Genomic DNA, 70,848 nt, shown 5'->3' on the forward strand with positions numbered 1-70,848 from the left:
TGTCCTCACACTCCATTCCCCCTTTGAGGTGTTTCCTGAAACACTGTTTCTCAAACACCACTGTGCATACAAATGACCTGGGACCTGGTTAAAATACAGTTTCTGACTCAGCAGATCTGGGGTGGAACCTGAGCTCTGTTTTCTAACCAGCTCCCAGGTAAGGCCAGGGCTGCTTCTCCAAAGATTTTAAGCAATGGTCCTCCCACATTGGAAGGGTAGGGATTTCAGTGTAAAAGGGATGGGAGTGTGCAGTTTGGGAAATTTCCTCTCCCAACCCCGTACCCCAAATACTGCAGTGCACACCCAGGTAACTGAACTGTTTCTAGAATGCTGTTACTTCACTCTTTACACGGCTCCCTCTCAATCTTCAAACCTCAGCCCAGTGTGACTTCCTCAGAGAAACTTTCTCTGACCACCCAATTTATTTTATTTTATTGAGACGGAGTTTCTCTCTTGTTGCCCAGGCTGGAGTGCAATGGCGCGATCTCGGCTCACGACAACCTCTGCCTCCCGGGTTCAAGCGATTCTCCTGCCTCAGCCTCCCAAGTAGCTGGGATTATAGGCATGCGCCACCATGTCTGGCTAATTTTTTATTTTTAGTAGAGACAGGGTTTCTCCATGTTGGTCAGGCTGGTCTTGAACTCCTGACCTCAGGTGATCCACCCGCCCCAGCCTCCCAAAGTGCTGGGATTACAGGCGTGAGCCACCATGCCTAGCTGACCACCCAATTTAAAGGGTCCCTGCTCCAGCCTGTCTGTGATTACCCTCTTCACAACAGGTCTCACAATGGCATGTATGTATTTGCTAACTTGCTTACTTATTTTTTTGTCTGTTTCACTCTCTGAAATGTATGGGCCTTGAGTTCAGGGATTATGCTTGTCCTGTTTATTCATGAATTCTTAGCAACCGGTGCCTAGCAAATAGTAGATACTCAGTAAATATTGCTGGATAGGCCAGTCACAGTGGCTCATGCCTGTAAACCCAGCACTTTGGGAGGCTGAGGCAGTCAGATCATTTGAGGTCAGGAGTTCGAGACCAGCCTGGCCAATGTGGTGAAACATCTCTACTAAAAATACAAAAATTAGCTGAGCTGGGCATGGTGGTGCATGTCTGTAATCCCAGCTACTCTGGAGGCTGAGGCAGGAGAATCACTTGAACCTGGGAGACAGAGGTTGCAGTGGGCCAAGACTGTGCCACTGCACCCCTATCTGGGTGACAGAGGGAGCCTCTGTCTCAAGAAAAAAAACAAACAAAGATTATCTGAAAGAGTATCTGAATCACGGACAGAGGCAGTAGGTAATCTGAGAAAGTATCTTGAAGGAAGGAAAATGGGAGGAAAAGAACATTGTGTGAAGGACTTAAGAGAGGTGACTCAAGGAAAGTGGGGAGGCAAGGGTATCCAGAGAAGATTGGCCCCACTTGTCCAGGGTTGATAAGACAAGGGTGAGGAAGGGTCCTGGAGGGAGAGATCCTGGGGGTAGCAGCAGATGCTGCGGGGTCTTGGAAACCATGGCAGGCACTAAGAAGACACATGGGCTTCCCTCCACCTCATGGACAAGGACCTTCATTTATTCATTCTTTCCTACACTTGACAAATTCTTACTGAGATCTTATTAGGCGCCAGGCACTGTGGTAGGTGCTGAGTATTCAGGAATGAGCACAATGGATCTGATTCTTGCCCTCCTAGAGATTACAGTCCAGTGGGAGAGACTGACAGTAAACATATTAATATGTCACAGTTGGGCCAAGTCTACAAAGGATAGTGTATAACAGGCATGATGGGTGGTTCCCTAGGGAGAAGTTTCCTTAGGGAGTGGCAGTCACCCAGAGTGCTGATGGGTGGAGGTCAGCCTTGCCAGCCCCCTGTCAAGCTTTCATCCTGGACATTCCTGCATTTCTCTGCACTGTCCCTTTAAGAGGAGCATCTCTTTCCTGAGCAAAGGCGGATCGGGCACACAGCCTGAGCCTGCCAAGGTTGTGGGCTATAAATCAATGCTGGCACTCCCTTGGCAGTGGGCTCTCCTCTGAGCTGCCCAGATGGCGGGCAAGCCTGGGGCTCCAGGGACAGCCAGGCACTCAGGAGGGGGGAGGCAGGGAAGGTGGGGGCACAGCTGGGCCCCAGGCCCCTGATAGCAGCTGCCCACCTCTGTCTAAGGGCCCTAGGCCAGGGAAAATGCCAAAGTCCTTCTATTCTAGCCCCAGGGACCTTCTGACTCCCAAGTCAGTCTGGCCTGGGCTGTTGGGATTATTGTCCCCACCCCAGCCAGGGACCGGGGCCTCATAGGCATCCTCTGAAACCAAGGGTCTTGGATGACCTCTTGGGATCACAGTCTGCTCTAACACCCAACCTGAAAGTTCTGCCTGTGGTTTGACCTTCTTTCCTCTTGCTGTAGCCAAGGTGTCTTCTTTTACCCTGCATGAAAGATGAAAGACAATAGCTCCCCATTTAGTGGGGGCTTTGGGGATGTGGTGATATCTCCCTTTGCCTTCACTTTAAGCCTCCCAGAAAAGCAGGATAAAAAGATTCTTCAAGGTCAGCTGGAGAGATGGAACTCTGCCCTCTTGGGGGGTGCCATCCCTCTGCCACCCTCACAGGTGCTGTGACAGAGGGAACATATGTTGCTCCTACCCCAGAGGACAGAGACAACATCTTAGCAGCCACAGCCCCACAGAGCTGGGCTCAGCAGGCCTTAGCAGAACTGGAAAGGCAGCCTCTCTCCTGGGCCTGGGCCTGGGCCTGGGCCTAGCCTGCGCTTGGGTTGTGGGTGGAGGGGTGGAAGCAAAGCCTGTAGACCCCTCCGCAGAAAGGAATCGACAGGCTTGACTGCTCTCCCCACCCTCACTCCCAAACAGTAGAACAGTGGAAAATTCATGGGTTCCAGAACAAAAGAGATTTCCTGGGATGTACTTGTCCCCAGATTTTCTGTGAGAAGTCAAAGCTTACAAGTCCTTAGAGATTCTTATCTCACACACTCATCATACACATGAGGAAACTGAGATGCAGAGAAGTTCACCCAGGTCTTTTTCAGGTTGTTTTTACTACACCACGTTTGCCATCTGAACAGAAACCCCCAGAACTACCACTAAGCAGGACGTATTAGACTCTAAACGTAGTAGCATAGATGGAGGTTAGATAACAAGTAGAACTTTCTCAGAATAGTAGGTCACAGAAGAAGATGAGAAGCAAAGTAAAGAAAGTGCATTCTCTAAAACAGTGGGGTGGGAGTGGGGAGGGATGGAGTCAAAGAATCAGGTTAGAATTTTGCAAAAAGATAGAAATAGAGAGAACACAGTAGTAGGAGATGGCATAGAGCCCAGAGCAAGGGCAACTGGGGTGTGGAGCTTCTGGGGTTCTTCACTCAGGACCCCTACATTTCATCTGTCCCAGGCTTCTGGGTATCACCAGCAGTTTAAATTCAGGCCTTATCTGGGCTGATTCTCTTGGCTTTCTCCTTGTTCTCCCGGGATGGCTTATCTGGCTGCCAGAGTCATTTGCCATCTCTAATTTGTGTTTAAATTAAAGTTCCCACAAACAGAGGTTTCATGTGCTGTTACCAAGAACTCCCGGGCCCCCTGCAGCTCTGGGAAGTTGAGGGGGCTGGGGAGAAGAGGCCAGTCTGCACGCATCCCATTGAAGCTGATCCCACTGGCATTGGACCTGGAGTGGATAGCCCAACTAAGTGTCTCCGTCCTTCCTGCTCCGTCCAGAATGGTGATGACAGGGGGCAGGGCAGGGCAAAGCATGCTCACAAAGGGCCTGGGATCAACATGCCTGTTCAGGAGCTCCTGGGTGGCTGTTCACCCTTTTTCAGGATGGTGAGGAGAAGGCAGGGGAGGTGGGCAATGAGAAGAGGGCAGGGGGTGGAAAATAAGGAGAGAGCAGGAGGCGCCATTCTTTAACACTTGTGTATGGCGCTCACTGTGTGCCAGCACTGTTCCTGGGCACCTCATAACTACAAATTCAACCTTCTCCACAACCTACAAGGCAGTTGCTATTATCATTAGCCCCATTTTTATAGATGGGGAAACAGAGGCACGCCCAGTATCACACAACTACTAAAGAGGCAGATCCAAGGAGTCAAGCCAGTGCTGTCTAACTCCAGATTCCCAGTGCTACACTGACACTTAAGCCAAGATTTATCTGTCACCTTCCCAATCCCTTGATCACAAGGTTTCTCTTTGCCAGAGGCTTCTCTTTGCCAGAGAAACTGAGACAGAGTGAAGCTCCCATCCTGCTCCCCAGATCTTTACCTCTCTGGGCCACAGTCTTCTCATCTGTAAAATGAGGATAAGATACTAGGAGGGGTTGAGAGTCCGGGAAGGTTTAATGAGACAGCTTGTCAGTGACCAGCACAGGGTAGGTCTCCAGCAGTGGTTGCTTCCTTCCCTGTGGTCTAACCATGAGCCTTCCTGCCGTGCCTTCCTGCACTGGCTCTTAATTCTGCTTTTAAAGGAGCTAGCAGCAGTGATCCTCGCCCCTTAATGAAAACCCTCAGGAGAGCGTTGTCCCTCATTCATTTGTCCAAATTCTCTCTCTTGCTCTGGGAAACCCTGAAAAAGAGGGATAATAAAGCTGAACTGGAGCCCTGACCTGCTCTGTCCCCACCTCCTCTGCACCCAGGTAAGCCAGTGAGGGCGGCAACAGAAAATAAATGACACATTCGAAAGGGTTTCACTGAAGGGTTTAGTGATGTGACAATTTCTAAAGGCACAGACTGGATGAAGAAAACTAACAAGGGCTAGTGTGGCACCAGGACAGAAATAGCTCTACCAAAGCCCGATGCCAACTGGGGTCACGGGACACAGGAGAGAGGCCACTCAGCAAAGCTGTGACCATGGAGGAACCACAACCACCACCAGAGCTTCAGACAGGCAAAAAGGGAGGCTGGCAGGGAATGGGGGAAACAAATACCCTAACTCCTCTCTCCCTCTTCCCAGCCAGGACCTCTACTGGTGGAGAGATCAGGGGGCCCAGGTGACACAGTCTGCAGAGGTCAGCCTCCCCGGGCAGAGCAGCACAGAGAACACAGTGGGGCAAACAGAAAACCATCCCCATCCCATCCCACCCATGAGTCCCTGCTCCGATACCAAAGCCTTCTCTCTGCTGCTTTATTGCCACTTCTCTCACTGCCTGCAGCCAAACAGTGACTGACAGGGAAGGAGAGTCAAGACTCCTTCTTCAACACAGATACTCCAGCTCACAAGGAAGGTGGGATCCAGGCAGAGGGCAGCTTGAGGGAAGAGGGTTGTGTCTGAAGAGCAGCTGGGCAGGGGCTGCTCACTCCTAGCGTGGAGAGACAAAGAGAAGGACCGCACTGGGGTGAGGATGTCAAACGGTGATAGCAAATGACTCTCTTGCCTCAGCATATGATACAAATCACTGTGGATCTTCCTTCCTCCTCCCCTCTCTAGATCGGGAGCCCCTGTGGGGCAGGGATTTTGTCTTGTTCATCCTTGACATCTAGCATAGTGCCTCTTAGGGGCATAATCAGAATTTATTGAATAAATAAGCAAATAGATATGTAAACGAATGAACAAACCCATTTGCAGCTCATACGCACAGCCCTGGGCCCTGGTCAGGGAGCATCGTTGAATGAATGACATGCAGCACTCCTACAGAAGTTTTATTTCAATCAGTTCAATCATCTACCACCTCAGGTTTCCCTTCAGCCCCTCAGTCATGGGCCACACACCCCACGTTTGTCTCCAGGCTGGCCAGAGGCTGTGCTTTGATGGCACCCACTCAGATGTGCAGTGACCTCATCTGGCTCCTCCTGATGGAGGAATAAGGGGAGTAGCAAGTGACTTCCTTTCTCACAGCAGCCTTCCTGTGAGCTCTTTCTTGGGAGAAATCTTGATCCATGGCAAACCGTCTGTGGTATTCCCGGCTGTAGCCCTTGGCAGGAAATGGGAGGAGAGAATGACAGTGCCAAGGAGGCAGCTGAAGGATCGTCACCCTGGGAGCCACAGCTCTGGCTTGCTTTTTCCAATGGGCCATAAAGACTGAGGGAGGCAGGCAGAAGGGGGGCACCAGACTAACAAACTAGAGTTTCAAGTGTAGTTCCCATGCGAAGCCCACCTGGCGAAGCGGTTAGACACAGACGCTGGGGCTGGGTTCAAGATCCCTGTTCTACCACCTGCTGGCTGTACAACCTTGGGCAAGATACTTGATTACCATGCCTCAGTTTCCTCATCTTAAAAAAAAAAAATGTGAGTAACAGTAACGCCTAGTTCGTATGGTGGTAAAAAAGAGTAGATGAGTTAATAGTTATGAGATACAGCCAGGCCTGGTGGCATGGGTCCATAGTCCTAGCTACTCAGAAGGCTAAGGTGGAAGGATTGCTTGAACTCAAAAGTTCAAGACCAGCCTGGGTAACATAGCAAGACTGTCCCCCCTTTTTTTTTTGAAACAGAGTTTCACTCTTGTTGCCCAGGCTGGAGTGCAATGGCATGGTCTCAGCTCACTGCAACCTCCGCCCCCTGGGTTCAACTGATTCTCTTGCCTCAGCCTCTGGATTCCAGGGATACACCACCACACCTGGCTAATTTTTGTATTTTGTATTTTTAGTAGAGATGGGGTTTCACCATGTTGGTCAGGCTGGTCTTGAACTCCTGACCTCAGGTGATCTGTCCGCCTTGGCCTCCCAAAGTGCTGGGATTACAGGTGTGAGCCACCGCACCTTGCTGCAAGACTCCCATCTCTCTAAAAAGGAAAGTTTTGAACTATTTAGGAGAGTATGTGATCCACGGTAAGTTCTACATAAATTTTGTTACATAAAATTAAGGTTCTAGTCCCAAAAACTTTTTTTCTGTAATAACCTCAGCCTTGGATACCTCTCACATTTGCTGTAAGAAGTGAACAAATGCATGTGAAAATTGTCATGTGTTTATAATTTTTATTATTTGTCATCAAGATCATGTAAGAGACCTGATTTAGCAGAGGGTGAAGGGATGCCAAAGGGGCTGTCAGTCATCAACTTTGATTATCTGCCTTATTAAGGTCCCCTTCTTGTCAACATCATCAGCTCTTTGGCTTGTTCAAGTCTTTTGTTGACAATATCCAGGCCTCTCATGGTCTCTCCCACACACAACGGGCCGCACAGCAAGGGCTGGAAGGAAAAAGCCTTTGAAAACAAAACGGGCCCTTCCCTTCCTTAGCCTTGAAGCAGGAATAAGCACTAGACAGCAGGCTGTGAGGGAGGACCCTGGCACCTCCACTGTGGCTGCTTTGCCTTTGGGCAGGAGGGGAAACTGATGAGCTTCCTCTGTGGTAGGGCCGCAGGAAGAGATGTTGGCATTTGTTATGAAGTGCTAGGAATAAAAACACATACATGGCCAGGCACGGTGGCTCACACCTGTGGTCCCAGTACTTTGGGAGGCTGGGGCAGGTGGGTCACAAGGTCAAGAGTTTGGGACCAGCCTGGCCAACATGGCGAAACCCCATCTCTACTAAAAATACAAAAATTACCCAGGCGTGCTGGCAGGTGCCTGTAATTCCAGCTACTCAGGAGGCTGAGGCAGGAGAATCGCGTGAACCTGGGAGGCGAAGGTTGCAGTGAGCTGAGATCATGCCATTGCACTCCAGCCTGGGCAACAAGAGCAAAACTCCGTCCCAAAAACAAACAAACAAACAAACAAAACACACACACACACAGACTTATCCCAGTGTCCAGAGCAAATGTTCTGCCACTTACTGCTATGGATGTGATTTCAGATAGCTACTCAAACCCTGAGTTTCGGTTTTTCTCACCTTCAAAATGGAAATATTGATGCCTAATTCAAAGGGTGAAAATCAATGAGCTATAAAAACCCCTTGGTGTATGTCTGGTCCAATAAATAGTAGCTCTTATTAGCTAACATTTTGTAATATCTGCCCACTATCTCCTCCAAGGGATGGAGAAGTAATGCTGACTTCCAGACTAGGAAAGGTAGTGGTAGCAGAAAGTGATTTACAACTTTGATTTTTTTCACATTTTCTTTCCAGAGCACATAGTAAGTACTTGGTTCATTCATTCATTGGACAGTGTTTACAAGCTTGAACAACTTGCCATCCTTTTGTTCACTTGTATTCATCTTACTCTCACCACTAGAACTGCACAGTCCGTGAGGGCAGAGGCAATGTCTGTTGCTAGGTGAGTGACTGGATTGAGCTCAAAGCATGTCTGCAGACTGAAATGGGTCAGGCAAGGAGATGGAAACTGGAGGCCTGGATTCTGGGCTCAGTCATACCTTCAAGAACATAACTTTCCCTTGACCCTGGAGTCCTCACAGACCTTCCTTCCACTGTGAGGCACCAGAGAATCACTTGAGACCAGACTCAGGGAACTCTTCCCTGATGGAAAGACATTCATTCATCCACTCCAGGTCTCTGAAGCCCCAAGAGAGGGGTCGGAATCCTCTAGTCTGAAGAGTCAGCAAGTGTCCAACATAGTAATCATAATAAAAAGTGAGAACTGATAAAGAAGGGAGCAGCCTAACCTCAGTAACAATAGAGGAAGGAAAATTCCAGCTAGTACATGTACTCAATATTAAAGAAGACATGTGCCAAGACCCTGCTTTCATGGATATTAGGTGTTCCCAAATATAAGAAACACCCATTCTTGCCCCCAGGCCTCACTGGATACTATCCAAGATGTCTAGAGAATAAGAGGAAAGGGAGAATCATAATATCCAAAAGGTGGAAACAACCCAAATGTTCATCAGTAGATGAATGGATAAACAAAACATGGTATATCCATATAAAGGAGTATTACTCAGCCATGAAAAGGAATGAAGTACTGATAAATGCTACAACGTGGATGAACCTTGAAAACACTATGCTCAATCAAAGATGCTAGTCACAGAAGGCCTCTTATTATATGATGCCATTTATGTGGAAGTTCAGAATAGGGAAATCTACAGAGACACAAAGTACATTAGTGTTGTTAAGGGCAAGAAGGAATATGGGTGGATAGGGAGGTGATTGCTAAAGGCTACAAGATTTCTTTCTGAGGTGATGAAAATGTTCTAAAATTAACTATGGTGATGGTTTGACATACCTGTGAATATACTAAAACCATTGAATTGTACATTTCAAGTGGTGAATTGTATGATACATGAATTATACCTCAAGAAGGTTGTTTTTTAAAAAGACACCGTAAGGGGTAGGGGGGTGTTGAGATGAAGCAGAAAAACTGTGACAGAAACAAAGCTCACGGGCTGTCTGTCCTGGCTGCCCTCAAGTCAAAGCCTACATTTCATACAGGCAATGTTAGGGTGACCCCCAAGCCACGACTCGGAAAGATAAATTGACCCTCAGAAGGTATAGGGCTGGGTCCCTTCTCCCCTGACAGATCCCTTTCTGTGTTTTTTCTGGCACAAGAAACTCTGTCTTCTTATATAAATAGGAGAAATTTATGGCAGTTTTTCCTCTACTTCTCCCTGGTGGGCTACTAGGAAATGTCTAGGGGAGGAGGGAGCCTGAAATTCCAAAAATAAAAATGTGGGAAGACTGGAGGGGGTCGAGGAGCCTCTTTGCCTGCCTTGGCTCTGGCCCCAGCTCTCCTTTCCCTTTGCATGTTTGACCATCTGGGTGATGAGGAGGGTAGAGAACTGGTGCAGCCCATTCTCTCTTCAAGCCCAAAAGAGATGGGTCCCAAGGCAGATATCTGACAGGAGGGGCACAAGGGAAATCAAGGAAACGGGCTTGGCTGTCCCATGGAATTATTGGAGGAGACACAGACCACTGCCCTCCTTCCCAGATTTGGTTATTTTTGTACCTCCCTGTTTGTTGAGGCAGCCTGATACAGTGGGAAGAGAACTCGGCCTGGATTTAGAAAGATCGACAAAGAAACCAAGTGTGTGACCTTAAGCAAGTCATATCTTCTCTCTGGGCCTCACCTGTAAAAAGAGGGAGGGGACTGAATTTAATCAGGGGTTTTCAAATCGATTTTGACTCTGGGGTCCTTCCTTCAAATAAAACCGTATATAGTGACCCAACATAAACACGAGTAGCCTGCTGAGCTTCTTGAAGCTTCTTGAAGGAGCTTCTTGAGCTTCTTAGGAATGGGAGTCTAGGGACCCTGTGGTGATTGGCGAGAGGCTTGTCCAAGCACAAGATGATCTCCATGGCTTTTCCAGCCCTGTCCTCAGGAGGGATTTGCCCCCACGGTGAAGAGGCTCAGCTCTGCACACACAGTGCGCTTTAAATCCAGCTCCAGCCCCTCCTGCATGTCCCTCAGCACATACTTACCTTCCTTAAACCCCAGTTTCCTCGTGCGTAAATTGGAATAATAGTAACACATATCTCAGAGGATTGTCACGTAGATTACATTAAATAACGTGCATAGAGTCCTTCGCGTGCTATCTGGCTCAATCAACATTATTACGGTTATTCCGTGATCTGATGTAATCCTTTTCTTTTCTTCTTTCTTTCTTTCTTTTTTTTTTTTTTTTTTTTTTTGAGACAGAATCTCATTTTGTAGCCCAGACTGGTATACAGTGGCATGATCTCGGCTCACTGTAACCTCCGCCTCCTGGGTTCAAGAAATTCTCCTGTCTCAGCCTCCCAAGTAGCTGGGATTACAGGAGTGTGCCACTGTGTCCAGCTAATTTTTGTATTTTTTAGTAGAGATGGGGTTTTACCATGTTAGCCAGACTGGTCTCGAACTCCTGGCTTCAAGTGATCCGCCTGCCTCAGCCCCCCAACAGTGCTGGGATTACAGGCACGAGCCATTGCACTTGACCTGATATAATCTTTTTCATTTGAAATATCTGGTGTGAGAAGGTGAATCAGAAAGGATGACAGCAAAACTGCTATAACATAAAGGCCCCAAAACACAGTAGCATATAGAAAACAAGTTTATTTCTCACTTAGTCTGGGAGGAAGCAGTTCCAGACAGCAGGCAGCTGGACAGTTCCACCTGGTCAGTCAGGGATGTGTGTTCCTTTCACACCTTTGCTGTGTCTTCTCTTAGGGATGTCTTTTCAGTTGCCTGGTCAAACCTGTCTCAGGCACATCTGCCCAGCTCATGAAAGAGAGAATACAAAGGAGAATTTACCCAATGTCGTCAGGCTTTGAGGACATGCTCGCCTCACATTCCCCTATGTCTACACCTGGCAACAAGAGCAGCTGGGAAATGTGGTGTCCAGCTGGGTGTCTCTCTACCCTCGTGCAGCAAGGAAAGAAGAGATTTTAGTGGACATGGGCAGTCTTAATCCAGGGCTCAAACCCACATCTGAGCTGTCCTCTTCCTCTTTTCTTCCCAAAGGAAGGGAAATAAAGTCTACAGCGCAGAAAACAATGTGACCACCCATCCCCTATCCAGTCAGGTCCCTGCCATTCGTACCAAGATCAGCAGTCTTGGGAAAGTGGCTTGGAAGCCCCCCTCCAGAAAGACCACCCTTCTGTCCATCTTCTTCACATGGGTGGATGTGAGAAAAGTTTCTGTCCCCACTGCCTGCCTGCCACTCCCTCTCTCAGTTTCAGCTCATGCTCTAACCCTTTGTTCCCAGTCACCAAGAGTGACTACAAATGCGGGGAAACAGGAGGACCTGAACCAGTCATGGAAGTTGAGACTGGGACACAGAAGCCATGCTCAGGGCAGCCTAGGCATGGGTTCTGGTGCCAGGAAACCCAGCTACTGCTATGTAACCTAAAGCAGGGATTAAGCTCTCAGAACTTCAATGAACTCTTTTGGAAATAGGGATAAGAAACCCACTTGTTAGGGCTGTTGTGAGCATCAAATGTGATCACGTACGTAACTAGTACCTAGTATGCCCTCAATAAATGGTACCAGCAAGGCAAACCCAAGGCAAATCGAATTCATGTCCATTACTCTGACCCAACCTTTGCATAAACCCTTTTTTTCCTCCTTCCTTGCCAATGCATGGCTCCTTCCCTCTTCTTTACTTCCTATCCTCATTCCCCTACCATCTGAACCCTTGTCTGGAATCTCTTTTCTCAGGAAGTCTTCCATGACTGAAAAATTCCTGCTCGGCCACTTCCCATTCCAACACTCTGTCTTCGCCCATCTTCCATCTATCCCATGGTCCTGGCCCAAGTTTACACGTGTCCCATCCTTCCCTTCAAAAAGCATGCAACAATGGAAGGGCTTTAAGTTTGTCATCAGGCAGATCAGAGCTCAGATGCCAACTCTGCCAAGTTCTAGCTTTAGGACTTTGTCAGATCACTTCCTCTCTTCAAATCTCTGTCTTCCCAAACCTCTGGTGAGGTCAAGTGTGTGTGGGCTGGTACATAGAGGATATTTAGTCTCCTTTGCTCTACCTAACCTCCCCCAACTCACATCCCCAGGACTAACTCTCTACCAGTGGGAGTTATTACACCAAGAAAGTAATTCTACCATTACCAGCCCCACCCCAACCCCACCCAGGGAAAAAGAAGTGACTTCCAGTCTATGGGTCTTGGAGGGACCACCAACCCAAGAGCTAGAGCAGAGGAAGAATTTGGATATCCCAGCTTCCAGGGTTATAGGATCTCTCCCCAAGCCCTCATATGCAGCCCCAGTTGTAGGACTAGCTTCAGGAATAGGAGTGAAAGAGTTGAACTGATTCCAATCTTAGCCTGTAAGTAGTAACTCACCTGTGCATCTATTTCTGACCTTTCTAGATCAGAAGAGCAACAATACCAATGACAACTAATGCTTACATAATGTTTCCTATGGGAAGGCATTGTTCCAGGCTCTTCGTACATACAACTCATTTAATCCTGACAGCAGCCTTTGAGCTAGGTACTATTAACCCCATTTTACAGACAAGGAAACTAAAGCACAAGGGGTTAAGTAACTTGCCTAGGTCATACAACTCACATAAGGCATGACCAAGATTCAAAATCAGGCCATCTAGCTCCAGAATCCATCCTGTTAACCACTCTGCCATAAAAAGAGCTAACATTTACTGGCAGTTTCTATGTGCCCAGCACTGTGGAAAACACACGACATGTATTTCTTCTAATTCAGAATAACCCCCTGAGATAAGTTCTATTATTATTATCCCTGTTTTACAGGTCAAGAAACTAAGGCAGAGAGAAAAGTTAAGCAATTTGCCCCGAGTCACACAGCTAGATATTAATAGTTTCAGAACTCCTAGCTGTTTTGCCTCAAATCCCACCTCCCCACCCCTGCCCGAAGCCCCTCCCCTTCTAGGTGGGTTGTTTAGTTCCTAGCACCAGTTCTTCACAAATCTACTTTACTCCCACAGCCTACAACCCTTGTTCTCCAAAACTCCTGTTGACCTCTGTTCCTTTCCCTTCCCACTTTCTCCCTAGTCCCTCCGCTCCCCACAAAGTCCCCCAAACCATTCTGTCCCTCTCCCTCTGCTCCCCTCCCACCCTCCGCCACGACTCCTGCTGAAACAGAAGAATTTCACCAAAAAAGACCATCAGACTTTCCCCAGTCAGGCCCCCACTGAGCCTGATCACACACCCCTAGGGAAGGCACCACAGTTGCTAAGCTGGAGAGCCAGAAATAAAATCCTCATTCTACTTCCCTGCCCCCTCTTCCCATCACTCATCTGGGAATCCAGGGCGAAGAAGGAAGCTAAAGTGCAGAGCATTCATTTAATATTAACAAATTGAAATGAATTCTTTTAATGCCAATTAACTTGGAGCGGCCCCTTATTAATAGTAATTTAGATTCATACTTGGGAGAAGCAGGGACGGGGGCTGGGCCAAATGTGCCCAGAATGTCAATGTGACTGGGGAACTGAGAGGGGAGGGGCGGCAGTTTTACTTCTGCCCAATTGGGTTCTGTTTCCCTGAGAGAAATGGACAGTCACTGGAGGTTGATCTTTGGGAAACACAAATTACTCTTGTAATTTTATTTTTGTTACTTCAAGAAATCTGAATAGTTTGAAACCATGTCACACCATTTTAATAGTTTATTAAACTATTTTCACAGTAATGCTAAAAAGAAGAATTTCCTCAGAGTTGGGATTTACTCCAAACTCTCTCCTAAGCCAAACCTTACTAACCAAAGGGACAAGTCCCTAAGTCAGCTCTCTACCCTTCTTTGTTCAGAGCTAGAGCCAGAGATCAATATTGGCTTCCCCAATCCCTGCCCCTTCTACCTTAACCAAAACTAACAGGAAGAATCAACACTGTGTGGTCTCTCTGAGAAGTCTCCCCCAGGAGGTAAAAGACCCAAAGGGCTGACCCCTAAGCTAACAGCTTACATTTAAGAAAGAAAAACAATCTGCTTGCACTTTTCTTAGAATTTAGGGAAAAAATGAGAAGTTAAAATTCGATTTCATGTATCAGAGAGTTCTCCAGAACACAGCCGAGTGGAAAGAACTTAGTCCCAAATGAAAAAGTTGAACAGAAATTCTGCTCTCACTGGTTTTGCCGGCTTGGAGGTCAGACTGGAGGTGTCCTGAACTAGAACCAGAGCATAGGCTCTGACCCAAGAAGGACACTGTCTACTTCCCAGGCATCCCTCCTTGGCGGGGAGGAGAGGGGAGGATGAGGCCGTTGGAAGCTGAGAATTGTGGAAGCTGGGGATGGAAGTTCTGAGATGGAGGAGGCAGGCGTGTGAAGGAGGTCAGGGAAAGGCAAGTAAATCTACTAACCATTGAAGTTTATAACATAAAAACCTTAAAAATGGTTTAACATGCAAAATATTAATTTTTAAAAAGAGGTCAGGTTTTAAAGAAGGGAAAATACCTCAGATTTAAATATAATAAAAAGGAGGAAAATACACAAAACATTCCAAGCAAATTGTTCTTCAGAAGAGGAGAGGTTGGAATTAACCAAAAGATTTTTTTACATACACACACACACCCAGAGTTTCCCAAACAATAAATTCATTTACAAAACAAAAAGAGGAATCAACACAAAACCTCATCCACACACAGAGAAAAATAAATTGTGGTGATTCTGTAACAGCTGAAAAACTAGTGAGGGAGGAGAAAAATGAATAAACTCTAAATCTATTAGGTGATATTTATAAATAGCAAAATTGGAGGATGGAATGGAGAAAGGAGTTGAACTTATCATTAAAGAAATAACACATGTGAAAACATAAGGTATAACTCATCCCCAGAGAAAAGTAAACTCTCCATAAAGTAGCAAGTATACAAATTTATTGAAAAAGAGGAAAGTACTACTCAACCCCCCCCATAAAAGTGTATTAATTTGAATTAAAATTTTCTCCAAATCCGAGATAAGTTACACAAAAGAATACAAAAATATTTTTCTTTCAACTAAGAGGAAAAATAAAACCCGATTTAAGTTGACTAATGGGACAGGAAGGGAGGCTGTGGTTTGCAGGTGCCAGTAAACGGGATGCGGGTAGTGAAGAGTTTGAGGGGTAGAGGACAAGCTTACCTCGTTTTGGAGCCGCAGCGGCCAACAGGAGTGGGCAAAGAACCCTGCCAGTGCCTGCGTGATAGGGGAAATAAGGAATGGGGTATTCGGGTGCCCCTAGAAGAATGAGGAGGATGGAAAGACTGGGGGTGCCCATCTCCCCTCCTCTGCCCGCCTCCCTCCCTCCGGTACTCAGGCCTAGAGAGCTACTGAAAGTTACAAATTGCTTCCATTATTAGCTCATCCCGGGCGGCCTGGTCATTGGCCAGCCCCTGGCCACGTGGTCCCTCGTACCAATCGATCGAATTTCTAGTCGCAATTCTCTGTCTGTCCCTCGGCTCTGGGGAGAAAGGGGGGGCTGTGGCGTGGGGGCTGAGGAGGGGCTAAGGCGGGAGGGGCTCCTCATCACTTCACCCTCCCTTTTCGCCATGTGGGGGCCCTGAGCGCCGCCCCAGAAGAGGTCGAGGGAATGTTGTGGGCTGGGGCACACCGGCAGGGCAGAAACTGGAGGAAGCGAGAGACGTCGCCAGGGACCCAGGGACCTCTCCCTCCAGTTCCCCGGGCCCGCCCGGCCCTGCTCGCCACTCCCGCTATAGCGCCCACTCTGTCCCCGGCCGTCCCGCGCCAGCAGTGTAGCCCCCAGCCCGGGCGCCTGAACGCTCTCCCTCCGGATTACTGCTCGGGTTCCCACTTTGGCGACCGTGCCCCCGAGTCCCGCTTCCCGGGGGCCTGCTCTGGATCAGGCGCCTGCGCCTTCAAGGGTACCCGGCCCGCCTGCCCTCCCCAAGGGCCAAGTTTGCGCTCCTCCCGGAATCGTTTGAGAGAAGGACAAACTTTTGAGAGGATGGAAATCTAGAGGAGCCGGTCTGCAGTAGGTAAGCTGGGCCCGGGACGGGTGCGATTCAGCCCGAGAACAATGTCTCTCCCCGTCCCGGTCTCTCCCTCCCCTTACCCCTGTTTCCCCCGCAGGCTGACACTGATCTGCCTTCCCCCAGAGAAATTCGGGCTGGGGTTGGGCTTCTGTCAGATGCATGGGATCACACCAGCTTTCCTCCTCGAGCTTAGGGACTAAGGTGGTAGCTGGCAGAGGAGGGGGAGGGTTGCTTCCGAAACTGGGGATTGAGGGGAGGGTTAGGGGCCGAGAAACCCAGAGTCTGAGGGAGACGACTTCTTTCCTGAAATGCAACTTGGGGGAACTTCGGAAAAGTTTTTTGAGGGGAGATGGAGAAGGGAGCGGAGTTGGGATTTCCAGGGCTGAAGTGGGAGAGAGGGTGCTCCGCTTCCCGTACTGAAGGAAGGATGTGCGTGCTTGTTCCCCAGTCGGGATCCATTACCAGCCTAGAAAAACCCAGCCGCGTCCCAAACCCGCTCACCCCAGCAGGTCCTTAGAGACGCTTGGAGATCCCCAGACACGCCCCGCGGAAAGGGAAGGAAGCGCCAGCCCGAGTTTCCGACTCTGCCGGGACAGGGCGGAAGATCCGCCCAGCGCCTTAGGCCAAGACTGCCCAGGTCCCTGCTGTCCTGGGACCTTACGTTGATTCTAAGTTAGGAGTGATCCGAGAGAAGGAACAACTCCCCAGAATCTTTTTTTTTTTTTTTTTTTTTTTCTGAAGCCAGTTTGAGTCAGAGACCCATCTCCCTAAGATGGAGCCAAGCGCGTGCCCCCTCCCGCCTCCAGCACAACCTCCCGCTCCTCCAGTTCCCAAAGGAGGGCAAGGAAAAGGCCCCTATTCCCCTCCCAGGGCTGAGATTTCCTCCCCTACCCAAGAGATGCCCCAGGAGGAACGGATGGGGAGGCTCTTCCAAGGGCAGTTTAGGGCAGAGAGTGGGTTCAGAGGGCACAGCTGAACTTGGGGCCCAGGACAAGGGGGAAGGGCAGGCCCAGGCGGGTGTAGAAGCTGCCGGGTGGCCTGGGGAAGTGGACTAGGGCAGAGGCCGCTGCAGGTGTTGGGGGATACCCTGGAGCCCGGGGTGTTCTGGGGCGGGGAGGTCTGGCCAGGCGGCAAGGGTCTATGTTGTGCCTTTAATTTTTAGGTTGGGTCCCTCCTGGGGACCCCCCGGCCGGAGGAGCCAGGCAGGTGGCAGAGGCCACTTTCAGACTCCTTGGAAAGGGCCAGGAAGGGATGTGGATCCCAGGAGAGAAAATTCCCACGTGCAACACGTGGTGTTTTGGCCCTTCCGGGGTAGACACCTCCAGAGGCCACTTGGCCCTGCTGGGTCAGAAGCAGCAAATCTGCCCAGGCCTTTGTTTTCGCTATTCCTGAAGTTTTTCTGCTGTGGCCCAGCAGCTGCCCTGGCACCTGCTGGGCATCTGCTCATTGGCAAGCCCCGGACAGAGTTGGACTGGCCTAGCTGAGAGGTTTAGGAGGGCTTCCGCTGGCACTGCCTACAGGGAGTTTGGCTTGGTCCCCTAAGAAAGGGGCCTTTGAGAGGGACGTGTCCAGGGAGACACACAAAACCCACTGATATTCAAAATGAATGTAAACCCTTTTCTTTCCTCATATACCGGGGCCCTTCACACCTCTGCAGTCCAGAGGATTTGGATGGAAGGCCTCATCCATCCCCAGTCCCAAAGCAAACGTGGGAGATGGCTTGGGCGTCGTCTTGTAGGCTGCTGGGGCTTTGTGTGCTCTGAGAGAAGGTGTCTGGTCCTCTGCCTACCCCACTCCCCCTTTGATGAATGTGGTCCTTTTTGCTCCTGCCTCTCTAATACTACCCCCGCCCCACCCCCCAACCCAATCCCACAGATCTATGGGACTCTCTTTTTGTCTTTCCTTGCTCCTCTTCCCTTTTCTTCTTAGGATTGATGGAGTGACAGCAGTTTGGCAAGGCTCCCCTAAGCCTTTAATGGGGAGCTGTGGACCCAACCCTGACTTCTCAAGTTGGGGGAAATAGCTCTATTCCTGGGCCCTTGAGATTGAGTCTCAAGTTGAGAGGAGTTGAGAAAGAAATGCATGAAGGATGGTTGGGCTGACACAGGACAAAAACCTCGACTAGGGAGGGGCCAGTTTTATGCCTTGTGCCTACTGCGAATGAGAGGGAATTTAGAAACAAAGGAAGATAAGAGGGCAGCCTAGAGAAACAGCATAGAGGACTGGAAAAATTCAGAACAACAAAGAGAAAAGACTGGGAGAGAGGAAAAGATATGAAAAAGCCCTAATGCTGGAGACAGAAAGGTATTCTGGAAGGGTGGCCGGGATAGAGATAACATGAAAGGAATATTGATAAAAGGCAGAAGGAAGAAGCAAGACTAGGTTTGTTTGGGTTTTTAACATTAGAGATAGTCTGGGGCCTGTTAAAATAGAAAAAAGAATTAAAAAGATTAGAGATAAAGGCAGAAAGGAAGAGAAAAGAGAAAAACAGGGAAAGAAACAGAAAGCAAATGAAAGGAGAGAGCTAGACAGTATAAGAAAAAGGAAGGGAAAGAAAGGGAGGTAGAAGTGAGAAAAAAGAAAGGGAAGGGAGACAGAAAGGCATAAAAGGAGGAAAGACAGGGACAAGGGAAAGAAGCGAGGACAGGGGAAGGAATGGAAGAAAGAGAGAAAGTAAAGGTAGGGCAGAAATGAAGCAAAAGAAGGAAGGAAAAAATGAGAAATAAAGATACAGTGAGATAAAGAAGGAAGAAGGGGAGTGAGGGGAAGGAGGGTAGAGAGAGAGAAAGAGAAACATGAACTCAACTAGGGTTAACAGTTAACAGAAAGGGGATCCCGGTTCCTGAGGAGCACAGGGAGGGAAGAGGAGATGGAGGGTGAGCAGAAAGCCCAGTTGGGGCCCCTCCCTGCTTCACCTTGGGCTGCGGAGGCCCTGACCACCACCACTCTGCCTCTCCAGGACCCAGCCCTATGAACCGAGGGAGGTAGAGGCAGGGGCCAGCTGCCGGCATACCAGCTTCTTGAAGAAGCTGAGCGAGCTGGAGTTCTTCCTCCAGCCCTACCTGCCCCCGGCACAGCCTGCCAAGCTGGATGTGTGGCCTTGAGGCTGTATGACATGCAGGTCCAGATCTGGTTCCAAAAGCCGCACATGAAGTAGAAGAGGCCAGTGAGGCAGGGACTGGTCGTGGATTCCCACCCTGGCGGCCCCTTCTCCTGGGCTCAATCCTCTCACCTGCAGCCCCAAGCGCCTCCATTCCCACCCTGCTGCAAGAGGCTGTCTGAAGACTGGGCAGCTTTGTTCTGGGCTTGGAGGTGCTCTGGTTCTGCGACCTTGGGCCTGTTTGATCATTTGTTGTTGTTTTGTTTTTTGTTTCTTTAGACGGAGTCTCGCTCTGTCGCCCAGGCTGGAATGCAGTGGCACAATCTCAGCTCACTGCAACCTTCACCTTGCGATTCAAGTGATTCTCCTGCCTCAGCCTCCTGAGTAGCTGGGATTACAGGCATGCGCCACCACGCCCAGCTAATTTTTGTATTTTAAGTAGAGATGGGGTTTCACCATATTGGCCAGGCTGGTCTCGAACTCCTGACCTCAAGTGATCTGCCCACCTCAGCCTCCCAAAGTGCTGGGATTACAGGTTAAGCCACTGTGCCCAGTGATCATTTGTTAAATGAGCCCTTTGCACTGGAGGGTTTTTCTGTAGTTTTGGTTAGCATGCCTGAGTATGTGCAAATGAGACAGGGATGAAGATAAGACCTAGTTCAGTTTTCGAGGGTGGAAGGGGGGTGTGGGGGTGTAGGGAGTGGGAAGATGGGCGGCTGGGAGTGAGATCTTCATTTTCTTCCATTGGTGAGAAGAAAAATCTTCCTCCTTTGCTATCGTTATCTCCACCCCTGCCCCAGAAAACCACCTTTCAGGTCAAGGAGTTTCTCCATGCCAGGAGGGGTTGGATTCATCTGCAAAGAGCTTGGGAGGAGGTTTGCAAATCCTGGAAGAATCAGAGAAAGGATCTCAGCCATGAAAGGGAAGGAAGACATTCCCTACCAGGGCAAGTGGACCTTAGGTCTGCAGTAGATTTCACTGAATTCACACATACAAAGAGATTAATTGGTAAGGTGACTTTAGATTCAGCTATAGAGAGGATCAACTTGAGATTTCTGGGTATCTTCAGCCTGTTGGGCCTGCACTTCCCATGCCCTGCTCATGTGCTCTGGTTGATTCACAAGGTTTCTTAGAGCCAATTCCTTTGTCTCCCAAAAGTGGGATGGGGCAGGTCACTGAGGTCAGCCAGTTCCTCCAAGGGCAGTGTATGCCTTGAGGATGGGCTGGGGCACCCCCAAACCACTGGCTAGAAAGGCATGTTCACAGTCAACCTTGCCGTGCTCTCAGGGAGGCCTCTGACCAGCACTGTCTAGCATTGCTCTTTAAGCTTTTCCTCCCCTATTTTCTCTAGCTTCTCCCTTCCTTTATTTCTCTTTCTCTCTCTCTTCCTTCCAACCTTTCTGATTTCTCTGTCTCCCTTTTCATCCAGTCCAAGTTGGGGATCTTGTACTACCTTTATACTCCAGATCGCTCCGCTCTAAGCCCTTTAGGCTGGTTAACATGCACCCTGCCCTCAAGAGTTCATTATGTGGATGCAAATAGCAGGATTAGAAGATGGGGAGGGAGCAGCTGGGCTCGGTGGCTCACTCCTGTAATCCCAGCACTTTGGGAGGCCAGGGCAGAAGGAATGCTTGAGCCCGGGAGTTCAAGACCAGCCTGGGCAACATGGCAAAACCGTCTCTATGAAAAATACAAAAATTAGCCAGGCATGGTGGTGTGCACCTGTAGTACCAGCTACTCGGGAGGCTGAGGCGGGAGGATGGCTTGAGCCCAGGAGACGTAGGTTGTAATGAGCTGAGATCATGCCACTGCACTCCAGCCTGGGTGACAGAGCAAAACCCTGTTTCAAAAAAAGAAAAAAAAAAAAGATGAGGCGGGAAATAAGGAGTAAGCTTTGCTAACCAGAGGTGGGATGAATAAATTAGTTTTATGTATTAATCATGATTATGACCTTCACATCCCCTTGGCTCACCCCTAGACAATTCTTCCCCACTCCCAGCCATCTGCAAGCCACAGTCAGCCTGTCCCTGCTCCCGAAAATGGAATTGCTGATGCCCCCAAGGCTGTTACTCTCCCAGGGTGAGTGAGAGTGAGGTCAATGACGCCAGGTCGGAGCCTCAAACTCTTAAATAAGCAAAGCATATTTCCCGATTCCTGATGCATTTAGGGGTCATCTATCCCTTGGAATGGAGAGGCTGGCGATTCTGGCTGGTGGCTATCTTTCCACAGAACACCCCTGATTAGCCAGGCCCACCGCCATCCACATCTGCTCGACAAAGAAGGAAGGTAGCTTGTTCCAGACCTTGGTGAGCGGCTGCAGACTGCCTGCCTAGAACAGCCTCCTTACTCCAGCCTGGCAGGGAAGGAAGGAACCTGACTTGCTTTGCAGGATCTGGAATCTCAGCGTGCAGAGCTGAGAGCCGCAGTTGCATCCTGGAGCCTGATGCTAGAAGCAGCTTCTGTCCCTGGGTTCTTGCTGCCATGGCCTCTGCTCTGTTCAGTTTGCTGTTGTGTTTTTCTCTCCCATGTTGGGGTGGTGGGGTACAGGGAAATAAAATGTTTTTTCCCAGGCCCTTAATCCTTCCCCATGCCTCCATCAGCCTCAGAGCTGCTGACAGTCATGAACTGCAGCTTCCAGCTCTGCCCATAAGCTACTCAAAGCAAATTCAAATTCTCTTCTGGCCAGGAGGAAGGGCAGAGGCTCCCTCCTTCCTCAAGCCTCCCTGGCTCGTTGATCCATTTTGAGGGCATTTGGGGGTCAAAATTGAGACCAGATTGCTTCGGTTTGTATAAAATTAGCATTTCTTACCACACCAAAGGCCACACCTGTTCTCTGCCCTCACAAACCAGTGAGGATGTAAAGGTTTGTTGAGGTGGAGGAACAGAAGTGAAATGAACAATCTGCTCCATTTAGAAGTCAGTCGCTTTGGCTGTTCATTCCACTAATATTTAGCTAGTACCTACTCTGTGCCAAGCATTGCCTCTACCTCAGTTTGCCACAAATATGAAAAAAACATTTTTGCAACGGTGAGACTTCAGTGTGTTGTGGACCAATATACAAATAAAACAATTGAAAAGAAAGTGTGGTTCGGAGTCAGCTGATTCTCATTGCAGCTTTCCATGTGCTGGGTCTCAGAGCTCCTGACTTCCCAGCTCCAGCTACCCAGCCCCAGCTGGTTGACAAGCAGGACTTCCCTGGGGCCCATTTGTTTTCCCCACTGGAAAAATGTTAGAATGGGAGCAAGAGGCCTGGGCTGGGATCAGCCACCACGAAAGTCCCAAAATAAAGGGTTTCGGATGGGCGGCGGTGGGGCCCTCCAAAACATTGCTTCGTCAGAGGTGAGAAGGGTAGGGGTGATATGATATGTTTCTCCAGGTTGCAGAGCAGGTCTGCGAGTTTGCCTTGGTGTAATCACGTGCCTCAAGGTGATAACAAGGGTGTGCATGTGTAAGTGAGCTGAAGGGGGGCAGATAAGTGTGCCTGTGCCAGGCCCAGACGCCTGCACAGTTGCCGGTGTGTGTGTGTGTGTGAAGGGGGATAGAGGTGCCTGCAAATCTGAACATATCTCTCCATACATGACCCTCAGTGTATGTCAGAGTGTGTGTACCCGCTGAATTATTATAAAATTACACCAACCCTTACAGAAAATCCATACCAGCCTCGGCCTTTCTCCCCTGACCTCTCGACCTCTGGGGGGCCTGAGGAAAGAGTTGACCCGGTCACTGCCTCCCCCTAGTCAATGAGTCCCCCTCCATTAGCATAAAACATGAATCTGCTGGCAGCTTGACAAATTATAACTAGCAGCCAGAGTTTTGCCAACTGGCTGGCTTGGGCGCTGTCTATTTATCATTGAAAATGGTAAATCATAAGAATCCAGATGACTTAATTATTCAAATCCACCCAGGACCCAGAGAAGCTGCAGGCCCGTCAGTCTCAGCCCTGGGCTCACAGAGAAGAGCGGGGGAAATGCTGTGAGCTTGTGAGCTGGAAGAAGCAGGTTCAGTTGCCGCCTCTCCCCTGCCCAGAGAGCAGGGTTTTTCTCTGCAGCCCCTTCCCCTCCCTGCCATCCTGCTCACCTTTCCAGCCACAAGCCTGGCCAATTGTTTTGGCTGCTGGCCTCCCGAGGCTGTCCCTCGCCTGCCTCCCGCTGCCCACCACCCGCTCCTCAAGCTCAGCCGGTGTTTCCCGGCCTCTCTTTGTGTGGATGTTAGTTCTTTCTGTTTCAGTGCCCTCATTTTTATTTCTTCTCTTTCTCCTATTCCTTTCACCATTTCTCTTCATCTCTCCTCTGCCCACAGATGGACACTGAGCCCCACACACGGCCTTTCTGGTGGAGTTTTGCCTGCTCTCCTGGCCCCTTTGTCCTCACTGTCCCAGAGGTGCCAGCTCAGGATCCCCATGCATACACACCCCACACTTAGCCCAGCGCTCCGAGTGCTAGGAGGCCTGAATTCACGTCTGTCCGCTGTGGGGCCATATGGAAACACACGTCAGTCGATAATACTGGGCCTGCCCCCACACCCCATACACACAACCTTTCTGACCCCCTTTTTTTTTTTTTTTTTTTTTTTTGAGACAGATTTTTACTCTTGCTGCCCAGGCTGGAGTGCAATGGCACGATCTCAGCTCACCACAACCTCCACCTCCCGGGTTCAAGCAATTCTCCTGCCTCAGCCTCCTGAGTAGCTGGGATTATAGGCATGTGCCACCATCCCTGGCTAATTTTTGTATTTTTAGTACAGATGAGGTTTCTCCATGTTGGTCAGGCTGGTCTCAAACTCCTGACCTCAGGTGATCTGCCCACCTCCGCCTCCCAAAGTGCTGGGATTACAAGCGTGAGCCACTGCACCTGGCCTTTCTGTCCCTTTCCTCCATGGATTTCTAAATACCATTATGCACAACTTGGGAGGCAGTGGCCAGGCTGTCAGAGATGTGCCCCAACCACTGAGGTAGGGCTTCGTCTCAAGAAGGCCCATCCCTCACTCCCAGCATGGAACCACCTGAAGCCCCAGCAGAGGGACTGAGCTTTCCCAGAAGGAGAAGAAACCCTGTTGACAGAACAAGTCCTAGATCCAGAGGTCTGCATACTGAGCTTCTGGGGGGCCCTTTGATGTTTGGGTCCTTTTATCTTTGTGTCTCTCACAGTCCAGTATAAATACGTCCTACTTTTTCTTGCAGTCCTGGACCCCATGAGAAATGTATGCCCTTCCAGACTCACAATGGCAGGTGGGAGGCACATATTCACCAATGCTGATATTGCTTTGACCCCAGAGGGGAATGTGAGGAGCAAGGAGGTTGCCAGAGCCCCTGTGCTTGAATGGCATCCCGGCCTATTCTTTTGGATGGCTTGCTTTACCTGCAAGCGCCCTGGAGGCTCCTCAGAGCTACTTCTGTGTCTGCAGATGCTTGTCAGCTTGGTTCTGGGATTGAGTCTGGCTTTGTCGGGGGGTGTGTGTGTGAGCACGTGCACACCTTTCTGCGGATAACCTGGAGTCCTGGCATGCTGACGGGTCGTGCCTGGTGGTGTGCATGCCTGCACACGCATGCCAGTGCCCCTGATGTGTATGTGGGTGTGTGTGTATGTGTGCATGAACATACACTTCCAGAAAAAGCCCTTGTGCTGAAACAATGACTGACAATGTCCCCACCAACAGGACACCTGAGGAAACAGCCCTCTCGATTCCATTTTAAGGCCTCTGAGCAATGTTGCTCTCAGTGAAATATTGGACTTGGCATATCATAAAACTTTAAAGAAGGAGCTACCTGTTTCTGCTACTGAAAGTAAGTTCTTCCTAGAGTCTAGCCGTCTCCTCTTCTTTCAGGGCGGAATATGAGCATAGTCAGAAATTTTGAGGGGGGCTCCCTACTCCTCCAAGAGAACACACGTGACATATAGGGGGCCCTTCCACAGCCAGGCTCATGCCCACTGCTTAAACACTGCATCCCCTCCCTCTTCCCTTCCTCCCCACCTTTCCAAGCCAGGGTGATATTTGACAAGGGCAGTGGTGAGGGGTGAAACTTGGGGTGGGTGATGGGGGGAAGGATCAAGATTCAAAAGGAGGCCAAGCTGCTGGAAGGCAGATCAATAAGGGGAGACAGATTGGAGACAGGTTTCTCTCACTACTTCCCCACCCCTCGCTGGCTCAGCGCCCCCACCCCAGCGCCTGAAAGCAGGTGGAGGACAGAGCCAAGCACTGGCCTCTCCCTGCCCTTCTAACTCAAACAGGTTCCTAATCCCTGGGTAGAGGGTAAACAGCCTCTAAGCATGGCCAGGATTAACCACAGAAATGCCGCTAATGTATTTCGGGGCACTGCTCCCTGCCCCTACCCCCACCCTGTGTTACTAATTAGCCCAGCAGCAGGGAGAAGCTTGGGAAGAGCGGCTCAGAATGCCTTTGTGCAAGCTCTGAAAGCCCAGGTCTGGGCTCTGGACAATGTCTCTGGTGCTAGACAAGCTAGGGTGGCAGAGGATTCCCGCCCCCTCCCCGCCACTCCTAAATCAGCTCAAAGGCAGACAGGGTTTTTTTCTCTGCGCCCTCCCTGAATCCCTGTCTCTCCTTTCCTGTTCACAGCTGGGAGGCAGGTGGGGGACAAGAGGGAGAGTGGAACTGGCTCTGGAAATCAAACGATGCAATAAAAAATTAATTGTCTAATTAAAACCATGAGGAAGCCCCTTGCCAGAGTTTGGCTCTGAGTCGTCAGGGCTATAAAGGGTGGGAAAATGAGTCTCAGCTCCTAATAAATTCCTGATTTGCAGCTTGGTCTATCAGCAAAGGAGCACTGAGTGTTCTACTGACTAGGCCTCCTGGAGGTCATTCTACCCTCTCTCTGCCCCAACCCGGCCATCACACCCAAAATCCCACACAAGCCCATAGTGGGAAAATCCTTTTGGGTTTCCCCAAAAGGAAAGAAAGGGGGGACCCTCAGTCTCCCTGATCTGATGCTTACCCATTCCTTCCTGGTCTTTCCTCAGGAAAGGAAAGTTCTGGAAACTTCCTCAACCAAAGAGTTCTTCATTTAGGTTAACTAATAACTGTGTGAACAAGTTTGCTGTGTAGGTTCATTTCGACCTCACCTCTTCCACTTTTGTGAAAAGTATAATTTATGAACTGATTTATGATTCCCTCTCTTAGATCTTAGTGCTGATTTTTGCAGGTGAATGACAGAGAACCAAGCTAAGAAATTAATCTCCCCTCTAAAAGAGGGCTGTGCACCCTGCCCAGTTGACCAAATCCTCTGGAAGAATGAACACAGAACTAGTCCAGAAAGGAGTGCATAGTTAGGCAACTCTCACGGGCAGAGGGATGCCCGAACCTTCTCCCTGAATCACTGAACCATTTCTTCACTTGGGTCTGCCTGTGTAGACACAGCCTCCATGCCTCTATTCCCTCCCTTTCTTGGCAAAAGCAAATGCATTATACATCATCAGAGGTATTAATTCATAATAGCAGCAGGAAGAGGCAGTTAGCATACTGCCTTCAACATCATATTACATTATTTTATTATACAGAATACAATACGAACTCTACATCTGTGATTAGCTTCTTTAAACAAACATGGCAGAACAAACAAGGGTTGCCCTTCAAAACAGTCACCTGCAGAGAACATACACTCATTCCTTATGTGCCTCTATTGATTAAAACATATGTGCAGTCTCCTTTCAAAACTGACTTCAGAGCCAGTTTACAAAGAATTCAAGGCAACCATTATTAACTGATTTTTTTTTAGCTGGGGACGGGGGGTGGCGGGGGCTGACTGATTCCAAAAAAGCAAAGTATAAAGATTTACCACCAATGAGGACGATCAAAAAACTGAGTCACACACCCTGAAGACAATTCCAAAAGAAGGCTGCAAAAAATTGTGTCACTGCAACCTTGTTGAAATAAGGGGGTCTCCCCACAAGGTGACTACTCACAGGCAGCAGTGCCCATCAGAACCAGTTCGCCATAGCCACATCTGGAGCGCATTACTCATCACTCCTGATGATCCTTCTTTCGTTCATCTGGTTGTTATTTTTCATCCTAAACAATGGACTAAGCTTTCCCTAAGAAGGAGAAAAAAGAAGAAAACAAATTCCTGACCTCTATCTAGGTCAGGTTCCCATTTCTGATTTCAGTGAGTTCCCACACACAACTGTAGCCATCGTGGCTAGACCATTCGGCCTCTAAGATCCGCAAACCTAGAGACTGGAATGTAGACTCTGGTTCTGATTCACCTCACTGTTGTTATTGTTGTTTGTTTGTTTGTTTGGGGGAGTTTTCTTTGAGGCAGGGTCTTGCTCTGCCACCCAGGCTGGAGTGCAGTGGCATGATCATGGCTCACTTCAGACTTGACCTCCTGGTTTCAAGTAATCCTCCACCTCAGCCTCCCAAGTAGCTGGGACTACAGGCACACACCACCATGCCTGGCTAATTTATTTTTTGTAGAGATGAGGTCTCCCTATGTTGTCCAGGCTGGTCTCAAACTCCTGGCCTCAAGCAGTCCTCCCACCTCAGCCTCCCAAAGTATTGGGATTACAGGCATGAGTTACTGCCTCACCTCATATTAACTGCCTACCTATTAAATGCCCGGCCCCACTAGGTGCTTCCATATGGGTTATCCTTTCCAATTCAGGGATTTTGAGACTGTTTTCCTTCCCTGATGATGGACTTTTGTCATTTCTAATCTAGCCCAAGACCACACACTGCTCCACGGTCCTGTTGTTCTGGGAGACAGCTCCGATTCCTGTGCCACTTTCATGAGGACTTAACTTCGGAAATCGGCCGGGCGCGGTGGCTCAAGCCTGTAATCCCAGCACTTTGGGAGGCCGAGACGGGCAGATCACGAGGTCAGGAGATCAAGACCATCCTGACTAACACGGTGAAACCCCATCTCTACTAAAAAAATACAAAAAACTACCCGGGCGTGGTGGCGGGCGCCTGTAGTCCCAGCTACTCGGGAGGCTGAGGCAGGAGAATGGCATAAACCCGGGAGGCGGAGCTTGCAGTGAGCTGAGATCCGGCCACTGCACTCCAGCCTGGGCGACAGAGCGAGACTCCGTCTCAAAAAAAAACAAAACAAAAAAAACCCGGAAATCATTCTGTCCATCTTTCTCTGTCTCTGGGCAAAGTCTTACTTGAATATTGCTAGTTCTCATGTTAACCAGCTTGGGCTTCTAAACAGAACTCTGACCCAAAAAGGGCATCATGGTGACCCATAGTTGCACAACTCCCCGGGGGAGAAGGGGGCGTCTTACACATTGAATTCTATGTGAATGGCACCACCTAGAGTTGTGCTCCAGGAATGCAGTGAATGGCGCTCTCTGGAGCTCAGCAATGCTGCCACACCCTACTACCCAGAAACCCCTGGTGATCAAGTCGGCCTCACGCAGCATTCAAGGATGAAAAACCTAGGTTTTGACAACTAAGGTGTCAATATCTCAGCCCCTCAAAAAAGGGAGTGGAGATCCTCTCCACCTCATTGACGGCTGAGAGATCCCTGCCTAGCACACAGCTCACCAATCTTCTCTCCATCAACTTCAAAGTCCCCTCCAGCCTCAAGGAGGCCCCCAAGGGTATGAAGCAAAGCTGGTTTGACCTGAGCTTGGTGTTGGGTGGTGTCACCCCAGCATAGTTCAGGCTAGGCCTAGAAATCACAGTGAGACCAAAGACCCCATCTTGGGAAGGGATGGGAGTGGGGACTGGAGGGGTGGGTACAATCTTCAGAGCACAGTATATTCTTTACAATTGCCCAGATCCCTCCTAGACATCAGGCCTGCCAGGCTCACACTTGGGTCTTCCCTAGCAAGCAAAGATGTTTTGCCTGCTCACCCTCTGTCAAGTTTATCCCATATAGACATCCTCCTTCATCCTCTGCCTAACCCTTCCTTCCCCTTCTCTCAGCTCCTTTCCTATTTTCCTCTCCCACAGACTCTGAAAAAAACCCACTGACCGCTGTAATCTCCACAACATTCCCCTTGAGCACAGATTCTCTCAGCGGACAGAGTCCTTCAGGCCCTGTGTCACCAGGACAGGAGCTTCTAATGTGTCCTATTCACCCCCTTATGTCAGAACATCCCTGACTCAACAGCTCACGGAAGCTCAGCCCTCAGAGCCCCAGACAAAGCTACCACATGGAACACTGAGGCACCAGCACTCACAGAGAGGGTCAGCTGGTCCACAGCCCCCCTATCTTGACTGAAGTCTTCCTTCATGCTAGGCATTGTGGGCCATAGAAACAGTAGGGGTAGTCTGGCCCCAAAGAGTATTTGGTCTCATGTGACAAAAAAGAGACACGTCCATCCCAGATTTAAAAATAAGAATAGGGGCCATGCCTGGTGGCTCATACCTGCAATCCCAGTACGTTGGGAGGCCAAAGTAGGAGGATCTCTTAAGGCCACAAGTTTGAGACTAACCTTGGCAACACAGTGAGACCCTGTTTCTACAAAATAAATTTTAAAAATTAGTGGGGTGCGATAGCTCATGCCTGTAATCCCAGCATTTTGGGAGGGCGAGGTGGGTGGATCACTTGAGGTCAGGAATTTGAGACCAGCCCGACCAACATGGTGAAACTTCATCTCTACTAAAAATACAAAAATTAGCCAGGCGTGGTGGTAGGCACCTGTAATCCTAGTCCCAGCTACTCGGGAGACTGAGGCAGGAGAATCGCTTGAACCCGGGAGGCAGAGGTTGCAGTGAGCCAAGACCATGCCACTGCACCTCAGCCTGGGCAAAGAGCAAGAGTCAGTCTCAACAAAAAGAAAAAAAAAAATTAGTTGGGTGTGATGGTGAGTGCCTGTAGTTCTAGCTATGGGAGGCTGAGGCAGGAGGATCACTTGAGCCCACTAGAGGCTGCAGTGAGCTGCAATTGTACCACTGCACTCCAGCCTAAGTGACAGAGCAAGACCCTGTCTCTAATAAATAAATATCTGACCATGAAGGTGAGCCTTATGGACAATAAGTTTCAGGGGTAGAAGAAAGTGCTGTCACTGAGGGTCCTCCCAGGAGACTCCCAGAGGCAGTCAGATAGGAGCTATCCTTGCAGGTTTAGAAAACCTGAGAGCCCATCAGAGGCCTCCAGGCTGCTAAAGAACCACCTGTGGGTTGTCCTTTGTTTCCCCAAGAACACTGGTCATGGGAGGAATGGGCTCCAGCAGCAGCAGGGTAGCATCACCGAGCACCTGCTCTCTGCCAGGCACTGTGCTGGCCACTAGGAACACAGAGAAGAGCAAGGAGATCCATGCCATCAAGGCACTGACAGTCCAGATGGGGAAAGAAACCAGGGATCTTTACAAAGCAAGGTGAAAAGAACTAAGACTATAGGTACGCCCAGGGCACCAGGGGAGCACCATGCACACACCTAAACCTCCCTGGGAAGGGAAAGGAAAGGGTCATGAAAGTCTCCCTGAAGGGGAGGAGGATGGAAACTAGAAGCAAAATTATATGCAAATGGTGCCCCTTTTTTCTCCCCATACTCTTCCCAACTGAAGGTGACCTTCCACCCCAAAAATAAATCCTTAGCTTCTTCAACTAAGGTTTAAGGGGTGTCAACACCCCAACCAACTCTCACTCATCCTCAAATGATCCAAATCTGAACTGGGATTCCAGCCAGATAGGGGGTGCCTCCCTAACCCATGTGCCCCACAGTCGATCCCACCCTGCCAGCATCATGACCAGACACTCTCTGATTCCTGAGACAGGACAGAGCCTGGGGAACAGGGAGGGGAGCGCCTACTGTCTCCTGGAATTCACATACCCTACAGCCTTCCTATTTCACGCCCTTGTGTGTGTAAGATGCCCCTGTTCCCCACCGTTCTCCATCTGTGATCTGACTCCTGCCCTCCTCCTGCTACAGCTTCTCCTTCTCCCCCCTTGGAAGAATGCACCCTCCCCTCAGCTTTCCCTCCACAGAGGCCGGAGCAGGAGGGAGGTTGCATATGGCCCCATTTTCCTTGGCCTGGGTAGCCTATTTTGGAAGCGAGAACCCCCCTTGCCCTTTCCTCCCCTCTGGGAAGCACCGTCCCTCCCCTCTCCACATTCCCCAGAAGTTCTCAGACTGAGATCCGCCCTACGTGCAGTTATGTGGTGAAATCACCGCTTTCCTCCCCCCCGAGGCGCCAAAGCTGGGAAGGGAGGGTACTCAAACCTTTGATGTAGGCACGTTTCAGAAGGCCCACCTGTCCCCTCTCTCCCCAGCCCCCAGCCTGAAAGGCTGGAGCCCATCATCACAGCTTTCCTGCCTGGATCAGCTGGGGATAAGATCAGGTCATACACACTCTCTCCCGCTGGGGGCAATCAGGCCCAACCACACTCGGGGACATCTGTCTCCAGCAAATAGGGGGCAATCCCAAATTTGAGGGGTTCTGTGACACTTAAAAGCTTCAAGTAGGAAGGTCTGCAATTTCTCTTGGACGGGGGCCTGTGGGGAGGGTCGCTCAGAAACCCTCGTTTGATGTTGCGCTTTCATGGCTATGGTTTGATCCAGATGTTCCCCAATTGTGGGATTTTCTCTTTGGGAGGGAGGGACCCTTGGCTGTGAACACATTTCCATCATGTGCACATTTGGATCTGGGCCTGCTGGGCGGGGGGGCTCTTCCAGCTCTCACTAACCCCACCCTTCCCCCTAGGATCACATCATTTCCCTTCACATCCAGAGAAGAGAAGAGGACCCATAAGGGGGCATTCCCAGCTCCTTGATGGTTTGCTATGTGACCACACAAAAATGTCTCTACATCTCTGTTCTTCTGGCACCATGAGCTGAAGTTGGTTCCCAAAGATGGTACCCAGGTCAAGGGAAGAATAGGAGAAGGAATTCTGGAACCAAATTTCTGTCTAAGAAAGAAACAATTATCTAAGAAATTGTGAATGGAACTGGACTGAAAGCGGATGAGTCAGGGCTCTTGAAAAAGAAAGTGGCCATCCCTCTTTTGAGTCAGTTCTGCAAGAGTGGACAGAAACTTTTCCAGACTCCCAGGCCTCTCTGCTCCCTCAGAACTTGAAAAGATTAAAGTCATCCCTCCTCAAGGTCTTCACTGAAACCCTGGAAATCTTTCCTTCAGTTTTAAGAGATTCCAGTTCTTCCCATTGTCCAGCCTCAGTCACTACTTGCTGTGTAGCATAGGTGGCTTCCCTGGGGGAAGTGTACCAGTCCCGCTCATTGGTCCTCTATGACCCCCCCGGCATTCCTCAAGACACTTCTGCCTCATGATATCAGAAGAAGGGCTGTCAAACAGATTTTTAAAACCCTAGGCTTGGCCAGGTGTAGTGGCTCACACCTGTAATCCCAGCACTTTGCGGGGCCGAGGCGGGTGGATCACAAGGGCAAGAGATCGAGACCATCCTGGCTAACACGATGAAACTCCGTCTCTAATAAAAATACAAAAAATTAACCGGGCGTGGTGGCAGACGCCTGTAGTCCCAGCTGCTTGGGAGGCTGAGGTAGGAGAATGGCATGAACCTGGGAGGCGGAGCTTGCAGGGAGCAGAGAGAGCGCCACTGCACTCCAGCCTGGGCAACAGAGCGAGACTCCGTCTCAAAAAAAGAAAAAAAAAAAAAAAAAAAGACTTGGCTCCTCACCTGTATTGTGGGAATCCCAGCCTAAATTGGACATGTAGACGTTGAGCAATAGAAGACAGACAAACAAAGGAATCTCCAAACCTTGCAGGACCCAAGGCAGCAGCCCACGAGTGGATCCTAAAGGATTTTTCATCAGCCGCAAGTCTGGGTAAGTGGGCTTTTTTTAGGGGGAGGGGAGAAGCAGCCTGGGATGCTTCTTACAGGAAGAGGAGTTTCAGAGGAGACAAGAGAGGTTAGGAGCCACTGAGTGGGTGAGGAGGGCCCAGCCCAAGGGGCTGGGGACAACCGCGAGAGGCAGGCCAATGGGAGAGGAAGGCACTGTTCCTCAGTGGACCAGGTAGGAGGGGTTGTAGAGAGGTGGGTGCAAGGAAGGAAGGAGGAGGATGGGGAGCTCTCCGTGGCTGTCCCACCTGAAGAATCTGAGCAGCTGTTCCCAGCTCCCCCTTGCCCTGTGTAACATCAAACAAACGCACATTGTGGGATCAGCTTTTCCTCTGAAGACCTCAGGGCCAGTTCTCAGGCCTCCCCCTCCCTGTGGACTTTAATCCAGTCCAGCACAGATGGGTTAGGTCACGACGGTGGTGGGGGTAGTAGCATTGGGTCTCCCTGGCTTGAATTTTTTCTTATTCCCCCATGTCCTCTCCTTCTTAGGCAATAATTTATCCTTCTGCATGGTCTTACATACCCCACATGTCTATAGCTCAGAAAACTAAGAAACATTCCATCATTCTTAAGTTGGGCTTTGCCACCTGCAGGCCCCTCCCCTCCCACACTTACCTTCACACGACTGGGGCAAGCGGTTAGTTTCCCCATGGCCCCTCCAGTCCCTCTCCACTACACGACACCCTTCTTATCTTTCCGACTACAATTACAGCCTCCTCTCCCTGTAGGGAAGTGAGAGGAACAAGGTCAAGTATCCTCACAACTCAGTAACAGCTGTAGAGAGCCTCACCTATCCTGTGAACTCACAGTAACTCCATGCAGGGGAGCAGCAATGAGGGGAAAGGGAGTGGGAATTAGTGTGGGGACGGGAGAATCCTGCAACGGATTCCGTGCCTGGTCTAGTCTGGTCTGGGAGCCACTGGCAGTGGTGAGGCACCAGCTCTCTCAGGGCATGTGAAAGTTCATGTTTTCTCTCCCTTCCACTCTCCATGACTGTGGATCCCGAGAAGGACACACCTGACACAGGTACTGCCCTCATCTTTCCCTGTAACTCCACCTCCACCCCCCATACCCACTTTATCCCTCTGCAGGGTTACTAGAGCCTGACCCAAATTCTCTATTCCAGAGACAGACAGACCTGTTCCCCAACTCCCAGTGGTGCTACGCATTGAGACACTGAGGTGGGACCCAAAGATCTGCTCCCGTCTTCTCTCCTGAGGGACTTGCAGAAGCCCCTTTCTCAGAGTCACCCCTCCCAGGCTGAGGTGAAGAAGCTGAGAAGGGAAGGGCCATAATGATAAGGCTGGGGCAGGGGACAGCGGCACCCACCGTGCCCTCTCCTCATTAGTGCAGGTAAACATATAAGGGTTTCTCCCAAATGTGAGGGTTCTGCTTTGGGGCCATGGAAGGCCCCACCAGTACCTGCTGCCCCTCCTGTTCATCCTCCCTCTCTTCAGCCCCACAATTACCAAGAGCGAGTTGTTGAGGCAAGCTCTACCCTAGGCCTGCATTAAGAAATTTGGGTGGGAGAACAGATGTAAGAGACATTTCCTTAGTGTTTACTACAAACCCTGCCAGGCTAGAGGTGCCATAACCTGCCCTGTATCAGATCCACAGAGTTATCCCACCAAAACCCCCCCAGGATGTATGTGAGACCACTGGGCTCATTGGCACTGGCAAATAAGATGGCCAGGAAGCAATCAACACTGAGTGCCCACTGTGTGCTTGGCACTGGGCCAGACTCTGCTGGGGGAGACTAGGGGGGAGGCTCATTTCACTGGTCTTGTGCTCCACATACCATGTTAAGCCAGAGAGGTACATATTACAAATACTGGAGACTCTCATGCTTGAATATAATCCTATAATCTTATACCCACTCCCATTCAGACGTGTGGTCACATGTGAATGTCAAACACACAAGCTAGACAGAAGAAGGAACTTCCCTAGGTTGTCAGTGCTGTAGAGTAAAATTATCAGATGCAAACGCCTCATTCTTGGAAGGTGATGAACCGGGAGAGCCCCCGTCTTGCTGGGCCAGGGGTAAAGTAAGGCTCCTGTCTGAAGGCAGGGGGATGGTTGAGATGACCCGTCAAGATGCTACCCAGGACAAGACACAGAGGTAAAGGTTCCAGTAGAGGGGCATGAGGAGGAGGGACAGATGGATGGAGGGATGGAGGAGTGCAGGGAGCAGTGCTGGAGAGATGAATGGTCTTGGCTGGACTGATGGGCGAGGCCAGGATAGATGGATGGCGGCTGAGGTTTGTTTACTGGCAGCCCCCCAGCCCGCCATCGCCCCCGCGAGAGGAATGGTGGCTGGCACATCAGAGGGCTCTTAGGGAAGCTCATGGAGATGATTTAGATGGGAATGAATCAGCTCCATATGGATTAAGTGTCCCCGCAAATCCCAGGATCTTACAGATGAGGGGACGGGGCAAGGGCACTGAGGGGAGGGGAGAGAGTGGGGAAGCATCGTGGAGCTGGTGCAGAGAAACACGGTCTTGGAGCCAGGGAAAGGGTACCCTCAGAGGGCACAGGGCAGGTCAGCCTGGCACAGACACAGTCCCTGCCTTGGTCTGTTGATACCACTGTTCCTCTTGCTTGGTACCAAGCTTTAGGAAAAGGCCTCCTTCTCCACACCAAACCATCTGTTGGAGTGTCCTTTCTGAGTCAGTTTTGGTCTGTCTCCTCTTGCCTCTGTCTCTTGTTCTCTCTGCATCTTCATGTGTCTTTCATCTTCATTTTTCTGTCCCTCTCACTCTCTAGCCTTCTCTGTGTTTCTGTCTCTCTCCTTCCACACTCCCCCACCACATCTCTCCGTGTCTTTCTCTAGAGGTATAAATGGTACAGGGATGCTGCCAGTTTCTCTGAACTTCAGCCTTAGCTCTGCCCTCCTCTCCAGGGGTCAGGTCTAATGCCTCCCTCCCTCTGTGCTGTTGTCTCACACAGACCTCAAGTTTGGAGGTGGTCAACATAACAGGGAAGGTGGTCAGAAAAGTGACTTTTTGGCTACAGAAAGTTATTTATGTTCCTCTTTGCCACCCTGCCCTTGTGCCTTCAGCTGTCCCTTCTCCCAGTGCCAGAGGAGACGTGGATTGAGCACCCATGCTCTATGGACAACAGCAAGTTGAGCAGACCTTAACATCATTCCCGGGGAGGCAATGGGTCATCTGCTGGCTGGGGTTATCAAAGGTCCCGTCTCCCACACCTCTCCCATGCCCTAAAGTGAAGAGCCCCAGAATGAAGTCCCAGAATGAAGCCCCAGTTATGAAGCCGGCTGCCATGTGGGCGACCTGGAGTCAGAGCACAGGGCAGTCACATATGACAATTGGTTGAAATATCACAGCCACTCTCCCCCTACCCCCACTGGTGATCTATGGGCTGCGTGCCCTGTAAAAATTATTTATCGGGGCCTCAGAGTGTCCTGATTTAGTGCCGCTGCCTCTGGGGCCTTGGGGCCTGCCTGTCCGCCAGAGTCTAAGCGTTAAACGACGCTAAAAAGTTAAACAGCCAACGTTGGGGGCTCACTCGAGGAGGCGCCATAAAGCTGTCGGAGCCGCTTAAATCAGGAGCGAGGATTCCCTGGGACATCTTCTCTCCATATGCCGCAAGCCAAGAAGGCTCTCCTTACCCCTCTGCCACTCACCCATACCCAGGAGCCCGCAGAGGGCAGAGGACACGTGGGCCGGGGGCCTGGGACAGAGCCCAAAAGGAGGCCACGGATGACCTCCTCTGCAGGGCTTTCTCCAGCAGAACAGGGGCCACGGCTCAAGAGTGTAGGGGTCACGTTGTCCAGCTTACCAGCTCTGGGCAGGGGTCTCCTTGTTCAGATCCAGTTTTTAAAGACTTCCAGCAAAAGGCAATGCCAAAATCTCTCCCAGGGGCCCCTGGGGAGAAGCTGGTTCCCAAGTCTGTCTCACTTCAATCCATGCTTCTGGGTTTTGAATCCACTGGAACTCAGTGTCTTCCCACCCAGGTTTGGAGAGGGTGTTCTGTCCACACCAGCCTGTGACTTCTGGCCTCCTTTCACCCCTCCACACCCACTTGCATGGCTCTCTGAGGAACAGAGCCCCACCCTTCATCACCACCCTCTGCCAACGCACCCCTGGGTGCTGGCATAACACACAAGCTTCACAGATGGCTTTTCTCAGCTGAAGCCTAGTCCCTGCTGCCACCACCCGGCCGCCGAGCAGGAGGGAAGGTGGGTCTCCGCATGCTGCCTATCACACCTTCTTTCAGCAGCAATAAAACTCACTCTTAAAACCTCCGTTTGGGTCCCTAATATTTGCCTGGCTATATATCTCCGATGATATATGGACAGAAATTGCTCATAAACGGCTATAAAATCTCTTAGTCAAGCTGGGGAGGAGGCGCATGAAGGTGGGCATGGCCCGGGCTGCAGGAGGATTGGAAGCTGAGCCACTCTGCTGAGCACCCCAAACTCAACTCTAGATTCCAGGGACCAGTGGCTGGGTGTGGGGCCTTGGCAAGGGTGGAGGAAGAAGACCCAGAGGAAGATCTTCGAGCCTCTCATGTGGTGTGATGGCCCTGTGTCACCCGGCTGCTCCAGGCATGCGCTGTGTGGCCTTGGGCAAGTCACTCAGCCACTCTGTACCATGGTTTCCATCACTAACATGAGGATAATGACACCTACCCAGGCTCCCTCATTAAGCTGTCATGACAATCAAATGAGAAAACATACAAATAATTCATCAATGCTTTGTAAAGCAGAGAGATTGCATATATCAGGTGCTACCGCCAGAGGGGCACAGTGCATCTTGAAGGCGTACTATGTGCTGGATACTTTACTTAATTATCTCTAATCCTGACAACACCTGCCACGTAGGTATTACTGTCATCACGTTGCAGACAAAAACCCTGAGGTTCAGAGAGGTGTTCTCCAGTAGCCAGTGCCAGAGACAGAATTCAAACCCAGGCCTGACTCCAAAGCATCAGAATGAAATCCTGGCAACAGGAGGGATAACAGGTAAGACACTGGGGGCACTTCCAAACAGGGCAGGAAGATGGCTGAAGGAGGCCTTCTGTCCCTGGTCTCCCCTCCCTAGAGTGCAGACCTGTCTCTCTAAGACAGTCAAGTGGTTCCCCTCAGCCTGTTCCCAGTCACTACACCTGATCACCGGAGGAAACAGCTCCCAAGGTGGAAGGCAAAAACCTGGGCTTTCTGGGAGGCCAGAGCCCTGCCATCAGGACACCAGGAGACACAGGTGGGCCAGGTGAGGAGAGGCCTTTGTGGGAGCAAGCCATATAGACCGAGATAGTCCCAGAGTTCCTGGTCCAACCCCCCACCAGCCCCAGTTCCTGACTCTCCCATCTGGTTACCCTCCCTCTCCCTCTGCCAGCCCCTGATGCCTCTTCACTCCACGAGGCCCTACCCTCTTCTTCCCCCACCCTGCATCCCCTCTGCTTACCCCCCATTCTCCCTCCCCAACAGTATCCCCTGAGAGCCTGGCTGCCCCTCTAGCTGTTCCACACCCCTTTGCCCACCCATAGTCCGTCTAGCACCTGGCTGCTCCGTCCCTCCACCTTGGCTGCTGGTTCTCTTTTCTCCCCAGGTCCCTTCAACCCCCAGCTGTCCCCTCTGCCTGCCCACCCTTTCCCTCCCTCCGAGCATCTCCCAGCTCCTGGGTGCCCCTTCCTTTCATGACCCTGCAGCCCCCAACCTCCCCCTAGCATTCCTCTGGTCTCTTCTCACCTGCCCTCCAGGACCCCAGCCCCTGCCCTGCCCTTTGTCCCCTTCTTGTGACAAACCAAACAGTAGGAAGGCCATCCTTGTGCCCCACACTTCCCCTTCCCCAGTGGCTCCCACCCCCAACCCCACTTTTCTTTAAGTTTCCAAATCAACCTTCCTCCAATAATAATGATAAAGCAGGAAGCCGGGCCGGAGGACAGTGCAGATTTTTCTTCTTGACATGGAGTTTCCGATTAAAGGCAAAGGGACATAAATCCTCCCGCGTAATTGCTGTGCTCCAGCTCAGAGCCACTTGGAAGGGAGGCTCCCACCCTCTCTGCCCCTCCCCTGGGAGCCCCACCCCCAATTTGAGCAGGGCTTGGTCCCCAGAGCCTGGGGGTTGACTGGGAAGGGGGAGCAGAATGTTGCTGGTGTGGGCACAGCTCTGGGAAGCAGGTGGGATAAACTTGAGCAGGGCTCCCTGCATTTTCCTTCCAGGGGTCCAAGCCTAAGATAGACTGGGGGCCATGGCCCAGCTCAAAGCACCTTTCTCCGCACCCGGGGAGCCCTTCAGCCCCTCACATCGAAAGCACACTTTACACTTGAACAAAGCTTGTTGGCATTTATTATCTCCTTTGTAAGAACCTTGAAAATTATTAAACAGATACCAGATGGGGGAGGGGCCCCAAGAAATGAACAAGTGCAACTCCCTCTGTTTTACAGATGGGGAAACTGAGGCCTGAAAAAAGGACTGTCTGGTAGCAGAACTGGGAACTTAGAACTTGACATCTCATGCACCACAGAGGGGCTGGCACCGTTTACATCTACTAAATTGTGGGCCAAACAGCCTTCTCATCTGCTAGCGAAGCTTTCTAAAAAATAAAGAATGCTGGATGTTGTTATTCCCTCTCTACAGACTGGAGAAAGATGACACTAGAAGTGTGCAGGAATTACCCAAGGTCAAGGGGCAAGGGTGGAGCCTGCAGTCCCTAGGCCTCCTGACTCCACATTCATCCTCTTCCCTTCTCAGAGTTTTACACCCAGAGATGCCAATGTCTGGTGACTCCACAGGTTGAACTCAGCCTGGCCTGGAACCAGCTCTCAACCCTTCGAAAGCTACAGAGACCCCTCCCCGCCAGGGACCTTCCCAGCTCTGTTCCTCTCTTCTTTCTTTTTAAATTATTATTAATAGTATTATTGGCCGGGCGCGGTGGCTCAAGCCTGTAATCCCAGCACTTTGGGAGGCCGAGACGGGCGGATCACGAGGTCAGGAGATCGAGACCATCCTGGCTAACACGGTGAAACCCCGTCTCTACTAAAAAATACAAAAAAAACTAGCCGAGCGAGGTGGCGGGCGCCTGTAGTGCCAGCTACTCCGGAGGCTGAGGCAGGAGAATGGCGTGAACCCGGGAGGCGGAGCTTGCAGTGAGCTGAGATCCGGCCACTGCACTCCAGCCTGGGCGACAGAGCGAGACTCCGTCTCAAAAAAAAAAAAAAAAAAATAGTATTATTATTGTTGAGATGGAGTTGCACTCTTGTTGCCCAGGCTGGAGTGCAATGGCACGATCTCGGCTAACTGCAACCTCTGCCTCCAGGGTTCAAGCGATTCTCCTGCCTCAGTCTCCCAAGTAGCGGGGATTATAGGTGTGCACCACCACGCCCCACCAATTTTGTATTTTTAGTAGATGTAACCCACCTTTCCAACCCATCCCCAGGCTCTGGGGGCCTAGCCCTGCTGAAATTGGGGGTAGGGCTGCCAGGGGCAGGGGCAGAGAGGGTGGGAGCCTCCCTTCCAAGTATTTTAGGGTTTCTCCATGTTGGTCAGGCTGGTCTCGAGCTCCCGACCTCAGGGTATCCCCCCACCTCAGCCTCCCAAAGTGCTGGGATTACAGACATGAGCCACCACACCCGACCCCTTCTTTTCCAACCTCCTGCCCATTCTTCTCCTCCCTGAAGCCCTCCTGATTTGAAACCCTTGGCTCCCCTTTTCTTGGTTTCTCCCTGCACTCAACAAGCCCCTCCAGCAATTCCTAAATCAGGTGCCAGTGTGACTCTCTTCTCTCTCATCGGACTAGGGGAATGGGCCTGTGTCTCCTCCCTCTGAACTGCCAATTACTAACCCCCACCATACCCACTGTCTCCACAGCACCTCCCATACCCCCAAGACTCAGACCCAAAACAGATCTGTAAAGCATGTGCGTGTGACCATGGGAACCCGGGAGTCCTGTCTCCTCTTCATCCACAGAAATTTCCACAGAAACCCCATGGATTCCCATTTCAGGTAGTAAACTACCATGGCCTCTGGGTTTTCCTGGCCCTCCAGGGGCAATCTGGCTTGTCCTCCAAGACTTCTTCCCTCAGCACCTCAGGTGAGCAGAAACCTTCACGTCCATGTCCTGGGCACCCACCCGTCCCTCTACCACAGCAAAGCTTAGTGGGGAGCAAGGTCCAATGGGGGCTTTGGACAGGAAGACACCCCCTGTCCGGGTCAGCTAGATCAGCTTAGGCTTAGCTGCTCCTGAAGGGGCCTGTGTTGAGCTTCCTGTGCCATGTTTGGGGTGGCTCTGTGGCACTGCCTGGGCTGGGTAGTTCTGGATGTTACTATAGGGATTTGGGGTGTTACTGTAGATTGTGGATGCTGTCGTAGAGTTTGGAGTACAACTGTGGAGTTGCCCTGGAGATAGATTATGGTGGGGTTTTCTGGGCTTCACACTAGGTTTGCTCAGGGGTTTTTATAGGGTGACTCCAAAAGGTCACAGGCCTGTGCTACTACCTGGCCCAGAGGAAGGGAGGGAGCTAAGGCTGTAAAAGAAAGCTAGGGAGTTTGGAGGGGGAAGGACAGAGGTGACCCAGCTTCCTAGAGGAGGGGATAGTTTGAAATTGTAGGGCAGCAAGGCTCTGCTCTACCCCATCTTGGTAGTCAAGTCCCAAACCCTGGCCAACAGCCTCCTTTGTTGGCAGTGAGGGGCTGGGAATGAAGAAGGCTACTTGCTCCCCGGGAGGGATGGCAGGTCAGATGCTGTGCATGCTCCCGGCTTTCTGCAGGGAGGAAGGACTAGGCCTGGTCCTGGATAGCAGTATGGTCCTCCTGGGTGTATGTCCCCAGCAATAACTGAGCCCAGAGCTCCCACCTCAGTCTTGGAGCCCTGCCCTGGGTGTTGCTGAGGCAGGGCAGAATCTGGAGGAAAATGACATAGACCCTAGGGACCCTGAACTGACAGGGATGACAGACCCTAATCTTGGACCCGAGTGAATAGAGAACTCTTCTTGCAGTTTAATCATGAAAAACTCCCCAAGAGACAGAAGTGTAGAGCCAGGATTGGGCACAGTCTGAGAAGGGAGAGGGTTCCAAGTAGTAACAGCTGAGGGAAGGTGTAGAGGTGAGCAAGGATGAGGGTAGTTTAGCCCCAGAGACTTGGCGTAGGGAAAGAAGAGTCATTCACTCTTGTATCCATCATTCACTTAGCAAACAGTCGCAAGAGCAGCTCTACATCGGCATGGTACCAGGAAACACAGAGATGAATTACACAGGCAGGGACAGCAACTGGAGAGACTCCCAGAAACTCAGTCCTCCTCCAGAATACTAGCACCAGCTTCAGAGTTCTCTGGGTCCATGCTAGCTGAGCTTCTACCTCCCTGCCTCTCCAGTCTAAAAGAATCCATTCCCCAGCATTTTACTTATTCCTCAGAGTCCCACCCCTGCCTCAGTCCTTGCCCCAGACCCACCACTCAACTATGCCATGCTCCTCCCCTCTGGGCAGAACCTGGAGCACCTTCTGGACCACAGCTACAGCAGGAGGGATTGAGGCTAGACATTCTGAGCACCTTCCCAGTGGCAGAGAGGAGTGGTGCTGAGGAGTTGAGCAGGGGGCCAAGGAAGGGATGCGAGCTTGAGTCCAGGCCCGAGATCCTCAGCCTGACTTTGCATCTTGCTGGGAGAGGCATCATTCATCCACCCAGGGGTGGAGATGGGGCAGGAGGAGGGGAATGAAAAACACCCACAGCCCATTAACCTACTTTTGCAACTTCATTAAAACAGAGTCTTCGACATGTTGCCATAAATTGTCTTCTGAGGAGGAAGCCAGATCCAACATCAAGTTCTAGCAGTGAAGCTTCAGAGAAAAGGCTGGGATAGCCAGGTTAGAAGGGACACTGCGTGCGTGTGTGTGTGTGTGTGTGTGTATGTGTGTGTTTGAGGGGGTTGTCACTGAAAGGTTTTGCAGACTGGGCCAGTCTGGCTGCCTGTTGCAGGGTTTCCTAGGTGGGCAGGCCATTGGGTGAGGGGCAGGGAGGGAAATTTTTACACTATTGTATCATTGCTGCCCTGATCAAGAACCTTCATGGCTTCCTGGAGTCTCACAGAAGCTCTTCTCAGCCTTTGAGGCCTCCTTCAAGAAGCCCTGTTCTTTGAAGCTCAGGAAACTCACTGAAAAAAAAAAAAAAAAGAAATCCTGTTCTGCCCCAAAGCCCCTTCTGCAAGGTGTGCACTGAGCATTACGCTTCCCAGCACTGAGTACAGTAGACCCCAGCAGCCTCCAGAGAGCCTGAGGCCAGCACCGCCCTAACTAGGCAGGTGGCCTGGTACGGTGGAAGGAGCACTGGCTCAAGGTCAGCAGGACTGAGTCCCAGTCCCCTTACATGAGTAGTGACTGAGGGCCCAAGCCCTGGAAAGAGACTGCCAGGGTTCAAATTCTGCCTTTGCCATTTAAGGACCTCAGCCAAGTTATTTAACCTCTCTGTGCCTTAGTTTCCTCATGGGAATAATGATATTTCATAAAGTTATTGAGTCTTAAATGGGATGGCCCATGGAAAATGCATAGCGGCCAGGCACAGTGGCTCATGCCTGTAATCCCAACACTTTGGGAGGCCAAGGCGGGTGGATCACTTGAGGCCAGGAGTTCGAGACCAGTCTGGTCAACATGATGAAATCCTGTCTCTACTAAAAATATAAAAATTAGCCCGGCATGGTGGGACATGCCTGTAATCCCTGCTACTTGGGAGGCTGAGGCATGAGAATCACTTGAATCCAGGAGGCGGAGGTTGCAGTGAGCTGAGATCACACCACTGCATTCCAGTCTGGGCGACAGAGTAAGACTCCATCTCAAAAAAAAAAAAAAAGAAAATGCATAGCACTTAGGACCTGGCACATCCCTGGGGTCAAAAAACATGGGCTATTGTTGTCATTATTACACACTTATTTACTTAGGGTTCACAGGCCTGAAAAGGACCTTTGAAGTTCAGGAAATCTGTTTTACACATGAGGAGACTGAGGCCCAGAGAAGGGAAGCGACTTGGGTCAGAATCAGAGCTGCTTTTTCCAGACTTCCTTTCATCCAACCAAGGGTCCTCCCCCAAGAGGTCCTCTCTGGGCCTTAATTTCTTCAATTGTGCAGTGAAGGGATTAGAGTAGATCAGGAGTTTCCTTTTGTCATCCTCATCATTATTATTACTATTATTATTGTTATTGTATTATTATTATTGCCTTAGAACCTCTTTTCAAACAATCCTCACTTAGAATCCCGCTATGCAAAAGTGGACTAGATCTGGGGAAAACCACAAGAGCAGGGGGTGGGGTGGTCTAGAGCCCCTCGACCCCAGCAACAACCTCAGAGGCCTGTCAGAGAAACTCTGGGAGGTCACAGACCCCAGGTCAAGACCTTGACCGGGGTGATGTCACGGCTTCCACCAGTGGCACTCTAGGAGGTTGGTGCCCCCAGAAGACCAAGAACTTTCCAAAGCCACACTGGGAGAAGAGGAGAGGCCTTAAGAAGGGTTCCTGGGGACAGGATTATCTTGACACCCTCTCTATATAGAAAAGGGGTGGAAGAGGCAGGAATGCAAAAGAACGGTCTGGAGGGCCTCTGCGGAGCAGCTTGTTCTACCTGTCCAGGGATCCCACACCTGACATGCCTCCACCTTCTCTCTGCTTCCCATTTCTGAACTGCCTGCATTCTCCCCATAGTTGCAGCCCAAGAAAACATGGCCACAAAACAGACATTTGCTTTAATTTTCACTTGAAGGGGCAATTTAGCACAGGCTATTTGCAAGCTGTTGGAGTTCTTTATGAGGCTTTATCATGTTTTCCCAAAGTGCTCCCCTCAAAGCGAATTCCCAGGTCAAAGTTCACACATAACTATTTAGGGGGAAGAGGGAGCATGGGAGATTGTACAGACTGGAGAATACATGTATTTTTTAGGTCAAGAGTGGCTGAGAAAATAAGAGCAAGAGAAAGCCAGGCTGGCCTCTGATTGAGGCAAGTGCTGTGTGACCTCGCCCAAGTATTTTCCCTCTCTGGGCCCCTGCAAGCAAAGGCCAGTCCCTATGGTAAAAATGAAACATGTGACTCAGTCCCAGCCTCTAGGGCCCTCACCCTTGCAATGACCCAAATGCTGTGTATTTGCAGCCAAATCACATGCAATAAGTCTTGACTTGCGCTCTCTGGTTTGGATCTCTCCAGCTCTTCCCTCCCACCAACTACAGCGCCCGGCAAACTGCTGATCCTTCCCTGCCCTCAATTTCCCCCACTTGGTTTCTTCACTTGTTTTCTAGGGTCCTTCTTCCCCAGGATAAAGGGCTAAATTTTGCTAGACCTCCCAGCTGCTCCAAGGAGGGGAAAAGTCACCAACTCCACCTCCTTCCAAAGTTCACGTGGTTTCCCCCCTCGATTTTCCCACAGTCCTTCCCCTCTTCCCTCCAGAGCTCTAGACTGAGCAGCATCAGTGGGAACAAACCTCCCACACTGTAAACAGAGCGGCTTTCCTGAGGCTGGATGCACCCAAGGTCCTTGGAGATCACAGAGTGGGCAGGGCTGGGAAGCTGGGACCCCGGGGCACCTTGAACACACACCAGTTCCCCTTCGGCTCCCTGCAAAGAAAGTTTCCCGCCTCTAAGGCCTTATGGAGACAGGGACATGGGTTTGGGGGTGCACTCTGGGGCCTCCATCCAATGCTATCCCAAGGGTGACTTGGGAAGTGGGGGTGAGCCAGAGGTCATAATGTAGAATAGGGGTCTCCCCTCACTCAAGACCCCACCCCCTTCCTCAAATTTCTGAGGAGCTTTCCTGGCCTCCACAGACAACTCCAGCCTCAGTATTCCCAGGGAAGGGTAACGAGGCAAGGGGGACATTTCTCAGGCAGGGAGAGACCCCCGAGGTCAGGGTCAGATAGAAGGCAGGATGTGTGGGAGGCAGAGGAGTCGGAATACGGGAATCTGGGGTGGTGGGAAATCCTGTGGTTCCTGCAGCAGCAACAGCATTTGCAAAGGAGACTCCAGCAGAGGAGCTGCCTGCAGGCTCACTGAAGCATTCTTCAGCCCAGACCCCACCATGGGCTGCCAGTCAGGGACTGCACTCAGGCCCGATACCAAGCCACTGGGGCTGATGTGAAGGGAGGTGAGTACAGGTTCTCCCAGGCAATTATCAACAGGAAAAGAAACAGAACAGAGACCATGAGGGCAAGACATGAAAAGGGAGAGGGGCCCCAGATACAATTCTCCAAATAAGTCCTTCTGTGTACTGTGTGTGAACTAAGCTTCTGCCTACCTAAAGTCCAAAGTATTCCTGTAACGTCAATCCCATTTTTCATATAAATAAATAGAGGGTGCAAGAGGTAAAGGAAGTAGCCCAGATCACATGGATCTGCCTAGCCATTTATCTAGTTACTACCCCCCAGCCTCCTCACCTGCTGTGTTGTAACGGGCTACCTATGCATCTATTTATATCTGGCTGTTTGTCTCCATTCTCACCACCACAGAAACAGAATCTGGAGTAAGGAGGTCCAACCTCCCCATGGTGCAATTAGGGAGCTGATGCCCAGAGAAGGGAAGCTGTTTGCTTAGGGTCATAGAGCCAGAAGAACCAGGGCAGGGACTTAATCCAGTTCAGAAGGCTGCTCTTTCCTGGGGCCAGGTTCTCAGCTATTTACATACACAGATGCCAGACACTGTATTAGGCACCAGGGAAATAATGATGAATGGGTACAGGCCCTGCCTTGAAAGGCTCAGAAGTGAGGAGACAGGGCTCCTCTGACCCAAACTGTAGAAAGACATCCTCCAAATGCCAAGGACCACATACATGCTAAGAAAGAAGTTGCTCTAAGCTGGGGAAGTCAAAAAGGCCACCTGGAGCGGGGGGACCTAAAAAATGATTAGAGTGTGAGTGGGAGGAGGGCACTCGCTCTGGTGATCCAGGAGGGAGGAAATGTAAGTGCACAGAATAGTCCTCTTGGGGAAGACACTCCTGTTGGAGGATTATGGGGGACAAAGCTGGAAAGGCAGGTTGGGAATAGACCAGAGAAGAACCTGGGTGCTGGCTAGAGGGTCTGAGCTTTGCTCCATGGGCACTGGGGAGTTACGGAAGGTTTCTGTCTGGGGTGACATGGGGGATCCATGCAAAGGGACTTATTAGGAAATTTACTCTAATAAATTAAGGTAATAAATTAGGGAGCAGCTTACAGGGCAGACTTCCTGGGAAAAAACCTGAGGCATCAAGCATGTCAGTGAGTCTGTGTGTTGTCTCTTGGGATGACTGTGGTGTGAGTGTGTGTGTGTGCACGCACACTCATAAGTGTCATGCTAAGACCAGGAAAGCCTGGTTTCACAAAACTGCTCCAGTCTGCCCTGATGGGGAGATGATGGATCACCAGATACCCACCCTTCTGTCTCCCTTTCATAACCACCCTGAATGGGCAAGAGCAGAGCCGCCTCCCCAGACATTCTGTGTACCCTGCACCGCAGCACACACATGAAGAAACTGTACTAGAAGTGGAGACACACACACACACACTGGGGAGCACAGTAAGCAACCTCCTACCTAACCTTTTCCCTCAAGACTCATGCCAATAGAGGAGGGCACCCAAGGCACTATAAAGGACAAGGGCGAGGGAGGGTCCACCCCACAGTCTGATGAGCTTAGGACAGTGAGGAGTCAAGTGGCGGGGAATGAGGGGGGCACGCTGCTGAGGACAGCCCAAACATTTGCAACCCACGTAAACCCAGAGGTGGGGTTGATTGGGAAAAATGCCCTGGGGAGACGAATAAAGATTGGCAAGGGACCACTCAGAAAAGGACTCACTGGGGCTGGGTGCAGTGGTTCATGCCTGTAATCCCAGTACTTTGGGAGGCCGAGGTGGGTGGATCACCTGAGGTCAGGAGTTTGAGACCATCCTGCCCAACATGGTGAAATCCTGTCTCTACTAAAAATACAAAAATTAGCCGGGTGTGGTGGCTGGCACCTGTAATCTCAACTACTCAGGAAGCTGAGGCAGAAGAATCACTTGAACCCCAGAGGCAGAAGTTGCAGTGAGCCAAGATTAGGTCACTGCACTCCAGCCTGGGCAACAGAGTAAGAGTCCATCTCAAAAAAAAAAAAAAAAAAAAAAAAAGAACTCACTGGAACATGAGGAGCCTACCTGCTGCCTTCGCCCCAACTCCCTTCCTCGCTATCCACACTGACCTCAAGGTCTGCTTACCTGGACAACTGGTTTATTTTGTCCTTCTTTTGGGACCAGGGGTACAAAGGGACTCAAGGTCCCCTTCCGCGTCTTCCTCAGCCAAGAGATCCCCCAAAATGGGAGGACTATGAGCGATGAATCCTGGTGGAGTTGTCATTACTGTGAGTTGCAGTATCATTTACTAAGGATAGCAATTATCACAGCCATATCATCATAGCCACTGACACCAGGAGAAGGGGATTGGCAGCCAAGATGCCTGGTACTACTCACCAGCTCTGTACCCTACCCTTCCCCACTGTCCCTTCTTGAAACCTGAAGAATTGTAATTTTGGGATTCCTAGGATCTCAGAATCAGAAGAAATCTTGTAGTGGTCCCATTCCCAAACCACTTGTTTGCCTGCCTCTAGCCAGGGGCACTCACACCCACCAGGTATCGCATTGCACTGGGGTGTTGTTGAATACATGCCTCTGCCCCCTAAGACCTCGGTGCCCCTGGGGAGAAGTCTGGAGGAATTCCACCATCTTTACAATCCTGGGGTCTTCCTCCTCCCTCCCCAAGCCAGGCCAGACCTAGAGCCTCCCACACTGATGTGTCACAACCTCCTCAAGCATCCAGTTCAGTGTCACCCAACCCACTGGTCCAACAAATCATTCCGAGTTCTACCTCCAGCCCTCCTACTCTAACTCCAGCCTACTTCTGCAGCTATTTGTACATGCTCACACGTGTACACAGGTTGCTAGGCCTGTCCATGCACACTGACACAATGGGCTTTCACCTTGACTATTTCTGACCCAGCCACCCATCAGACAGGAAAACGATGATCTGATTCGTCTTCTAAAAATCTTTCCAAACCTCTGTCTCCATCTTTCTGTCTTTTGCTCAAGCACATTTATCCCTGATTGCCAGGAAGTTTGCCTTGATATTTAACTGAATCTTGCCCTCGGTGGGATGGCCTTGGAGAAAGGTCATTCATTTAATATCCTATCCCAGCTTCCCAAGTCACTTATGATGCACTTTCTCCCCTCTGTCAACCTTCCAGAAGCACTCTCCACACGCCACACCCCAGGTTAGTGCTCCCACACCCCCTCACCCTAGCGCAGTTCAGGGAATGCCTGCCTGCCTGCCTCCAGGCCTGGCTCTAGTTCAGGTTGTCAGCCCCAGCCCCAGCGGAGGAGAGGGGGTCTCATACAGCCCGGCGTCGAGCCCCCAGCCCTCAGCCCTCACTGAAGAAGGAGGTAATTAGGAGCTGTGCAGTCCCTGTCCCCCAACAGGTAGAAATGAGCAGCTGCATCCATCATCCAGACAGATGCCACAGAGCGGGAGGGTCATGTGGCTCGGCAGGACCAACAGGAGAGTGGGGGGAGACCTTGGGCCGGGGATTGGCTGGTCTGCAGCAGGAAAGTCAGGGCTGTCGGGGATAACCTGAGAATGACCTTGTGGGGACTTCAGCACCCCTGGCGCTGCTCCTCCCCAGAAATCTCTCCACCTCCCCGCGGTTCCCAACCTGAGGTCCTACCTGCCACCTTGGCCCTGGCATTTTCTCTTCCCCTTCAATGTCATTTATCTAGGTGTAAGGGCCTCTCATATTCTTTTTTTAAAAAGGAAAATGGTCTCTTGCGTACTTCATAGGTCTAAATGGGATGGGGGAGGTAGTTTTCTGGCCTGAATAAGAGCTGATGACTCCATGAGGGAGAAAGGAAAGGAGGGAGGGAGGGGGGCCTGTGTGGATGGAGGAAGTGTCGGTGCAGGTGCATTTTTCTCTAATTGTCTGCACTAGTGCCAGGATGTGAGTGTGAAGGAGCATGTGCTGGCAGCCGTGTGCACTGCGCATCGGAGCATCAGCCAGGGTGCAGCCTGGGACGTGTTTTGCATACTTGCACTGACCAGGGTACATTACCACGCTGCAGTGCACTTGGGCACAGATGGGCGTGTTGACCTTGTGCCTTCTTTGTGCACAGGCTCACGTTCACACGTGTACACAGGTTGCTGGGCCTGTCCACGCACAATGACACAATGGGCTTTCACCTTGACTGTGTCTGACCCAGAGAGGGGAGTCCCTGAAACTCACCTGTGCCTGGGGTCCTTCAGCACAGCACATCTCCCAGCTGAATGGACAGGGACTCCCACACCCCAAGAGCCACAGGTCAAAGATGGCAGCTGGCAGGAAAGAAGAAAGGGAAAAGAGGAGTGGTGGCTCTGCCAACACCTGTGAAGGTTCTTCGTTATATATGCAAATGCCCTCATTAGAGATGCACAGCACTTCCCAGAGCTAATGGCTGCTGCTGCAGCAGGTTCTGTGTGGTGGGCTAAGGGAGAGAACGGAGGCAGGACCACAGCCCTGTGGCTGGGCCATGCCAGGGTTTCCATTCCTCAAGACCTGGCTACCCTGGGCAGTCCTGAGGAGGGGTAGGGAAGAGCCCTGGCCAGGGGGAAGGCCTGCTATAGGCAGGCATGGTGCAATCTGCCGGCCACAGCACGAGGCCCTTGGCTCTGCCTAGGCAGGCTGGCCTGCATGGAGCCCCTACTCCCACTCTGGGTCAGGACTTGCCAGGAGGGTCCTAGGAGGAGTGCTGGCTGCGGCCAACCACACACCCCGCCCCTCTCTCCATCCACCACCTCTCCTTCCATGAAGCCCAAAAGCGAAGGTCTCTCTGGATCCTGGAGCAGGTGGCGCTGGCCCCCGCTCCCTCAGGACTCATTTCTTCCTTTTATCACCTCTGCCATCGAACACCGAGAAAAGCAGTCTCACTGTGACCTTTTCTGTTACCCCAACCTTAGAGAAAGAATCCCGACTCTAGTCAAGCCCCACCCCCAACCCTTGTCTCTCAGCCCTGCTGGACATCCGTTTCGAGACCAGCCATTGCTGAAGGCTACCTTGTGCTTTTTCAACCTCACCGCCACCAATGTGGCACTGGAGACAAACACAAACAGTAACACATAGTCAACTCATGCATGCCCTCAGAAACATGCAGACACTCCCTCTCCCCTCACAGGGCACACACTGTCCCGTTATATTAATGCGTCCTTAGACAGGCACCTACACTGAAAGAGTCTGGCCAGCCTCCACTGTCCTTGTGCACATCATCACCCCATTTTGGGGACAGAGTCCACAGAGTCCTCCCCTGCCCTACCCCCAACCTCTCTTTTCTTCGCTTCTCCCTCCCCCTCCCGCCCTCCTCCCTGGGCACCCGTTTGCCAGGGTTATTTATAGAAGCAAGCGATAAATTCAGTGTGTTTCTCGGCGCGCAAAGCTATAAATAATGGCACAGATCATTAAACCCCGAGAGCAGGCCCAGCCGCCCCGCAAACAAGATGAAGTACAAACCACCACGTGAGGAGGAGAGAGGGAGGTGCAAGGCAGAGCCCCAGACCCAGGGCCAGCGGGCCCCAGCCTGCACCCCTCAGCTGGGTCCCAGTGAACTTGGGCCTCCAAGGGGCCTTCCCCAGGCACCAGGGGAGGGGAGAGGGCAGGGCTGGGCCTGGACTGCCTGGGCCCGGGCAGGCTGCCGAACAGAGCTTGCCCCACCTAGTTCCCATACCCCTCCTCTTGTATTCTTTCCCATCTCCCCAGCCTCTGCTTCTCTCTCCACTTCTCCCACTGTTCTTCCATCTTTGTCTATATTTTCTTCTAATTCTGTTCATCTCTCCCTTTCTGTCTCCGTATTCCCGCCTCTCTCCTTTACCTTTTGCCTTCATCTGTCCCTCTGCATCCACCTGTTCTTCTTTCCAGCCCTTCTTTTCCCTTACCCCAAATCCCTGGGCCTCAGGAGGGACCCTGATCCCACCAAGGAGCCCTCGGAGGCAGAAAGTCCCCTGTCAGCAGAACTCTGGAGCTGGCTGCTGATTCAGTGACTGTAATCTCCCAGGCGGAGGCGGCAGTGGTGGGGGAGGGGACAGGAAAGATAAATGAGCATAAGAACAAAATGGCACAGGCACTGGGGATAGACTCCAGACTGAGCAAGGTTCTGGGGAGCAGAACCAGAGCCCTGAGCTTCATTCAGCCCAATCGCACCACAGCAGGCTGGTCAGTTGAGTGCAGGAAGAGTTTTCTGGCTACCAGCAAGCGAGAGCACCATAGGGGAGAACATGGCAAAGAGAAGGGAGCAGGGGACAGGCAGGGAGTGGCGGGGAGAAGCTATTGAAGGAGTCAGAGAAAGAGGGGAGGAAGTCAGAGAAGCAAGGAGCACTGATAGAACAATGACCCCTCCAGTCCCACTGCACCCCCAGATCCAGTGTGGACCCCTGCAGTCATATCATGTTCCTGATCCAGGGCCACACATGGAAGGTTTGAGGGTTCCAACCACAGCTTCCACACGTCTCACTTTTAGGGAGTACCTTTATCCTTCCGGGTTCTTCCACCCTGACTTTGGCCTACTTTTTGGAGGTTTCTCTCAGCCTCCACTCTAGGTCACTTACGTTCTAGGTCTTTCATTCCTTCCCACTGAGAAGTTCTTAATTCCTGCTTCGGTCTGAGCCTCTCTCAGGAGGACAGAACCTACCTACATCCCACATGTGTGGGATGGGTTCCCAGAAAACCACCCAATGCTCAGCTCTTGGAAGGGTGATACAATCCAGTATGGTAGTCAGTTCTCTCCTTCTCTAGTGATGTCAGACAAAGAGACTTCAAATGGAGTAGCAGGGATAAGACTCAACATCAACCAGAACCTGCCGGCGCTCAGTGTAGGGAGATGCCAGGATGGGGCCATCAAATCCTCTGAAAGTTGAGGGGGACCCCATGGGCATGAACAAAGTGTAGCCTGGCTCTGTGGACAGGGGTTGACAAGAAAGCCCTGGAGCCACTGCCCCTGCCCTCCACACCCCACAGCCAAAGCGACCATCTGCTCCTGCTCACTCCCCTGTTGGCAGCTTTGATGCAGAGCTCGGTTATTTGCCCAGGGATTTATAGTAGGAGCCAGGCTAGCAGCTAAATCCCCCAGCCATAGAGGTAAATCAGCTGCTGCGATGGGCCGGAACGAGGGAGCTGTCGGGCTAGGAGGCTGCACAGCAGAGCTGGAGAGGAAAACACTTGTCCCCGCTCCCTGGGGGCAGCCACCAATAAATCCCCTCAGGCACCGATTAGGGCAAGTGGCCTGACCAGATCTTGAGGGCTGTCAGTGCTGGTGGCAGACTTTACACCACAGCAGGCAGTGCCCACAGAAATGGGCTTGAGAATGGACCACAAGAACTGTTCAAAGCACCTGGACTAGTAGCAAGAGGTGAGGGACCAAAACCTGTTTTCCCAGGAACTGTGTGAAGCGGTGTGGCTGTTAGGCCAGGTTCCCTGAAGCCAAAGTGCCTGGGCTCAATCCTGGCTCTGCCACTCTACTCTGTGACCACTGACAAGTTATTTGACTTCCCTGTGCCTCAGTTTCTTCATCTGTAAAATAGGGATGAGAATAGTAGCTACTTCCCATAGTTACTAAGATGATTAAATAAAATAATATGCATAAAGTGCTTAGATCAGTGCCAGGCAATGTATGGTTAGTAGCACTGTCATATAAAATAAGGTCTTGAGGCTAGGTTGAATCTGGACTTGTTCAGAGAAAAGAGAAGGAACCAAATGACCTTTGGAGGAAGCTGGGGGCGCCAAGATGATGTTTAAAGAAAGGAGGAGGGCTATGTTAGTCTCACTGGGAGAGAAAGTGAGACCAGCTTCTTCCAGGGCTGGAATCAACCCCTGTGGCTAAGAGCACAGGCTCCTTAGGCAAGCAGGCCTGCATTCAAGCCCCAATTCTGATTAACTGTGAGACCTTCGGCAAGTTATTTAATCTCTCAACTTTCCTTATCTGTAAAATGAGGATAATAATATTCACCTCATAGCATTATTGAGAGAATTACATGAGATCATACACAGATAAGGCGTTTAGTAAGTGCTCATTAAATTTTAGTCTTGTTACTGCAATTATTTCATCAAGTGAACAAAGCAGGGCTTCACAGTGGGCCCTGAATCTAGGTGCTAAGTGCCCTGAATCCAAGCAGTATAATTGACAGGAAAGTGCTATTGCCAGAGAGGGAAGGCAAGAGAAGGGGAGGAAGGCAGGAGGTGAAGCCTGACCCGGGAGGCAGAGGGGGTCAGTAAGAAGAAGGAGACCCAGGAATACAAGAGCAAGACAGAAACAGGCAGGAAGAGAAAAGATGGGGGACTTCCAGCCAGAAAGAGAGTAAAGGGGATGGCACAGAGATGGAGAAAGGAGAACTAGGGAGAGAGACAGAGGGGAACTCACTGGGGCAGAAATGGATGGCAGAGAAGGGGGGCACACAAGGGAGATGGGGATCGGGGAAACAAGGGTATAAGTGATCTGAGCCTCAGGGCAGAAGTCAGGGAAATGGAAGGGGAAGACTGGAGTCCAGGTGGCTGCAGGGAGTACTAAGGGGCAAAGGAAATGAGGGGCAGTGGCCAGGAGACAAAAAAGAAGGAAAGAGACTGGAGCACCGGCTGAGAGACAAAGGAGGGAAAGCCCTGTGTGGAAAAACAGCAAGCCAGAGCCAGCGCAGCAGCTCGTTTATGCAAACATGATTCCAGGCGCTCCACTGCCCCCTCCCCAGCTTTCATTTTCAGCTTGGCTTCCCCTGGCCTCCCTCCTGCGCCCCTCCTGCCAGCCTCTACTTTCTCTCCACTGAGCCTGAGGGCATACAAACCAGCGGGGAGGGTGAGGGGCTTGGACTCTGTTCACCAGGGGGTGAGGAGGGGAGGAAGGAAACAGTCCCCAAAGCAGAACAGAACCCAGGGGTCCACACCTCCTTCTGGCAGCTCCCTTTTCATCCACATGAAGACAGGACAGTGGCTGAAAGAAGTGCAAGAGTGGAATAATAATAGTAGCAGAGAAAACATGAGCACTTTGCAGCCTGCCAAGTGCTTTACACGCCCCAGTCTCATAACAACCCTTGTGACAGAGGCAGTATTACCCTATTTATTATCATCAAACAATTATATAATGCTTACTACCTGCTAAGAATGTCACATGTATTAACTGTCTTACTCCTGACAACAACCCCATTATTCCCATTTTACAGATGACAAGCTGAGGCCTAGAATGGTAAGTACCTTCCATCCTACGCCCCTCCCTCTTTGCTCCTCTGATCTCTCCTCCTGTCTTCCCTTGTCAAGCTCTTTCTATTCTCTCATCTTCTCATGTCCTCCCTTAATTCCCTTTCCAATCATGCTGCCTCACTAAACTTCAGGTTGGCTTTCTGTTCACTCTCAAGGCAACCCTCCAACCACCAGCAGGACCTGGTGTGACTGCACATGATCAGCAGCCCCTTCGTTTTGGGGTCAGTTGTCAGGTAGCAACCCCCAAAAAAATCATACCGCAGCTGAAGTGAAATACCACAATGTCTTCAGAGCTGCTTTTACCCACATTCCTTCCAAAAAGGTCTGAGATGACCTACCATGTAAGACACAGATCGCCAGGTGTAGTGGCCCATGCCTGTAAGTCCAACATTTTGGGAGGCCAAGGCAAGAGGATAGCTTCAGTCCAGGAGTTCCAGACCAGCCTAGGGAATATAGTGAGACACCATCGTTACGAAAAATTTAAAAACTAGCCAGGCATGCTGGTGCGTGACTATAGTCACAGCTACCAGGGAAACTAAAGTGGGAAGATCCCTTGAGCCCAGGAGTTTGAGGCTGCAGTGAGTTATAATCATGCCACTACTCACTCTTGGCAACAGAGTGAGACACTGTCTGTAAATAAATAAATAAATAAAATTAAAAAGACAGATATAACAGAACCATTGAAACACCCATAAAAGAACAAGAACAGATAAAGAAGTGAGGATTTTAAAATGTCCTAGGAAAGGAAACCTAAGAATGGACAGTTACTGCAGAGGAACCCAAAACTTCTCCCTCGACTTCCTAGATGAAGCCAGGTAGTAACTGAAAAGCCTCCTCACCCACACCAGAAATAAACTGAGCACCTACTAGGTGTCATGCATCAAAGATGTGATCAACACTGAGCACCTGGAATTTTCTATTCACTCTACAAGCGTGAGAAGATTTTGCCTGAAATATCCTGGTCACATTTGCCACAGAACACTTGAAAGGACTCTGGGCTAAAAGAGCTTAAGAGCAGTGAGGAATATAAAAGTTGGAGCCCAGTGGAGCGCAGTGGCTCATGCCTGTAATCCCAGCCCTTTGGGAGGCTGAGGTGGGCGGATCATGAGGTCAGGAGTTCGAGAGCAGCCTGGTCAACATGGTGAAACCTCATCTCTACTAAAAATACAAAAATTAGCTGGACGTGGTGGCAGGAGCCTGTGATCCCAGCTACTCAGGAGGCTAAGGCAGGAAAATTGCTTGAACCTGGGAGGCAGAGGTCACAGTGAGCCTAGATCGCACCATTGCACCCCAGCCTGTGCAACAGAGCGAGACTGTCTCATAAATAAAAAAATAAATGTCAGAGGCCATAGGACCCAGGAAGAACAACGGCCCACACAAAGTTGTTCCAATGCCAGTTCCCCTCCCAGAACTGAGAAACTGAGTCTGAGGTGTCAGTGATAGCCCTGCCCCCACGCTCCCTTCCCACTCCTAAATTGCTATTTGGGACTAAGTCCCTGCCAGCCAGTCGGTCTAGCCCTCCATGTGATGCTGTGAGAGCTGCTACTGGCTTCTCCTGCTCGTTAGCACATCAGCATGAGGATCATCAGGCACTGTAATAAATCAAATGAAAATAATCTCCCACACTCTTGCACAGAAACAAAATCTGCCCTCTCCGTTGGCACAATTTTTGGCCTGCTAGAGGAATGAGTACAAGAGAGTGACCTCAGGCACAGGGGACAGGAGACACACAGGGAGGAAAGAGATGGATCCTTGTCAGGGAAAACCCCAGACTTGCAAGCCAGGCTCCTCCCACAAATAATCACAAAATATTGCCCCTTCCCAGCAGCCAGCAAAGAAACAGTCTCCACCCTCACATGCCTGCGTGTGAAATGCATAGGTATTAAGTTAGTTCTTAGGAAGGCTGACACCCAGCCTGGCAAGCGCTGGAGATATCTAAGCAGGAAAAGCCTCTGAGCATCTGGCATTGGCAATATGTCCTAGGGCCCCCACTCCAAGGTCAGGAGACACTTGAATTGGCTGGAGGGTGGAGGATTGAGTGGCTGGTAGAAATCAGACTGAAGGGCATTGCTGGGCAGGTGGGTCCCAGTGTTCACCAGCATGGCCCAGTGATGATGTTACCAGCTCACCTACCATGAAAAATGACCTCCTTATTTTCCCCTTCCTCTCCCTTGCCTGAGGCATAGTTTGTTATCAGGGGCTTCTAGGCTAAAACAAAACAAAAGAAAACCCTGGAGTTAGGGCAGAAGCTCATAAAATTTTCCACTAAACAAAATTACTCTAGCTCTTTCCCAGAGGGAAAACAAAAAACAAGCAAACAGAAAAACCTCACTCCAGCTCCCCCACAACCCAGGGACCATCTTTCACTTTCAAAGCCTGACCAAGCCTCCAGGGAGTACAGACAGACTGACAAGAGGGATCCCACCCGATAAGCAGGTAAACCAGTAGATGGCAAAGCCTTCCCCAGAAACACCTCTCCCAGATACATGTCTCTCCTCATGGAACTCCCGTCCACGGTGCCCTAATGCATTCAGAACAAACTGCATTCACACCAAACTACTGATTCCTCAAATTGGCATGCAAAGCCCTCCTTAATGCAGAACCACACTGTGCTCCTACAGTTTTTCCCTCCTACATCCTTCCTCCTCACCCCAGCTACTGGTCCCTTTATCATCCCTGAACCATCCTGCTTCCAGCCCATTTTGCGTGGAATGACCTCTCCACCACTTTCCAAGGCCCCCACATGCTCATCAAAGCTCTCTCCATCCTCCTCCAAAGCCAGATTTAAATCCTAACTTCTTTTATTCATGCAAGATGTCTGCCTCCACTAAACAGGCCCTCCTGTTCACCTGTGTGCTGACAGATAGTCTGGATAATGTTCACGGAAATGAATGAAAACTCCAAACCTGTTCTCTGCCAAGTTTTCTTTTCTGTGACCCATGGGGTTCATCAGGAGTAAGGAGACCAATCAGGGACATGGAGATGGCAGACATCTCCAGAACCCCACCTCCCCAAGTCAGGGGTGAGGTCTTTGAAAGAGACGCTGTTGTGAGAGATGCTGCAGGTGCTTCTAGGCTTCCGGAGACCACTGACCTGGGTATCTCTCAGGGGCTTTACAGGCCTTTAAACTAGTGACCTTGGACCTCCTCTTTCTTTGGTTCCTCTCTCCCTATCTCTCAGTCTCCCTCAATCTTCATCATTCTCTTTTTCAGATTTAGGCTGAGGATACCATCTGCCTGAGAGCCCCCTCCTCTTGGAGTCTTGCTCCTCAAAATGTGACTTAAGAACCAGCAGCATCAGCATCCCTGGAAGCGTGCTACCAATGAATCTTGGGCCTCAATTCAGACCTATTCAATCCAACTCTCCAGTTTAGCAAGGTCCCAAGGTGATTTTTATGCACATTAAAGTCTGAAAGCAATAGTCTAAAGAACCAGAAATGCCAGACCAGGGGTCCAACAGGGAAACTGAATGCCTAAGACATTCATTCATTCATTTACCCATTCAATAAATACTTAATAAGCATCTACTGGGTGCAAAGAGTTGTGCTAGGCATTGGGGATAAAATGGTGAATGACTCAGATTAGGTGTACAGACTGCAGAGGATGAGATGAATGTTCCCCACCTGGCCTGTTTCAGCCCACCTCCCAGAGTTGGGAGAGGCTTGAGTTGGGAACAGGGTTACATTTGACTGAAGAATCTCTCAAGACCCTGAAGCTGATGAGGGATCCTTTCCCCTCTCCAATCAAAAGACAGAGAATCAGCCAGTGAGAGACAGAAGGGGAAGAACAGTGAGAGCAAGGAAGAATGCTGAACAGAAGGAACCAGGGAAGATGGAAATGAGAAACAGTGAGTCTAAGACAGTCCCCGCAAATACTCCCCGCCATTTCAGAAGCATACTCAATCATGCTCAGCTCACTGACTTCCTCTAGGCTAGCACAACGGCCCCCACCCCACTCCCGGTCAGATTGCCTCCCATGAGAGGGGAGCACCCTCCACCCCAGGGTCTGAGAAGGGAGAAGACAGGTCACAGCTGGGGGGAAATGACCAAAAGGCAGGGAGATTGGTTTGAAGGACACAGGAATAGCAAAAAACCATACAGCCCAAGAGACGGTGCTGAGGGCTTCAGGGGAACATGACTGCTGTGTGGAGAATGGACTGTAGGGGGACACGCAGGGGAGACCAGTTAGGGGGCTGTCATGGTCAGCAGCAGAGGCAAGATAAACAGTGCATGGCTAGGACTGTACCAGTGGAGACTGTGAGATGATGTGGTCAGAGCTGAGATATATTTGGATGATAAGGCCTACAGAACTTGCATATGAATCGGGGATGGGGAAGAGACGAAAAGAGGATACTCACTCTCGGGTTTGGGGCCTGAGCTACTTGGTAGGTTAGGGCAATAAAAGGTGATCTGTCTGTCAGCAGTGAGTCAGGCTTTAAAAAAAAAAAGTGATCTGGGGAGGGGTTGTGGAAGAATGAGTCAGGTTAAGGAAAAACCTAGGGCAGAGAAAGAGGAGAGTCCATGTTGGGAAGTCATAAGAAAGGAAAGCAGAGATAGAGAAAAATGATGAGAAAATCATTCAGGAATCCTTAGCTCAAGTTTTTTTGAGGGCAAAAGTTGCATCTTCTGTTTCCACTGGGCACCTTGGAGTCCTCCACTGCTATTCTGCATGCAGTGAGTAAAATCAGGTACTAGTACATCTGTGGCTTGTTGAGAAGTGATTCAAAAGGCAGGGTGGGCTGGTATAAACAGCACTCAGCTATGTTTAGGAGCCCTGGCCACCTAATGGCAGGGAGACGTTAGAGAAGCTCACTGTTGGGCTGGGTACAGTGGCTCATGCCTGTAATCCCAGCACTTTGGGAGGCCAAGGTGGGCAGATAACCTGAGGTCCGGAGTTCGAGACCAGCCTGACCAACATGGAGAAACCCCATCTCTACTAAAAATACAAAATTAGGCCGGGCGCGGTGGCTCAAGCCTGTAATCCCAGCACTCTGGGAGGCCGAGACGGGCGGATCACGAGGTCAGGAGATCGAGACCATCCTGGATAACACAGTGAAACCCCGTCTCTACTAAAAACACAAAAAACTAGCCGGGCGAGGTGGCGGGCGCCTGTAGTCCCCGCTACTCGGGAGGCTGAGGCAGGAGAATGGCGTAAACCCGGGAGGCGGAGCTTGCAGTGAGCTGAGATCCGGCCACTGCACTCCAGCCTGGGTGACAGAGCAAGACTCCGTCTCAAAAAAAAAAAAATTAGCCGGGCGTGGTGGTGCACGCCTGTAATCCCAGCTACTTGGGAGGCTGGGGCAGGAGAATCACTTGAACCCGGGAGGCGGAGGTTGCGGTCTGCCGATATCGCGCCATTGCACTTCAGCCTGGGCAATAAGAGTGAAACTCTGTCTCAAAAAAAACAAAAACAAAAAGAGAAGCTCACTGTTTCTCATTTTCCCTAGTGGCAAAGCAGTAAAGGTGAACTAAGAATTTCAGGTCCCATCTAGCCCCAGCTCTCTTTCCCTGGCTCTAGGACCATAATGCTGAGCTTCAGGAGTCCCCGTAGGTTCTTGAGCAAGCATGGCATGAGGTGGTCAGTGTGGCTGTTGTGTGGTGTTTGGAAGGGAATGAAGCAGTGGCCCAGAGAGTGGACTGGGACCATCTAGATATGGGCCAATGAGGGCCTGGCCACAAAGGCAGCTGGGAATGAAAAAGAATGATCAAGCCAAGAGCCCCCACACCTCTTCCCTAAATCCTCCTCCCTGAGATGTCTCAGCATTTTTTTTTGTACCTCCACAACAATTTTTTGTGTGTGTGTGTGTGAGACAGGGTCTCATTCTGTCACTCAGGCTGGTGTGCAGTGACACAATCATGGTTCACTGCAGCCTCAACCTCCCAGGCACAAGCAATCCTCCCACCTCAGCCTCCTGAGTAGCTGGGACTACAGGTGCATGCCACCACACTCGGCTAACTTTTTTTTTTTTTTTTGTAGAGACAGGGGTCTCACTATGTTGCACAGGCTGGTCTCAAAGTCCTGGGCTCAACTGATCCTCCCGCTTCAGCCTCCCAAAGTGCTGGGATTACAGGTGTGAGCCACTGTACCTGGACCCTTTTGTTTCTTAATCCCATGACAGATAAATGCACCTCTACTACTTCTAAATATTGTGGCGCCTAGACTCTGTCACTAGATGCCCTTCACTTCCTTTTTTTTTTTTTTTGAGACGAAGTGTCATTCTGTCGCCCATGCTGGAGTGCAGCGTCGTGATCTTGGCTCACTGCTGCAACCTTCGCCTCCCAGGTTCAAATATTTCTCCCTGCCTCAACTTCCCAAGTAGCTGGGATCACAAGCGCCTGCCACCACATCTGGCTAATTTTTGTATTTTTTAGTAGAGATGGGGTTTCGCATGTTGGCCAGGATGGTTTTGAACTCCTGACCTCAGGTGATTGACCCACCTCGGCCTCCCAAAGTGCTGGGATTACAGGTGTGAGCCCCCGCGCCTGGCCACCTTCACTTTCTATCAGCATTCACTCCTTAGGGGATCTCATCCAGTGTCACTGATTACTCCCAAATTTCTATCTCCAGCCTGGACTTCACCATCAAACAACAGACTTGTGGTTGGGCATGGTGGCTCACACCCGTAATCCCAGCTTTGGGAGGCCAACGTGGGCAGATCACGAGGTCAGGAGATTGAGACTATCCTGGCCAACATGGTGAAACCCCATCTCCTCTAAAAATACAAAAATTAGCTGGACATGGCAGCACATGCCTGTAATCCCAGGTACTCGGGAGGCTAAGGCAGAATTGCTTGAAACTGGGAAGTGGAGGTTGCAGTGAGCCAAGATCGTGCCACTGCATTCCAGCCTGGCAACAGAGCTAGACGCTGTCTCAAAAACAAAACAAAACAAAACAAAACTATAGACTTGTGTATCTATTTACCTGCTAGCCTCCTCTAATTGGGTGCTTAACAGGCATCTCAAAGCTAACGTTCACAACTGATACTACTCCCAAAACCAGCTCCTCCTGTGATATTACCCCATATCAGTTAACAGCAAATCCATTGCCCTGGTCACTCGGGCCAAAAAATCTTGGTCTTATCCTCTACTCCTCTTTCTTTCATACCCTCTGTCTAATCCCTTGGCTCTCCCTGCAAAATGTATCAAAAATTTGACCACTTCTCATCACCTCTGCTGCCATCTCCCTGGTCCTGGCCCTCATTCCCTCTTACCTGATACTGCAATCAGCTCCTGATTGGTCTCCCTGCTTCTGCCCTTGTTTTCTCAATCTATTCTCAATACAGCAGCAAGAATTTTCTGTAAAGACAAGGCAGATCATGTCACTCCCTTGCTTGAAACCCTGCAGTGACTTCCCATGTTACTCGGAGTGTGAGTTTTACTGTGACTTTATTAGTCTCTAATAATAAATAAAGATGTGGCTCCCCATCACCTCTTAGATCTCATCACTTCTTCTCTTCCCTGATTTTCTCTGCTCCAGCCATATCAGCCTCATTGCTGTTCTTCCAACACACCAGACATGCTCACATGAGGGCTTTTGCCCTTGCTGTTCTCTTAGCCAGGAAACTCTTCCCCGAAATCTGCATGCCATGTAGCATCTGCTAAACGGCAGCTCCATATGTTGGGGCGCCTGAGCAGGGATAAGGGAGTGAACTGAAGAGGAAACAATGGAGTCAGGTCCAGCACAAGAAACAAAATGCCCGCTTTGCTTCCTCTGTCTTCCTCAGGTACCTGGCTTCAGGAGCTCAGGGGGGTCTCCTGTGGGGCGGGGGGGACTTGCCCCACTGAAGTTTTTCAGAAAATACCCATCTCCATGCTAACCTCAGAAGAGCCTGAGGCCCTGAAGGAATTACATCTCTCTGGTGCTCCTGCAGACCTCCCAAAAAGCAACCACTCCCCTGACCTTGAATGTGGTGGTCCTCCCTACTCTGCTCCTAAAGGATGTAGGGAAGACTGGGTCTCTTCCAGTCGTCCACTCACCACATATGTATTCCTCCCGTCTTCCGCTGGGCCTAGGCCCAGGCAGGATAAGCCCACCACCCGCTCCCACTCTTCTTAACCTAGCTTCCCTTCCTTTCCTCCCCGGCCCTTTCTAGCTGTTCCCAATCTGCAGGCCTTCCCCACAGGCACACAGGTGGAGAAAGGCTGAGGACTCTGCGGAGAGCCTGGTGTGGTGGGGTCTCTGAGTCATGGGGAGAAGGCAAGGCGGCTTGAAGGAAAGGGTTTGAGGGTGGAAGGATGCAGAAGGCCAGAGACAAGAAGACTGGAGGAAAGACAGCCAGAAGCTGTGATGATATGGTGATCCAGAGAGAAGTGGAGGCGGCATGCGCCAGAACAGGGGGTCAAAGTCGGAGGCAGAAACAGCAGCGAGAAAAGCAAAAGCTGACAGATGGCAGGAGCCACAGACAGGCAGCAAAAGAGAGAGGCAGACACCCAGAGACAGACCAAACGGGTGAGGCATCGGGAGACGAGGGAGCAGCCGGAGAGGGAGGTTAGGGCGAGGTGCATGCACCCCAAGAGATGGAGAGACAGAGACCAGAGCGAGAGACACGCACGCGGACAGACCAGAAGGCTGCAGAGAGGGCGAGGGAGAAAAATGCGTCGAGGCGGGGAGTGGCAGGAAGGGGCCGGGAGCGGGGCGGGCGCAGCAGAGCGGGCGCGGCGCCGGGAGCGGGCTCGTAAAAGCCGCGTCGAGCGGGGAAATTGCCGCCAGAATCGCTGAGCTCCACAAAACGCCGCCCGCGCGGCCCGCCGCCGAGCCCGCTCCAATCTCCAGCCTCATCGCCGCGCGGGCTGGTTATGCATTTAAATGTTATTTAATTGGATTGCGGAGGAGCTGGGGGCCAGAGCGGCCCCCCTCTCCCGCCCCGCACGCTCCGCACGCCCGGGCTGCTCGCCTCCTCTGCAAATCTGTTTTCCAAGTCACAGATTGCAGCACGCCCCCTCCCAACACGCTCCCCCCACCTAGACAGCTCCCCTTCGAGTCTGGGCTCCTTCTTCTGTTCCCCCGCCCAAACACAGCCAGAGGACACTCAGAAAGACTCCACAAGCTCCCCGAAGATGCCCCAAACACAGAGGTTACACAAAAATACCAGACACACAAAGACACAACAGCAGCAAAAATGGGTCACCCTCAATTACACTAGTGTCCATCTGGAAGACTGAAAACTGCAGACAAAAAAGATCCCATGATCACAGGAGGACACAAATGCATGTAATACAGTGGACTCCCACTCTAAGGGAACACACTACCCTACCCCTTAAAACGGTAGCTGCGGCCGGGCGCGGTGGCTCAAGCCTGTAATCCCAGCACTTTGGGAGGCCGAGACGGGCGGATCACGAGGTCAGGAGATCGACACCATCCTACCTAACACGGTGAAACCCCGTCTCTACTAAAAAATACGAAAAAAAAAAAAACTAGCCGGGCGAGGTGGCGGGCGCCTGTAGTCCCAGCTACTGGGGAGGCTGAGGCAGGAGAATGGCGTAAACCCGGGAGGCGGAGTTTGCAATGAGCTGAGATCCGGCCACTGCACTCCAGCCTGGGTGACAGAGCGAGACTCCGTCTCAAAAAAAAAACAAAAACAAAAACAAAAAAAACGGTACTTGCAAAGCGGCACTACCAAACACAAGAACAAAGTGATGCTAACTCAGTGATTCACAGGGGACACACAGACCTCCCTTACAGCCAGGCAATAAGCAAAACACATCCACACTCACGCTCAGAGCAAAGCCATCACACCCCAATCACTCAGCTGTGTGGCCTTCCAGCGTTGAAGGCAAACCCCTTCCTTCAAAGACATTTTGTTCTTCTCCCAGGCCACAGAAGAAAGTATCATCACATGAGGTTCTGAGAGGGAGCTATGAGTTAGCAGGTTTCTCAAAGCTGAACAAAAAAAAAAACAACCAAAATTACAGCAGGTAGGCTGGAGGGTAGACACCAGAAAGACCTTCTGAAGAAGGCAGTGTGAGATCCCAAGAAGAGAGGCTGGGCATTTGTGTGAGGTTGGGCTTCTCCCAGTTAACTGTGACAGGAGACCGTTTTTTGCTGCCTGAATGAGGTGTTAGCACCATCCAGGTAGATGCAAGGACAGAATGACCTGCAAAGACATGTCCTCCACACACTCCCAACCAATAGGAAATTGCTGGCCTGAAATGATCAGGGTCAAGCTGCTTCAATTAATGAAAATGGAAATGGCAACCTGGCTTGGCACAGGCCACCATGGAGGACTGTTCTGGGCTCTCAGCCATCCCTCCTGCAAGCCAGGACTAGAGACAGACATCATCAGGCTGAGGGTCCTTGAATGAGATGTAGGGGCAGAAGAATGGACAAGAAGATGTACAGGAAAATTCTTTTGCAGGTGTTTTGTTTGTTCTGTTTTGTACTTGAGAGAGTGAGGGCCAAAATAAGGAGGGAGAGAAAGTAAGTTTCCCCAAATACATTATAATTCAACCTTGACTGGTAAGCATCGGCTCAAGCCAGGCTGGCATTAAGGTCTCTGAAGAAGAAAGCAATTCATCTTCCTCCAAAGTAATTTATTTCTATATCACCTGATGGTCATAGCTGGGAAGTTTATCCATGTGTCTAACCTCAATGTCTCAAGCTCCAGTTAAGTTCTTTACTTCTTTGGAGCACTAGGGAAGAAGAGGAAACAGCTGCCCTATATCCTCCTAAACAAGAATATTCAGAGTCAAGACTTAGTCTGGGATAGGCCGCAATCTCTATTCCCTTCTTCCATTCCATCACTAGCTTCTCTACCCCAGCTGCGGCCAGGCTGCATTTCCAATCTTTTTTGATCTGCTACAGTTTTCCATCCCCACAGTTAACAGATGTGTTCTGAAAGGAACCTCCACTTCTCATCTTCCATAGGGCCACACCCAACCCTTGGCTCTTGCCTAATTCCTGGCATCTGAGCCCCTCCCCTCATCCTGTTTCCTAGGGCCTTGCAGTTGGGGCTGAGAAATTCTTGGACATATCTGACACAGTGGTCCCCTTTTGCAAATATCCACTCCGTGGAGGTGGTAAGATTTAGCAAGTGATGAGAAAAGAAATCTCCAGTCACTGCCCTTTCTCACAGGCACACACACCTCCTCCCCAGACTCTGAGGGCTAATCACTTCCTCATTCAGTGTGCCCAGAGCGCTGTGTTTATAACTTGTTCACAACATGCTTTCAGCTTGATTTATACTATAATTATATGCCTGTATCTCCCAGCACTAGACAGTGAACAACGTGAGGGCAAAGAATCATCTAATTCACCTCTGTCACTCTCTACAGTGCCTAGCACAAGGAATGACACACACACAGCAGACATCAATAAATGTTTATTGAATTGAAAAAGGAAAGTGAGACCACACAGTGGCCAAATTCAAGACCCAATTTTCCTTTAAGCTATCCTGTATCAGTAAGGGAGAAAAAAAAAAGAGAGAGAGGGAGATAAAAGGCTGGGGGCGGGCGCAGTGGCTCATGCCTATAATCTCAGCACTTTGGGAGGCCAAGGCAGGCAGATCACCTGAGGTCGGGAGTTCGAGACCAGCATGACCAACATGGAAAAACCCCATCTCTACTAAAAATACAAAATTAGCCAGGCATGTTTGCACATGCCTGTAATCCCAGCTACTCAGGATGCTGAGGCGGGAGAATCGCTTGAACCCGGGAGGCAGAAGTTGTGGTGAGCCAAGATCACACCATTGCACTCCAACCTGGGCAACAAGAGCAAAACTCTGTCTCAAAAGAAAAAAAAAAAAAGAAGAAGAAGCTGGGCATGGTGCCTCATGCCTGTAGAAAGTTTTTTCTACAAAAACTTAGCGGGGTATAGTGGTGCATGCCTATAGTCCCAGCTACTTGGGAGGCTGAGATGGGAGGACACCTGAGACCAGGAAGTCAAGGCTGCAATGAGCCATGACCGTGCCACTGCACTCCAGCCTGGGAAACAGAAGGACACCCTGTCTCAAAAAGAAAAAAAGAAGAAAAAAAAAAAAAAACCAGAGGTAAGAAAATTCTGTTTCTTCACCAATACAATCCACCCCTCAGAATCTCAGAAGCATCCCAACCGAAGCACAGCCTTGGTCTCTACCAAGTTGAGTTTGTGTGTTTTGGGGTGGGACCGCCATCATTCCTCTGAATCAGAACTTGAATCACCATCACCAGGCAAAAACAACAAACTCTAGAGAAACTAGTGTTTCTGGATGGCACACAGCCAGCTCTCCCAGACCAGATTCATGCATTACTTCCATGTCTGCTCTGAATACCTACTTTGTGCCAGGTGTGGGATTACATACTGGGGAAAGAAAAAGGAGACCCTGGCCCTTGCCTTCAAGACACTCAGGACACTCCTGCCTGAACCTTGGCTGCATATTGGTAGCATGGAGAGATTCTGTTGTAGACTGGTAGCAGGATACCCCTCGCACCTCACAAATCAAAATATCTTGAAGTGCAGCTGAGACCCTTGTGTTTTTTTAAACCTCCATAGGTTAATTCTGATTCATAGGCAAGGTTGTAAGCCACTGATCTCTAGATCAGTGCTGTCCAACAGAACTTTCTGTGATAATGGAAATGTTCAATTTCTGTGTCATCCAATCAGCAGTCACTAGCCATGTGTGGCTATTAAGCACTTGAAATATGAACTGAAGAATTGAATTTTTTTCCTTAATTTTAATCACTTTGAACTAAAACAGCCACACATGGCTAGTGGCTACTGTATTGGTCTACAGAAGTCTAGATGACACCAAATTATTTCAGTTTGGCTTTAGAATAATTCTCACAATGCTGTTTTGTAGCAGCCAAAGGCTCCATTCTCTTCCACTCAGAAAAAAACAATGAACTTCCTTTCCCTGAGGACACTCTCATTTGCACTGAAGAAACTGCTCTAGAATGAATTGAAGGGTAAAAGCCAGTCTGGTGAGAGTAAGTCTGATCAGCTACCTAAGCCCCTAGACCAACTTCCAATCCTCAGACTGGAAAAAAGGCACTCCTAAGTACCCTATTTGTTTACCGTTGACATTGGTTGGGGACAAAAAAAGCAGTGACATGTCTTTGTGTGCCTGTTATAGACTGAATTATGCCCCTCACCCCACCCAATCTGTATGTTGAAGCCCCAGTACGACTATATTTGGATATAGGGCCTTTAAAGAGGCACCTAAGGTTAAACTGGGTAATAAGGAGGGGGCTCATCCAGTATGACTGGTGTCCTTCTAAGAAGAGAAACACCAGGGAGGTACATGCTCAGAAAAGGCTATGGGAGGACACAGCAAGAAGGCAGCAATCTGCAAGCTAAGGAGAGGCCTCAGGAAAGATCAAATCATCTTGATCCTGGACTTACAAGCTCCAGAACTGTGAGAAAAGACATTTCTGTTGTTTTAAGCTACCCAGTCTGTGGTAGTTTTGTTATGGCAGCCCTAGCAGCATAATATAGTGCCCTCAGGAAAAGGCAGGCCCAGGACCTTCATCAACCTCTCCCACAAGATGCACCCCAGGAATTGAAAGCAACAGCCCCACAAGGACCCAGACCCAGCAGTGACTCTGCTATACCCAGGCCTTCAGGTCATTCTGGTCACTACTGTTCAAGTCCCTCTGTGTACTACCCAATCCTATCCCACTATCTCATCACCTAGAGACCCCAACTCTAGGCTTTCAACCAGACCTGCTATACCCCAGATGTCCTCCCTATAGACTCATCCCCTCCCTTCCCATCGTTTCCCCACTGCACCCACACTGCCTCCTACACGGTTTGCCCCTTCATCTCCTTCTATGGGTTTCTACCTATCGTTGGGTATTTTCAGTGTGTGTGTTCTGTGTATCTCACTTCCCCCACTACATTTTAAATTCTCAAAGATTATTCTAGCACCCCAGGCCCTTCACAAGCTAGCTTCGATCTACCGCTTCATCTTTTTCTCCCAACTGGGCCAAGCCAATAGGAATCTACTTGTATGTTAGTTAATATTAAGTGTCAACTTGATTAAAGGATGCAAAGTATTGTTTCTGGGTGTTTCTGGGTGTTGCCAGAAGAGATTAACATTTGAGTTAGTAGACTGGGAGAGGAAGACCCACCCACAGAAAAACCCACCCAGAATGTGGGTGGACACCATCCAATTGGCTGCTAAGGTGGCTAGAAAAAGCGGGCAGAAAAAAGGTGAAAGAAGCTGACTTGCTGAGTCTTCCAGCCCTCATCTTTCTCCCATGCTGGATGCTTCCTGCCCTCACACATTAGATCTAAGTTCTTCAGCTTTTGGACTCTTGGACTTACACCAGTAGTTTGCCAGGGGCTCTTGGGCCTTAGGCCACAGACAGAAGGCTGCACTGTCAGCTTCTCTCCTTTTGAGGATTTGGGACTTGGACTGAGCCACTACTGACTTCCTTGCTCCTCAACTTGCAGACGGCCTATTGTGGGACTTCACCCTGGGTGAGTCAATCATTAATAAACTCCTTTTCATACATACATGTATCATTAGTTCTGTCTCTCTAGACCCCAATACAACTTGCCACCCCTTGAACATAACAATGCTGTTCTCTAAGTTATCCAAAACTTTCCCAGTCTTAAGGCTACCTGAAATGCCGCCTCCTCCAGAGAGCTTTCCTTGATTATCTCAGCTTAATATATAATGAAATGATGGCTTCTATCTCTGTGCAGTTATTCCACAGTACCTAATCCAGTGCTCTGCAACATGGGACACTCACTACATAGCACTGACCAAAAAAAGAGAAGGAAAGGAGTCTACGGCATGTGGAGGTTCAATACTGTAATGCAACTCTGACGCTAACTACAGGGAGTTAGTGCATACCCTGTGGGTTTAAGGGCATAGTCCCCAACAAGACTGCTGTCACTTCAGATGTCAGCTACAAGCTCAAGGATCCCCAGACCACCTGCACTTCTGGCCAACTGGCTATAAATTCAGGAGTTTCCACAACCCATCCCCCACCACCCTGAGGTTGCAGAATTTCCTAGAATGACTCACAGAACTCAGGAAAATGCTATACTTATGATTATAATTCTATTACAAAAGATACAAATCAGAACCAGCCAAATGAAGACAAATATATGGTAGAGTCCAGGAGTGTCCAGGCACAGCTGTGTGCCCTCTGCTCATCCCTCAGCACATCCATGTGTTCACCAGCCAGGAAGCTGACCAAAACCTCAGTGTGAGAAGTTTTTATATAGAGAGTTTTACCATAGGTATAATGTGGTTAAAATCATGGGCATGTGGCGGAACTCAATCTCTAGCCCCTCTCCCCTCCCTGGGGATCAAGCTGATATCATCCAGCTCCAAGTCCCAGCCCTGTAACTATATGGTTGGTCATTCTGGCATGGTCAGCCTCTATCCTCAGTCAGATCTTACCATAAACTCAGGTGTGGTCTGAGATCAAATTTCAATATAAAATAAGGTGTGGCCTAAGGTCAAATCTCAACATAAATTCAGGTGTAGTTTCAGGGACCCGCCACGAAAAACAAAGATACTCCTATCACTTGGGAAATTCTAAGAATTTAGAGTCTTCTTCTCAGGAACTGAAGACAAAGGCCAAATTATTTATTATACAATGAAGTAGGGGAGGATTTATATGAAAAATCTTATTAATTTTGGAAGCTGGAAATTACCTGTGTCCCAGGAGATGGGAAGTAGACCATGTGTTCCTCATTAAGGTGGTCTCAAGACCTGCTCTGCTTCCAACTTGGTTCACTTTCCCAG

The 70,848-nt window shown here is 50.4% G+C and overlaps 1 protein-coding gene and 2 long non-coding RNA genes across 7 annotated transcripts in view; 2 read left to right on the forward strand and 1 right to left on the reverse strand.

Moving 5' to 3' along the window:
* Positions 1 to 15,617: 15,617 nt before the first annotated feature.
* LOC103238428 (uncharacterized) lies at positions 15,618 to 22,351 on the forward strand. Its single transcript, XR_005239965.2, has 2 exons — positions 15,618 to 16,173; positions 21,249 to 22,351. It is a non-coding gene; the product is annotated as an uncharacterized lncRNA (long non-coding RNA).
* A 26,174-nt stretch (positions 22,352 to 48,525) lies between these two features.
* LOC103238426 (uncharacterized) lies at positions 48,526 to 58,812 on the forward strand. 2 transcript variants are annotated; one of them, XR_012094505.1, is made up of 3 exons: positions 48,526 to 49,188; positions 55,137 to 55,159; positions 58,386 to 58,812. It is a non-coding gene; the product is annotated as an uncharacterized lncRNA (long non-coding RNA). The 2 variants fall into 2 exon arrangements; XR_005239967.2 differs by lacking the exon at positions 48,526 to 49,188 and adding an exon at positions 49,204 to 49,357.
* Positions 58,813 to 70,133: 11,321 nt separating this feature from the next.
* Positions 70,134 to 70,848, reverse strand: part of SMUG1 (single-strand-selective monofunctional uracil-DNA glycosylase 1) — a 9,316-nt gene continuing 8,601 nt past the window's right edge. For all 4 annotated transcript variants that reach the window (XM_008003500.3, XM_008003497.3, XM_008003498.3 and 1 more), the window contains one exon: positions 70,134 to 70,848. This exon is cut by the window's right edge and continues 2,076 nt beyond it. The gene's annotated coding sequence lies outside the window, so the exon portion shown is untranslated.

Source organism: Chlorocebus sabaeus, chromosome 11 (genome assembly GCF_047675955.1).
Source record: "Chlorocebus sabaeus isolate Y175 chromosome 11, mChlSab1.0.hap1, whole genome shotgun sequence".
NCBI lineage: Eukaryota > Metazoa > Chordata > Mammalia > Primates > Cercopithecidae > Chlorocebus > Chlorocebus sabaeus.